Source organism: Canis lupus, chromosome 5 (assembly GCF_003254725.2).
Source record: "Canis lupus dingo isolate Sandy chromosome 5, ASM325472v2, whole genome shotgun sequence".
NCBI lineage: Eukaryota > Metazoa > Chordata > Mammalia > Carnivora > Canidae > Canis > Canis lupus.
The window spans coordinates 3,809,871-3,880,891 of record NC_064247.1 but is presented as its reverse complement, the minus strand read 5'-3'; the positions used below and the strand labels follow the sequence as shown (position 1 = coordinate 3,880,891).

Genomic DNA, 71,021 nt, shown 5'->3' with positions numbered 1-71,021 from the left:
GGAAGGAGAACAGTTGAGAGTACACAGCAAAGAAACTAAATCCTAGGAGCCCGTGGGGCGCAATCTGATTTATCTCTCTTGAGACTGGACCCACTTCATATATCCTCCAACAGGAAGCTCAACTCCCAAGCAGAGTGCGGTGCTGGTAGTGAAATGCCGATTGTTCACACAGTACATGGACATACAGGGAAGATCCTCAAATGCTTGAATTTGGAAGTACAGGAGAGAAATGGATGAAACAAAGATAGATTTTGAGGATATAGATGTATTTGCTGATGGGAATGGAGTTAACTTTATCTTTGAAACTTTGAATAAGAATTATTACAAAGGCAATCAAATCTGTCCCTTATTTGCATGGGAACCGATACTTTTAATTTTTGTTTTAAAGATTTAATTTATTTATTTGAGAGAGAGAGAGAGAGAGAGAGAGAGAGTATGAGTAGTGGAGAGGGGCAGAGGGAGAGGGAGAAGCAGGCTACCCACTGAGCAGGGAGCCTGATATGGGGTCAACCCCAGGACCCTGAGATCATGACCTGAGCCAAAGGCAGACATTTAACTGGCTAAGCCACCCAGGCACATCTGTTTTTGACTTGAATCCAGTACACTTGTTTGGCCTTCTGAAGCCCATGAGATTTCACATTTCTAGGAAGAATTTGTCAGTGATTGGCCTAGTGGTGGAGACATGGAAGAGGAGAGGTGTACCCAGCTTAGTTCTCCTGTTCTGTGAAGGCCTGGCTGACCTTATAAGTGATCAGCTTAGTGGTGGGTAGAGTAATACTGAAAGGTTCTTCAAGGCCATTAGTTCTTCCTGTCTGTCAGCCTGGGAAAAGGAGGATAGGATGATCAATTGAAGTTGCAAAGTGAAGATGAATTTCCATCAAAACTAGAAAACAGATGGGGGCCCTCAGGCAAAGATGATCAATGGGGTTGCTTATAGAGGTGGGATATTTCTTGGATAAACAAGTAGAGAAAGAAAGAGAGACATTGTAATGAGAGTACCAATGACTGTCAAACTGATAGTTAACCCCTGATGTGGGTGGTATCAGTGGTAAAACTCAGCCCCCAGGGAATGGGGTCAGTTAGGGCTTGGCAATATCTGGAAGAGATTTTCAGATTTTCTAGATCCTCTTTTGGCACAAATAGATCCTTCAGATACCTCGGCATCTTCTTGATAAATGATTACCACATTTCTGTCACTGAAATCTAAAGGATGAGCTGGGGGTGCAGTCAGTTAAGCATACAACTCTTGATTTTTGGCTCCAGTTATGACCTTGGGGTCATGACTGGAGGTCATGAGATCAGGGTCATGAGATCTAGCTGCATGTCAGGCCCCGTACTCAGCATAGAGTCTACGTGAGATTCTCTCTCTTTCTCCTCTCTCTTTCTCACTCCGCCCCTCTGGCTTGTGCTCGTGCTTTCTCTCTCTCTCTCATAAATAAATAAATCTTTAAAAATTTTAAAAAAAGGATGAGATGGAGCTAATGAGGCAAGGGATAGGAGATGATAGTGAGTTAACTCCTGGAAAGAGGGGTGGCTGGCTGGCTCAGTCAGAAGAGCCTGTGACTCTTAATCTTGGGTTCATGAGTTTGAGCCCTGAGCTGGGTGTAGAGATCATTTAATTAAATAAATAAACTTAAAAATAAATAACTAAAATAAAATAGTCCTGAAAAGAGAATATTATGTTAAAAGCCCAAAAGCAAGAAACACCCTATTGTTTCCAGCATGTTGAAGGTATGTCATAGAAAAGGAAGAGGAATCACAAGATATGGATTTATAAAAATCCTTGTTGGTCATTTTGAAGAATGTGGGCAGTGAGAACCTTTAAATGAATTCTGAGTTTTAAATTGGAGAATAAAATGACATGCTGAGATTTGGAGTCCAGGTAGTTAATGATGATGGAAAGTTTGAGCAGGGAGACAATTAAGAAACATGGGATGATACAGACGAGGGTTGAGGACTATCTGAGCTAAGGCCTAGGCTGCAGGCATGGAGCAGGTGAGAAGTATTAAAAATAAATAAATAAATTATGGTTGGTCTGACTTGGTGATTGTATTAATTAGGGTTCTCCAGAGCAATAGAACCAGAGGATATACAGTATATGGATATAAAGAAGAGATTTGTTATGTAAATTGGCTCAAGGGGTTATGGAGGCCAAGAAACCCCATGATCTATAGTCTGCAAGCTGGAGGCCCAGAAAAGCTGCTGATGTAATTCAGTCCAAGTCTGAAGAAAGGCCTGAGAGTTTGGGGCCAAGGATGTAAGTCCCACTCTGAGTCTGAAAGCCTGAGAACAAGGACCACAGATGTCTAGTCTGAGGGCAGGAGTAGATGGATGGCTCAGCTCTAGCAAATGAACCTTTCCTGTGCCTTTTCTTTCTTTCTTCTTTTTTTTTTTTTGTATATTTTTTATTGGAGTTCGATTTGCCAACATATAGTATAACACCCAGTGCTCATCCCGTCAAGTGCCCCTCTCAGTGCTGGTTACCCAGTCACCCCATCCCCCTGCCCACTTCCCCTTCCATTACCCCTTGTTTGTTTCCCAGAATTAGGAGTCTCTCATGCCTTATCTGTTCTATTTGGGCCTTCAAACTACATGATAGCAGCACATGTGCAGGAGGGCAATCTTCCGAGTCTATGGATTCAAAATGTTAATCCTTTTCAGAGATACCCTCACATACACAGCAAGGAATAGTGTTTACCCTCTATCTGGACATCCCTTAGCTCAGTCACATAAAATTAACCATCACAGTGACAAATTAATATGAAAAGTCACAAGGAGGAGACAAAGATGACTGCCAGGTTTCAGATTTGGATGCTTTTGAGCAAAGCTGATAATGGCAGAACAATCAATTGACAAGACCTTTTAGGCAAAGGTGAAGGTTTGGGGAAAGAGGGTCATCCACTTTTAGATACGCTGAGTATGAGATATTATCGCGAGACAAGCAAGAAAAAATATCCATCTGAGGCTCAGTAAGGAGTCGAGGCTGGAGATTTGATTTAGAAGACATTACGGGTGGCAATTAAGATAATGAAAGTGGATGTGTTGGCTTAGGGAAAGCCTTAACTGCATGTGAGAGAGAACGCACGGGGCCTCTGGTGATCAGGTCTTCTGGGCCTTGGAGATTCATCCTCTCCCCATTTCGACAGCTCAGCAAGATGCCGGCCAAGCTGTTCTGAGTAAGCTCGATGGTACAGGGGGATACCAGGGGCTGAACTCCAGAGTCTTTTCCTTTTTCTAACAAGCCATTCCTTGAAAAAGAAGTTCCCACTGTTGAATTGTTGACTAGGTGTTCCCTGCCCCCTCCTCACCTCTCCTATAACATGTAAGGCAGTAGGAATTTATACAAAGGGATAGAATCTCTCGCAGGGCCCTTGCCATGGTGCCCACGGCCACATCCGGCCTAGATACAGTTCCTTGTGGGTAAGGATGCAGTTGCATGCACCCTGCCAATTCTCACTTGTAGGTATTTCCTCAATAACTCTTTCTTACATTTTTAATGCATGACACCGGGGGGTAGAGGGAGGAGGGTGGTGGTCGTGGTGTGTGTGTGTGTGTGTGTGTGTGTGTGTGTGTGTGTGTGCCTGTGTATACACCCCCTTTTACCTGACAGCTATCCTTTCTTGACTTGGGCAAATGGATTTGGCTCAATGAAATGACCTGAAAACCAAGGTTCTGGCTAATATATCCAGGACCCTCCCTGGAAATTACCTAGGAAGATTAGGAACATGTAATGTATTCCAATCAGAAGTTGTTGCAGGGTTTTATGCAACTGACATGACTTTCCATTCTTTTTGGAGTATTACTGGCATGAAATTCCACAATAAAAATAAAGGCCAGGCCCTTTAAGACTATCACCGAAAGGAGAGGCTCATGGGAGGGAAGGGCTCCTGGAACTCAGGACTCATATTCTTCCTCTAGAAACTCCTTTTTGTGAGTTTCTTTCTGATGTCTACTCTCTTGGCCAATTCAGCAAGATGGGGACATTTTTACTCTAAAACTTTCCCTTTTATAACTCCTATGGTAAGGCTCAGTGTTCTTGATAATTATTTCAAACTTTTATAAACCCTGAGTAGTTTAAATGACTTGAAACTAAAATTAAATAGTCCTTTTTAATGGCAAGTGTTTTATAGCAAATAATTACCGAGTGCTCCATGCAGGGAGTGATCAGAAGTGTATTATATGCAATAACTTACTCGATCTTCATAGCGGCTCCATGACATAAGTCCTGGACATTAAGGACAATGAAGAGAGGCAGAGTAAATAATTTTTCTAAGATTACTCACTGAATTAGTGGTGGAGTCAGGATATGGATGAAAGCATGGGGGACCTGGGTGACTCAGCGGTTGAGTGTCTGCTTTCAGCTCAGGGCGTGATCCTGGAGACCTGGGATCAGGTCCCACATTGGGCTCCCCATATGGAGTCTGCTTCTCCCGCTGCCTTTGTCTCTGCCTCTGTGTCTCATGAATAAATAAAGTCTTAAAAAAAAAAAAAAAAGAAAGCAGTTTGGCTCCAGGGTCCTTGATCAGAACAACTCTGATACACAGCCTTCTAATAGTAAACAGGGAGTAACGGCTACCTAAGGAAATTCACAGTCTATGGTTGATCTCTCAGGTTCAGAGTCCTCTCAATGGCGAGTAGGGAGTAAGTCCTCCTATTTGTTCCTAGACAGGTCCCTTTTTCTAGACATCAGTTCAACACCCATTCCCTGGAGGGACACACCTATACCTCTACCACTAGAAGCGCAGGCCCTGGAGATCCAAGACCAGAAAAAGAGATAAACGCAGTCCTTTTCTCTCTAAGCCCTGCTTTCTATACTCTGGAGTCCTGCATCTGTTCTTTCTGGGAGATCACCAACAGGAATTATGGACTTTTTCAGTGTTGGCCCTACTTCCCACAAGGGAGCAGGTCTCAGCTCTGTATTTCCATCAACAGAGCAAATCTGAAGTATATACAGCAATTGTCCACTTGTACCACCACCAGAAAGCTGGCTATGCAGGGTGGTTAGCTCTTCCTGGGTCCTCTAGTGGAGCTCACCCCTCTCTCCCTTTCCAGTCCCCATGGTAACCTCGTGGTGATTTAATTATGACTCCCCCTGCTAGGCTGTAAGCACCTTGAGGACAGTGATGGGACCTGTGTCTGTAGCGCGTCGCTCTCAGTTGCACGTGGTGGGTTCCTACAAAATATGGGTTTAATGGATAGTGAGTGAGTGAATAAACTTCAAGTAGCTAATCCTTTTTTGTACCTTCCAGGCTCCTTCCCTCAGGTCCCTCTCCCCAAAGGCCTCCTGAATTTTTGAGTCTGTTGAATGTTAAAACAAAACAAAACAGGTCACACAATTCCATGGTAACTGAATAGATTCCTCCAGAATCTTCTGTTAATTAACCGAGTGATTTAACAACATTGGACTTTATTGTCATTTTATAGTGCTTTGCTAATACTTCATTTTTATTCTCATCTTATTTCCCCACCCCCTAATCTGAAATAATTTTTACTATCTTCCATGCAGCACTTTTTATCCCTCATAATCAATATTCATTTCATTCTAAGATCATATTTTGAGATGGGGCTGTTTGCTTGGTTCAAGTTTGGAGATCAAGAGGTAGTTTGTAGAATCCGTGTTTTCAAAGAAAATTTCTTATTAAGATAATTATCTGCCGGGCTAGCAGGTTAATTTCAATCCCATTGTTGCAGAACTCACACATTGATGTATTTCGGCTTCAAGGTGATCGGGTCACTCTTTGAGAGAGGTTGCCACAGCTTGGGTGAAGCGGGCATGGAGGGGGAGAGGGAAAGGAATCCAATAAGCAGGTGGCGTTCACCCCATCGCCCTGGATTTCTGTACAGCTGGCACCACCAGGCTTGGCGTTGGGAGCCTGAAGCACACCTCTCCAAGCTCTCAGAAGCATTTGACACTGCACAGAATGAAGGTTCTAGGAACAAAGCCATCCATGGGAGGGGGCTAATGGGAAAAGAAGGTAGGGGAGAGCAGGTGAACAGCTCTCCAAAGATAACTTTCAGGAGAAGTGATCTGAGAACACATTTTGGGATAGTTGTGGGGAATTTTTCCTTCACATTCCAAGTACTTTGTTAATTCAAGACACTCCATTTGTCATAAGCCTTTAAAGGGTTTCGGTAGAAAATTTTTTTTATTAAGATGAATAATAGGGTTTACTTCTTCATCATTTTAAAAGCCAAGAAGTCGCTATACAATTGCAGAACAGGAGCAAAATAAGAAATCATTTCCGTTCTTTTTTGGAATCAGCATTCTGGAAATTCAGAGTGAGCCTTTCTTTTCTTTGGCTTGTTTTTTGGTCAGGAGAATGTTATCAATGGGGTAATTATGCAAAGGTTCACACGGGGGGAAGCAGAACATTGAGGTAACTCTTTTAAAGCAAACCTAAATAGCATCACGGTTTATTCAAAAAGGAGGCCTTCCGATTCATAAATAGATCCAGGGGCTGGTGGAGCCGGAAGCAGAACACCCCGAGGAGGGGAATGCACTTTTTGTCTGCTTTCTCCATATTTACACATTAGTCTTCCCCCCCCAGCCCCCCATTCTCTACTGTAAACAGATAAATGAAAATGGTCCTTGAATCCTTTCTCCCACTTTTCTCTCTTTCTGTGTTTCTCTTTCTTCTCTCCCTTGCTCAACGTTTGCTCCACACTTCAGATGCCTCCTAGGACACATGCAAGTTTTACAAGCTTGTAAAACATGATTTTCTCCAGGCTTTGTTTCTTTGGGGTGGGCTCACGTGAGCAATAGGTACCCTAAGCTTATCTTGATTGCTTCTTTGCTCTCAGTGTCCTATTGCGGTACATGGCGCACGTTCATTCTCATCACTTAATTTGATCTTCAAGAGCACCCTGGAAGGAGGTTAGGAAAGTGTCTTCCCCAGTTTTGTAGATGAGGAAACCCAAACAAGGACAATGCCATGGTGGGCTGCCTCGATGCGCTGGGCAGAGGCCTCAGAGCCCCACTTTTGCACTCTAAGGCGATCACTTTTTTCACCCCTTCTAGCTCCCGTGGCCTAATGCAGTGTCTCCTAACCTGCCTCACGCATTCACTCTTGCCACTCTGCGATGTATTCTCCAAGGAGAAGCTCAAGGGGCCTTTTCAAAGTGCAGATCTGGTCTCGCTTGTCGTGGCATAAATGACTTCATTTTGCTCATGGGATCAAGACCAATATATTTCACATGCCCACAGGTCCCGTCGGGTTTGGCCCTGCCTGTGTCTCTGGCTTCATCTTGTCCTGTGCTTCCCCGTGTGCTTTCCCCTCTGAGCGCATTGCTATTCTTTTTAAATTTTTATTTCATAAGATTCTTTTATTTATACATTCATGTAAATATTTTTTTTTTGCTTTTTAAATACATTTTGTGCTTAAATTCAATTTGCCAACATATAGTATAACACCCAGTGCTCATCCCGTCAAGTGCCCTCCTCAGTGCCCATCACCCAGTCACCGCCCACCTCCCCCCTCCTCTTCTGCAACCCTTTGTTTGTTTCCCAGAGTCAGGAGTCTCTCATGTTTTGTCTCCCTTTCTAATTTTTCCCACTCAGCTCCCCTCCTTTCCCCTATAATCCCTTTCACTATTTCTTATATTCCTTGTATGAGTGAAACCATATAATGTTTGTCCTTCTCCGACTGACTTACTTCACTCAGCATAATCCCCTCCAGTTCCATCCATATCGAAGCAAATGGTGGGTATTCATCCTTTGTGATGGCTGAGGAATATTCCATCGTATGTATAGACCACACCTTCTTTATCCAGTGCTATTCTTTCAGCCACTGGTTGTCCTCTGCTCCCTCCCACCACAGCCTCTTTGTTTCCTCTGCAAGACATGATCCTCTCTCCTCCTTTCTGGCTTTTAGATTTTGGCTCAAGTATTGACTATTTGAGAAATCTCTGACAATCCCGTCCCCTCCTCTCCTACCCGTGGTCAGATCCCTGTCTTCTGTGTGCTTGGGGCACAGTCGAAATTTTATACTTATGTGTATGAAATGTCATATAAGCTTTACATATATTTAAAGAGTACATATCTCCTCCAATGGACTTTAAGCTCCATGAGGCCAGAGGCTCTGTCTTTATTTGCTTACAATTATATGCTCAAAAAACATTTATCGAGCCATGCCAGTGATAACAGAAGTGAAGGACAAGAAGACATGCAGAGAGGCCAAGAAAATATGACTTTTCTATGTAACTCATCTTGGGACCGTGTGACCTTGGGGTCTGGCCAATGTAACAATCTCTTCAGGAATTGAGTAGAACAGAATGGTTAAGTATGAAAATTGAACAGTTGAAGATTACCTGGAAAACTAAGAGGTACCATTTACAAAGGAAGTAAAACATAATTCTCCAAGAGCAGTTCAAATGCCTTTGGTGAAGTCTGTCCCAATCAATACAGGCTCGATTGGATGTTTTCGGCTCTTCTTCCCTTCCCTCACCACCCTCTACAGTCTGAATTGACTCGTATGCCTGTACCTCCAACTCCATGCCAATGTTCTCAGGGCAAGGATCATGTTGTCTTTCTATTTGCTTGCCATCTCCTCACAGGATCCCTAACATGGCAGGAATTTAGTATTTGTGATGTGAGTGAAATTGCATTTATTAAGGAAAGCCAACCACACCCAGTACAATTAGAAAAAGCCACGAGCTGACATTACATTAGGTTTGAAACACCAATTGCGTCACAAGCCAAGGGGGAGTCATTTGCAGTGTCCTTTGGTTTACGTCTCTTACCCCTACACCTGCTTCACCTAAAGGATGATGAGAAATTGATTTATCAATCTTATTATTCTTATTATAACCTGAGATTAATCTGACCTATTCCAAGGGATGTTTGTGGTTGGGTGAAAAAATGGTGGGTTTTGTTGTCCTATATACCCAGGTTCTCCTAGTATGACCTTTGCTAGGTCTGTGACCTTCGACAACTCACCTGGGGTTCGGATTGTCCACCATGGAGTAGAGATAATATCACCTCCTGAAAGTTGTCACATGCTAAGCATCTCAGCCTTTCCTGTCCCCTGCCTCATCGGCCCCAGCCCACCAAAGCACATTTTGTCTTTGCAGCAGCCCGCACAGGTTTCCTTTCTCCTCCTTCCTAATGAGAATTCAGCCTTTGACAGCTAGTTCTGCGGCTGTGTGATATAGAATCCAGTGAATGAATAGAGACGTGTCTGGAGAGGTGGGAGTTAACGGAGAGAGGAATAAAAGGCCAGGGCTTCCTGGTAGGTGCTTTGGGGCTGCTGGGAGGCCGTGCGGCACCTAGAGAGGGCTTCCCATGCCTGTGGGGCGCAGGGAACTGGACTTGAGGTCACAGTGTTTGCTTGCTTGCTTGTTTGCTATTAGGAAGTGTTGCCCTATGTTATGAATTGGAGTCTCTTCCAATAGTTTTAGAGAGAGTTCAAATTGCAATCCCTTTTAAACTTATTTATGATTTTTCGACTGCAAGCCTTTGAATGAAACTACTCCAAGACTGAGCCACATGGAGGCCCGGACCGTAATGGTTTGTACTTAGATGATGTAAGGAACACGATAAGCACTTAATAAATTACCCCCCTTCTCCCCACATCCTATGGCCTTAACTGACACCAGCCGAGTCAAGTAGACAAATTGGTGAGGCAGATGAAGAGAGGTCTTGATGTCGGTCACCCCAAAGCCCTCTTTGCTTCAATTATTTGAGTGTTTCTGGGGGAAATATATTTTGGGGTTTGAATTATTTAGATAATTGATCTGAGTCTCCGCTTTTCTTGCCCTTCAAGTCAGAAAGCACTGCAGGGCTTGTTGCAAAGTTGGCTTCTGGGGTTTACTTTTCTTTCTGTTGTTGTGCATGGAAAAGGGTGAATGAAACCTGCCGTTCTCCAGGCAGCTGCCAATCACAGTGAGATCCTCGGGTCCGATTGGCTGGATCTGGGTTGACGGGCGGGTCTGCCTCAGGCCTCAGCTACAGGATGATTCAGACTGCCCGAGCCTGCCGACCTTTCCAGACCCTTCCAATCTACGTTGGCAGGTTCAGGGCTCCACAGAGAGGACAGCCGCTCTGAATGGCAGTTAAAAAAAAAAAAAAAAGTAGAAATCAAAAACAAATAAATAGAGCACGAGTAGAAAAAGAGATTTTTAACATCAAAGGCAATAAACGCTATGAAAGACAGAGACGTGTCTGGTGAGTTAGGCCTCATCGGTGGCTGGCTGCCTCTCCCTCTTGACTCTCTCGTCCGCATTCTGGGGAAAATGGAGGGAAACATTCTCACTGATTTTTGTCAAGTGAAAGATGCTTAATATGGTAATCAGCCCCTTCTGAGGAGAATGTCTGTGGAAGCGCAGCCCAGCAGCAATGATTATACAGTCCCTAATTGTCTCTGGTGTGGCTCAGACCAAAAAAGATGAAGGAGAGAGGGAGGGAGCCACCAAAAGAGGGAATTTTAATCATGTACCAAGAGGCATTCTGGACTCCTCAAAACACGGGGACAAAAGCTGGTGGTAGGGGGACAGCACAAATCCCGGTTTCTTACCTTGATACTTACTGAAGCTGATTTCTGATCATGACTTTTGTTTTCAGTTCCAGAGCTTGATTCCCCCCACAGGGTTTGGGCATTTGCTTAGGACCCTGCGCTGAATCCCAATCTGCCCGGCGAGGCCTGCCTTGAAGGGTGTGGGCAGGGACTGTCTGGGGACAGAAGTGCCCCAGGTCGCCGACCACAGCGGCGGCTCCTTGGCCAGTCGTTGCCGCTTTGGGGTTTTCTCCTCATGAGGCACTTTGGGGCGGGGGCCCTGCAACAGCGAGCCCGGCTAAGGCGCCCCAACCTGCTCCCTTACATCCAACCTGCAGCCTTGCATCCAGCCGACGGCTGTCCCTTCGGCTTGTGACCTGGAGGCAAGCTGACCCTGGGGAAGAAGGCGTGAGCTTTGGAGCCGAGGCACCTGCTTTGTTCCCTGCCAGCTGTGCCACCAGAAAGGGACATAGTCACTCCCCACCCGGTGGGATCGTTGTGTGGAACACATACCTGTCGGGGGAGGTAAGTAGACGCCCAGAGAAAGGGGAAGAGGGAGCAAGTGCCTAGCTCACTGCCTGGCCGCCCGGCTGGACACGGAGCCAGGCCCTGGGGAGGGAGCTGCTGGGCAGCCTAAGGTTATTTTTAACTCCTCGCGCACAAGGAGGACAGACTACCTTGCAGTCTTTGGGACTGTCGTGTAGCCCAAGAGGCAGGCGTGGGCATTCTTGACCCGTTAATGATACTATCCTCGTACTCACATCCGGTGCGAGGGCGGCAGCTGCAGAGGATCAGCAAACCCTCGTGGGCGAGGCACAAGGGGATTAAGAGAAAAATCTAACCAGATCTTGCACCGAAGGTCCAAGGAGTCAGAGGCCTGCAGAAGCGGGACCCCATTACCAGTAATGATTTTATATGCAACCTCTTTGCAAAGCTGTTTCCAGTCTTAACTAAGAGGTGATGAAGGCGTACACTGCTGGCACCTCCACCCCTAAGCCAGGGCTCCTGAAACCGTGTTTACATAGCAATCACTCAGGGATCTTGTCACGGTGCAGGTCCTGATGCGGTTGGTCTGGGGCAGGCCCTGGGAGGTGTTGGCGCTGCGGGTGCGCAGGGCGCACGCCGGACAACAAGGCACTAGACGTCCACGCTCTAGCGGCTACCCTGCTCCGCGGGCCGAGGGAGGGCTGCCCCTCCGTTGGAGGCCAGACGGGCCTGATTCACCCCACTGCCTCCCTGGACCACTTTTTCCCGCCCAGTGACTGCTTGATTCATCAGGTACATCCTCCCTGGGCAGGCTCCTGGAGACACATCTCCTAGAAAGACAAATGAACTATGACTCTTCGGGGGGTTTCCGTCCACAACTCAGTGGGGGAGAGACTCTCCACTTCCCAGGGTGCAGCCCAAGAACTCGCTGCTGCTCTTCCCATGTTTGGACAACGATGACTAAAGGCCACACGCTTCCAGCCAAGTGTCGGTGATTGGCGGGCAGGCTTGAAAACAGCAGCTTTTCCAGAGGTCGACAAGCATTTGGGGACATATTTTTCACCTGAGCAGGGCTATGCAGATCGCCCAGCACCTGGGACAGATTGCTGTGCGGGTCCCCGGGGTGTGGAGGCGCAGGGAGAGGAGGCCGCCCCCACAGAAGGAAACAGAGCCCTGACTCTGCAGCTGCAGTCGGGAACCTGACCGGGGTGGGGGGGGGGGTGGTGGCTGGGGGATGTGGTGTAGCCTCTGTGTTCAGATCTGGGAAGCAGCATCCCCCCCACTCCCTTGCAGGACTGGGGGGAGTGGGGAGTCAGTCCCCTGGTTAGCAATCGGGAGCATAGAGCTTTGCAGAAATAGGGAAACGCATGGATGCCAGCGAGGGGAGAGGGCCCTTGGGTTAGTGCCTGTGGATCCCACTGAGGTCCAAGACCCGGACACAAGCAGGAATGGCTCCACTCTCGTCCTCCGGGAGCCTCGATGTGTGCCCGAGGCCCTACATGTGTGACTCCCTTAACCCTCCCAACACTGCTCTGAGGTGGCTAGGTTCTTTTATTCCCATTCCGTTGATGGAAAAATTGATGCCTAAGAGGAGACGTGAGTTGTCCAAGAGCACATCCTGTTAGGGGGAGCCTGTGGGGACTGAGGAAGCTCAGCTGTGCCCTGCAGGTACAGTGAGTGGTTTGTGGGTTGTGAAGACACGGTTTGGGGTCCCAGGAGCCGTCTCTGCCCCCGGCACTGTCCTACTCTTGGCAACACCAACCTCCCCCTCCCTAGCACCGCTGTGGGGACTTTGGCTGCCTTGCCGTAGGGCGCTTCCGTCTCCACTCCTGCCCCCTCCACACCTGCTGTCCGAAGTCCCCCCAGGACTCATGCCTGCCCTCACTTCTTTCCCCTTGGCAATACTTCTCCCCCCAGCCCATTGCCCCTGGAAACCTGCACGCCCCCTTTCATTGCCTGTCTGCTGTGTGCTCTGAAATAACCGGGGTGACGGCTAGCAAGGCTGATACGACTGGTCCACACTGGAGCACTGCTGGGAGTGGGCTGGCTCAGGCTCTCTTCTCCTGCAAGGGGGGACTCACAGAACCTGCCACGGGTAACGCATGAGCTAGCAAAGCCCTGGTTGTGAGTTCATGATCTACAACGGCAGCTCCTACCCTAGGTCAACAAGTGGATGGGAGTGACACGGTTGCTGCTGCCAAAATAAAGATTCCCGCTCTCAGAACTTAACACCACTCATCAATCCTTTTACTTGCTTTTGATCGGTTCTTTCTCCCGATGCTTTCCAAGTCTTTCAGAATTTTTCTCCAGTATTTCATCTTTTCCCATGTCTTTAGCTATTTTTTCCTTTGATTTCTTCGCCTCTGCCTGAAAGTGTACTGCTCCCCCCGTGATAGGCTGAAAAAAATGGCATCCCAAAGGTACGTTCACTTCCTAATCCCTGGAATCTGTGACTATCACCCTATATGGCAAAGAGTAAATATTACCTTAAACAGCAAAAGATAGGATTAACTTAAATATTTTGAAAGGAGGGGCTTAACCTGGACCATCAAGATAACCCCTAAGTCCAATCATATAAGTGACCTTATATGAGAGGCAAGAAGTTCTGAGAAAAATACATAGAGAAGGCAAAAACAGAGATAGAAACTTGGATTAGTCAGTTTTTTCCTAAGAAATAGAGCTTATATATATTATATATACATATTCATATACGTACAGTTCTGTTCTATATACATAGAAGCAATATATATGTAATATAAATATATATAATATAAACAATGATGTGTACATATGTTATATACACACACCACTGACACTTGAACAACACAGATTTGAACGGTGTGGGTCCACTTATTTTTTAATAGATATAACACAGTAAATGTATTTTTTTTCTTTCCTAAGATTTTCTTAGCATTCTTTTCTCTTACTTGCTTTATTGTAAGAATACGGTATATGATATATATAACATACAAAATATGTGTTGTTTAACTATTTATGTTCTTGGTAGGGCTTCCAGTCAACAGTAGTGTATTAGGAATTAAGTTTTGGGGGAGTCAAAAGTCGTACAGCGATTATTGGCTGTGTCTACATATACACGTCTATGAGATTTATTTTGAGGAATTGAAGGAATTGACTCACAGAACTAGACACACTGAGAAATCCCACACAATCTGTTCTCTGTTAGCTGCAGACCAAGGAGAGCCAATGGTGTGGCTCCAGTCTGAGTCTGAAGGCCTGAGGACCAGGACAGTCAATAGAGTAAGTCTCAGTTGAGGGCAGGGTAACATCCATTCTCTGGCTCACATAGTCCGGCAGAAAGCAAATTCTCCCTTCCTCTGACTTTTTCTTCTATTCAAGCCCTCAACAGATGGGATGATGCCCACCTATACTGTAGAGGGCAACCTGCTTTACTCGGCCTATTGAGTCAGATGCGAATCCCACCTAAAAAAAAAAAATCCTCAGACATGCCCAGAAATAATGTTTATCCAAATATCTGGGCATCCTGTAACCCAGTCCAGTTGACACATAAAATTAATCATCACAGTGATGTAGCCACTAGTCAGGGAATGCCAGCAGCTCCCAGAATTTGGGAGAGGCAAGGATTCGATTTGCCCGAGGAGGCTTTGGAGAGGGCATGGGCCTGCCGATGATGCCTTGATTTTGGACTTCTGCATCCAGATCCGTGAGAGAATTAATATCTATTGTTTTAAGCCACCCAGTGTTTGAAATTTTGTGGCAGCAGCTCCAGGCAACTAATACTCCCCACTGTGTAAAATCATTGTCCCCACACACTGCCCCTCCCAGCAGCTGCTGAATGCCTTTGAGGCCGTTATTACGCCAACATTATAGTCCATGATCCCTTTCCAGCTCCCCACACCAGGTGCCTCTCTTCATGCCCTGCCCTGAGGAGGAATCTCTTGATGGTCTAGCCCACTGGCCAGGTCTGCCGCCTTCCTGCTTCCCGCGTCTGGCATCACATCTGCTCCTGTCCGTCGTTTCCTGGTTGACTTCTGCTTCCTCTCGGACTTCCCTTCCTCTGCCAACCTTTGAACAATTGGCTTTCATCCGGGTCCTTTCCTTGACCCAACACTTGCTTTAGTCCATGACCCCCACTCCCAAAGGTTTAGGTAGAAGGCCCGTGGTCATCTGGGAGGGCTCTGCTCAAGTCTTCCTCCAAATCTCAATTACTACTCTGTTTCTGCCCTCAGCTCCTAAGGCCTAAGCTGACCTTGCCTCTTCTGGATCTGTGACAATCAGAAGCTCCAATCACACTTTGCCACGAAACCCAGAAGCGTATTCAATCGACCAGAAGAGACCCCTGCTGCAGCCAGGAGCCTGCACACAGACTCTATTAGAGCCCATTGTCTGCTGCCCTTGCTTTGCAAACACTCTCTGTCCTGCACTGTGATGGCACCGCCAGAGGGGGGCCAGGAATACCTTCTCTGCAGCTGGGGGTCACACAGGCCTCAATCCCTTCACCAGGTAATTTCATCAGTGTGGTTTTGGTTTGCTTTAGTGTGTGCACACGTGTGTGTGTGCGTGAGTGTGTGTCTTAAGCTCAGTCAATAGTTCCTGAAGCTATGCTGCTGGCATTCAGCATGAGCCCAGCCCCTCTGGCGCTGACTCACCTGACCATGTGATGCGTTCTCTCCTCCATTTGCTCTCAAACAAGAAAGGATCAGCAACAGGACTTGCAGAGGAATAAGTGAGGCGGTCAGCCACTGTCTGGGTCAGCCGGAGAGGCGGCCCAAGATCCTGGAAACTCTGGCTATTTATAATAGGCCGGGCTGGTGCCTTTGTATTTTTAGAGTCACTTTCTATCAACTCTCAAAACTGAGAACCAGAATCATTTCCCAGATTACACTGACTTCGGCAGGCGTATTTTCAGCACTTAAATAGGCTTCTCTGGACATGATAAGCTCCCAGCTCTGAGAGGGTGACTCCCGAGTGTTTTCCTAGGCCACCCGCAGGCTTTGTCTTACCATCATCTGCCTGGAAGTCATCGCTGCCTTGATGTCCCACATGCACCTCACGCTCAGGTTCCAAGCTGAATTTGTTATCTTTCTCCTGCTATATTTTATTTTATTTTTCTAAATTAATCACCATATTTGTCAGTGGCCCCATGTCCTAGTGACCTCTGCTGGAGAATGGACATCACTCTTGACCACTCCCTGCCTTCCCATTCCTTCTCTTACAGTTTATTTAGCACTTCGTCTATGTCGTTCTGCAATCTTTCCCCTGTCCTTTCTACAACTCCCTTGATTGTGTATGTCCTTGGACAAGCTCTTGACCTTCCCGGACTTTATTTTTCTCTCCTGCAAAATCAAAATTGTAATAGTGCTTTCCTAGGAGAGCTACTGTGAACATTGAATACATAATACTTTGAATGATATCAGGCACGTAATAAGCACTCAGTAAATATTAGCCGTATGATTATTAGTTAAGGTCTTTCTCGTCTGTATAGAGCTGTGTTGTTGACAATTGGGCTTTTTGCCTTATTTTGTTCTGCTCAAAAGTACTCTTTCCAGAGCTACTGGAGAAGGTGATGGCTTAACACCCGAATCTAGGCGTATCATTCCTCTTTGAAACTCTCCGATGGTTTCCTGTTACCTTTTGGGATAACGTGGAGCTTCTCACAAAGGTAAATGAGCTCCTCCATGACGTGGTTACTGTCCAATACTCCAGCTTTGCCCCTGGCATTTTCCGACGCATATTTTATGCTCTGTCGACGCTAAACCATGTAGATAATAACTTCATCACTGGAGCAGGGGAATGGGTGCTCATGCTCATGCAATTCTCTGAGGTGCCCCACCCCCTCTTGAACCCGCTTGGCCAACCTTGGTCACTTCAAGCCTTGGTTCATGTGTGCTCCCTGCGTCCCACCCTCAGCACCTTTCTGGACTTGGCTACGGGCCCCTAACTCAGCCTCTGCATGTACGTATGTTGCAGAATTCAACAACTGTATGTGGGATTCCGTGTTGTGTCTACGTCTTCTCCTCCTTTGCACCTGCAGCGTGTGGTGTGGCCCGCAGCAGGTGCCTAAATGCCTGCTGTGCTTAACTGTCTCCCCTTTTTCTAGGCTTAGGTTCTCACTAAGTGTGTCCACGGAGACCACTGCCTTACAAGGGTGGTGAATCGGGGATGCGGGACAACAGGTCTGTGAGGTTCCAGGGGCTTCCTGGTAGACTACAGTGTGGACAGCGTCTCTGGGAGCCAGGCCCCCCGGTGGCCCTCCAGGAGAGGCCATGACAGGAAGAGCATAATCATTAAGGAACAACGTCTCTGAACACGATTAAAGCTAACGTCTGTGGTCAGTGAAGGCCCCAGAGGCCAGGGATAAAATGCAGAAGGCCGGAGCCCTGGGCTCAGACAGGGGCTAGGGGAGTGAAACGGCTGTGGAGGGGGGCGGGTGCGATGCTCAGAGAGGCACAGCTGGAAGGAACAGGCACGTTTCCAGAAGGCGCCCCCACTAGGGATGGGAAGTAGGGGATGGAGGGGTTTGACTGGGGCTGCCCAGCAGGGAAGGTCGCTCTTCCGCCCTTGCGCAGGCACATGGCAACCCATGTCTCAGGGCAGAAAGGCACAGGAGTTTGGGCGAAGCAGGGTGACAATGGCTCTCAGTGGCGAAGTCACCTCTCAGCAGAAGCCAGGAGAGGTGACTCCGGCGGGTCTCAGGGATGTGGTCAGGGTGGACTTTGGTAGAGCTGTTGAACTGGTGGCAGCAGTGGGAATAGGTCACCAGGCAGCGGGGCCTGGGCTCCGGGGCCTGGATTGGGGAAGGCAGCTAATTCCAACTGCCATGGAATGCCACTGGGGCGCTGCTGGCGAGTCTGGGGTCCCCCACCTGGGGACAGGATGCAGCATCGCTCTAAGAGCTCTCCGGGGCACAGGGGACGCGCCTCTCACGTGGAGGGTGACAGGCGTCCCGATTTCGGTGATATTCCAGAGGACAGGGAGCCCAATATGTCTTCAAGGAATAGGGTTTGCAGTAGGTTGGTGGGGAGCGGGGCAGAAAGCAAGGCGAAGCCCGCAGGTGGGCACTTCCCGCAGGTGAGCACAGAGGCAGACACCCGGGGGGGTTCGTGGGGTCCCCCGGGGTTCCAGCGGGGTGGGGCCAAAGAAGGCAGGGACCCCCCCCCTTCCATTGCTGCCTCTCTCGAGCCCTGGGACGCTTCTTGGTCAGGCTGCGAGGCCCCAGAACGGCTTCGCCCCCTTCCAGCACCAGCCCAGGCCGGATTCTCGCTGGGCTTGGCCGTTCGTTCCCCAGGACTTCCCGGAGGTCCCAGGGTCCTCAGGCACCTGTTCAAGGGCTCTGTGACCTTGTCTGTCCTGGAAGTGCTTCCCCATCTCGCGGGGCCCCCAGTCTAGGCTGGGTCCTGTCCTCTTAGGAGCCGCGCACAACAGCTGTCGGTCCTTCTTTGGGGATTTTTTTTCTTTTATTTTGGCTGGTTCTTCAGCGTTTCCTGGGTTCGCTGCCCCAGATGACGGATCTTCCAGAAGAGCCCTCTTCACCTCCTGTACGCTGGCAGGAAAGCAATTTATCACTGCATTTTAAAAAATCCTCATTAAGGCAAATTAAGGCAGCAACGCTGGCAACAGAGGGTTTTCTGAAAAAAAAAATAGCGTTCATGAAATATTTATTAAAACAGCCATTGTAATAAATATTTGAAAACCAGTTATTAACGTTAAATCATATCAGTGTCAAGCATACGTTATACACCGTCTGTTCTGCTAATTGAGTGTCGGGGTCAGACTCTCCGTCTCCTGGCAGGTCAGCTGGGGCGGCGGGTCCGAGCGCTGGGCCCGCGTCCGGAAGCCCGTGCTGAGGACTGCTCTAGAGCCCGATCCCCAGATCCCGCACCCAAGGAGCACCTGCCACGGGCCTCTGCCGCGTCTGGCCCAGCTCCGGGGTGGGGGAGGCGGCTGGGGAGGAGGGAATGTGGCAGGCGGACACGGGCCCCCGACAAGGAGAGCTCCGTGTGCCGGCCTGTGTGGTTTCTTGGGAGAAGAGGATTGCCGCAGTTTAGGAAACGCTCGAGGTCACACGTGGAATAGCCCCAGGCCCAGCCCACTGTGAGTTTTCATCGCACAACTTGGTGTTTTTTTTTTTTGGTTTCTATTTGTTTAGCTTTCCCTTCTTGATAAACATAATGTGTCCATCCCCATGCCTGTCAATGCCCCGGCCGCCCTGTGACACACACGGGGCACCCCCCTCCGTGCCGCTGCCCCCCAACTTCTCCCCTCCGCTCACCTTCTTCATCCTCTGCTGGCAACCGGCCCTTCACCTTGCCACGTGTCCTCTCATTCCCATCTTTACCTCCGGTGGCTATTTATTCGCCTTTTTCTTCACAGCAAAGAAATTTTGAAGAAGAAAACACAAATAATCCACAAGCCTATAATCCAGGACAAACATTGCCACTTGGGCCTCCTCTTTGGGCCTCATGGGAACTGCTGTGGGCTTCCTTTGTCCTGCTGTTCCCTTGGCCTGGAATGCTTTTCCCTCCATCTGAGTGAGTAGCTACCTTCCCCCCTCCTTCAATCCTCTGCTGGGGCGCCACCTCGTAGGGTGACAGCCCTATGATAAGCTTTCACAGCTCCCCATACCTGCTCCCACAGACCTCACCACAGCTGACATTTCTTTCGTTTGGGAGACTAATGGGCCAATGTCTGTGTTTGCAACCAACCGTAAGATCCGTGAGCAGGATTGTATTTTATCCCCTCTTGGAATTCTTACACCAGGCACCGAGCCTGATACACACAGCAAGTGCTCAATAAATATTTGTTGAGCGAATAAAGTAAGGAGGGAATGAATAAGTAGATGTTCCTACGACTCTGTTGCTTCTGGACGAGTTGCGTGAACTCCTACATTTTTGTATCATACAAACACATACTATTTGATACAACTACATTTATGAACCACTATACATAATGTTATTTATTTATGCACAAACACAACCAATAGGCCTGTTCGTGTGCTATCGTTCTGAGTAAGTCAGGCCTCAGAGGCTCAGAGAGGTCAGGTAATTTGTTGAGGGCCACTTAGCTAGTAGAGAGTAGGTCCCAGGCTCACGGACTTCCCATGTCTTCATTCTCTCTCCACCACATCTTGCGGCTCCCTCTGAAGTTTAGTCTGAATATTGTGAACTATTCTAGTGCACAAGCCACAGTGAGCATAAGAGTATGAAGATTAGTTTCCCTGGTGCCAGCATTATCTTCAGCCCCTCCCTGCTCACGTCTATGACCACCGCCGCAGATGGTGTACATCTGGGCCGAAGGTAGGCCCCTGGATCGGAGAAGTGGACCGTTAGTGTACTTTGCACCGTTCACAGCCTATGGGGTCCTTGGAAGCTGGGGGTAGGGATGTCCCTTAAAAGGATTCAGGTTTCTGAGTCCTTAACAGTCCCCACATCTGTAAAGATGCTATCACAGTGTCCCAGCAAACATAATCATAATAAAGCTGTTCAAACCTGATGAGGGGGCAAAGCCAATTATTATTTTTCAATACAATACAAGCTGAAAGATTTGCCAATGGGGCAAGATAATTATCCCAGGAGCTTTTCTGAAGGAATGGAATAAATGTTCATTCTATGAACTATCATCTCATGCAAAGCAAAGCAACAAGATAAATCTTACTGTCAGGATAATAACAGATACAGTAAAATCAATATTGATTATTTGGAGAAAAAGGCAGTAAAAATGTTAAGTTCCAAGACTAAAATTATACTAAAAAGCTGGAGTTTAAATACAGAATATGGCTCAGGAATGCATATAAAGCATTTTCTGAGCACCTTTACTGATAGTTTATTTCCAGTGTCAACATGCTGTGCTTTACGAGAGGATGTGGCTGCACGTCCAGGGTCCTCAGAAGTGGCAGGCAGAGAGCAGTCCCTCTGGTTTGTATTAATTGGGATCTCGTGGGGTCTATAAATCTCTTACCTTTGTCGCTGGCCCTGCCATATTTCTCCATGGCTGTGGGAAGAAGGGTGGAGATCTATGCGTCCTTCACATTGATCTAAGGGGAAAGAAGAAACACAGAGCTGAAACAGCCAGGAAAGAAGTAAAATCAGCTTCTCCGTAACGGGATGTGGAACATCGGGCGAGCCCCTCACTCAGCTTCCTTCTCTGAAGGGGAGGTGTCTTTGCAGCTGCGATGAAGAACCATCTCTCCACGGAGGCTCACAGGCAAGTCAAGGCCGCTGAAGGCCAAGCAGACGTCAAATGCAGGATAATTTAGGGAACGTGGCCTCATGCGGATGAAGCCCACCCACATTAACAACGAGAAAGCCCATTCCAGTTCAGGGAGATGGAGTCTTGTTCCCTAACACCTACCTCCTCCTCTGTGTTTTCTTGACAGTGCGGTTCAGAGGCAGGGAGTCGGGAAAATGAAAAGAGGAAGATAGGACACAGAGACCACATTTGCGGGGGAAGGATAAAGGTGAAACTAGAAGGAGAAGGGAGAGGATGCTTAGATCTTGGGAGACGTCTGCGGGCACCTATGAGTCCTGCCCGCACTTCTAACTAGGCCCCTAACCCGAGGCAAGCAGCCTATTGCTCAGCCTCTCTGGACCCCAGTATCCTCTTCTCTCAAGGAAGGAGGAAGAACAAGAGGACACCCAAGGCATTCTCAACCCCAGAGCCCCGGAGCCTACAATGCTCTGAATCCTGACTCACCTGCTTTTGATACCTTAGTGATGCGCCCTGTTATCAAATCCACTTTTAAGGCTGTAAAGTCAATTTCTGTGAAGATAGTCTGTGCATATGGTAATAAACCGAACAGTAGAGCGTGGCCCCTTCCCCACCGCCTTACTAGGGGCCCTATTCTAGGCCCTCTGGGGCCGGGGCTCTCAGTCTGCGCTGCACTTTTATTCACTCGGGGACTTAAAAACATCTCGGAGCTCCAGCGTCACCCCGCAGGAATGATATCAGAATCTCCGGGGTGGGGCCCAGACATCCATGATTGTGCTGTGGGGTTAAGGTCGAGACCATGTTCCAACCTAGGAAGTGAGCTTAAAGCTAGATTTCTTGATTTACCCATTTTGGTCACTATTAGTTTACTTCTTACACAAATGATGAAAATTTAGGTTATTATTGCTTCTCTTTCTCATACACACATGTCCTGTTAATATTTAAAATTTCATTACTGTTTTCAAAAATGATCCCATTTGGTTGCATTGAAAATTACTTAAATAGACTTAAACCCTTGTATAAAAACAGCACTGCCTTTTGACAGTATTTTTTTTTAATATTCTCTGATTAAGAGGAGGCCACGAATACCCTAACTCTCTATTTTTCCTTTACTTCCCCTTCTATATCATGTTCCTTTCTGTCTTGTTGACAAGGCTGATACATCATTTATATTCTGGTCTGCAGCACAAGAAAGGCTTCTGTTTCTCCCTACACACACACACACACACACACACACACCCCTACATGGGTTTTCTTTAAAAGTTGAAAACTAATAAATAACATTTAAATTATTGTGACCATGAAAAATATTATTCAATCTCTGGCCAAGGAGAGGGCTGAGATTATATTTCCTTCTCTATGGGTGTCCTCTCGAGGAGACTATTCCTCGATTCAAAGTCAAATAGATTCTCTTTTCTCATACCCTATCATTTGCTTAGAATCATGCCTCACTTTACATTGCCTCTTATTTAGAACATGAATATCTGATACAATATTTTTTTCATGAGGAATAATTACCTTTCTCTTGTACCATTGCCTTTGTAGGGGCTTTAAATGTTTTTCAAACTCTCAGTTACACCATCTACCCTCAGAAGTCTCCACTGTTCCCTGCTCACCTCCATCCTGGGGATCCATGCTACTCCAAACTCTGTGCGTGGCTTTTTAGGCTTCACATAGCAGGTGTTACGACATGGCCTCTGCCATTCCCTTAAAGGAGATCCTGTTTCCTGCATCACATTTTCCTCTTCTGGGATTATGGAGTACACTCTCAAACAATTTTCCCCCCAAAGTTGGTTTAGAAGTAAAGTTTTCTAGCCCCTACATTTGTAAGAGTGAGTTTCTACCCTTACAGCTGGTTGATTGTCCAGGTGAGCACTCTGGATTAAAATTCTATTCCCTTCAAACATCGTAAGCATGGCAGGTTGCTAACTAGAAGTAAGGCGGGATGTGGGCCCGATTCTCATACCTGCATAGGCAACTTTATTTTGTTCCTCTGAAAGCTTTCAGAATTCTCTTTTTGTCAGTGAAACATATGTAGATGTAAACTTTTTTTTTAAATCTAAAAACTCATTATTTTTCAACTCTGGAAATTCTCATCTATTGTTTTGTCCACGATTGTCTCTTCCCATTATCCCATTTTCTCTCTTGAAGGCTCACTTTAGCTGGTGTTAGATCTTTTGACCTGCTCCTCCTTACCTCTTACATTTCCCTTTAATTTCTTTGTCTTTGATTTTTTGTTTTATATCTGGGCTATTTTCTTAATTTCGTTTTCGAGTTATAGCTCTTAAAATCTGTCAATTGTATTTTTCACGTTCGTGAGCCCATGCTCGCCGTCCGGTTTTTCTCTTTTTCCTAATGGGGAAAGTATCTTCTCCAATCCATCAGTGATAATGATGATGCGATGGTGACGATGATGAAAGTTCTCTTCTGGTTTTAAAATCATGCCTCATCTTGCAGGTTTTTTGTTTTTCCTGTTTGTTTGTCTAAGCCTTTGTCTTTCCTGCTCCTGGTTCCCCCATGCCAAGCAATCCTTATTTACATAGTGATACTTAAGAGAATAATTGGGAATTCTGACTGTGGGCTCTGGGGCGTAAGAGGCAGACCCCAACAAAGAGTGTCAACGTGCTGAACTAAAAGCCTTCACTTTCTGCAACGTGTTTGACTTCCTCAGCAAACATTTTTATCCTCCTGTATTTTCAGACTGACTTTTCATTCCCTCCCTCCAGGATGCCTGCTCTTTCCCAGCTCAGAACCTCACAGGGTTCCGTGGGGCAGGATGGAGACACCTCACCTCGCAGCTGCCTGCAGGATGCAGGTAATCTTCTGTACCCGCTTCATTATTCAGCTCTGCTTCCTGTCTCTGAGAAATGCATTAAAATGCCTGCTTGTGAATGACACCCCCATATCCAAGCCCCTCTTCTCATAGCTATTCCATATTAGTAATATTTTATTTCTTTTTACACATCTGTACTTATATTTCAATTGTTTTTTTTAGAGGAAACTGGAAGCAAATGAGTGTTGATCTAGTCCACCATTTTAATCCCAGCAGAGTACTTTAAGACATTACATTATTGCTAGAAAAAAGATCCTCGGCTCCAGTTAATCTTTAACTCATCTGAAGTTTTGTTCTGGACAGGACAGCTATCTGGAAAGTAAACATTTTCCGGACTCAATTGTCAGGGATCCAAGCTATGCTACCCTAAGCCAGATAAAACCCAGTCAAGGACTGGCAGTTCCTCTCCTCTGTGATAGGGCACCCCGTGATCCCCGAACCACAGTCCCAGAGAAACATACAGAATCGGACAAAACCTCTAAGATTATCTGTAACAGCCCCTCCTTTAGGAACAAGGAAGCAGCAGCTCAGAGAAACTGACCTGCCCAAACCACACAGCCAACCAACCGGGACCTTCGCTCGTTCCATTGCACTCTGCACGATGACACCCTTCGTTCTAGCTGAATTGGAGTTGATTAAAATCTAATTCAGATCCTGTAACTAGTGGTTAAAAGGCTGCATTTGTCCAGGCACAGCTCAAGAAGTACACATGTGGTCGCATCAGAGAATCACGACTTCTAACAGCTGCTGACATTAAGATACAACTCAAAGTTTTTACGGGCATTCCTGAGGAGACCACATGATGGACTCAAGATGTTGACATGTATGGATTCCCCCCAGTTTCAGCAAGGCATTTTGGGGCCTGGCCTTGAGAAGTCAAGGCCAGCAATGGCTTCAGCAGACCAAAGCAGGGTGATCCAGAGACCTGGCAGGGGCCAGAGGGAGCACAGTTGCAGGGACATGGCCCAGGAGGCCCCTCTGCGAGCGGATGGCTCATCCCTTCACACCAGTACAGACCTAGGGCTCCACATGCCCCAAGTGGTTTTCTCTAAGCCCAAGTGCATTCATGTTATTTACAAAGCAGATCATCCGAATTGCCGGAGACTACATATTTTTTTTCAGTCAAAAAAAAAAATCCAAAACAAAACAAAAAAAGGGGGATAATGAAGCCCAACCCAGACCTGGCTCACATAAAAGCTGATGTAAAAGAGATTTACAGCAGTGTACTGCCGTGCTTTTATGTGAAACTGGGCTTCAGAGGGGGCCCATCCATCTCTGAGGAAGCTGAAGTGAGCGAGATTTAAAAGACGGTCTTTCTTTGTTCCGTAATAGGTTGGACACTTCAGAGTAAAAAGAATCAAAAGGTGTTAAGCATGATATTTATAACGGCAACATTGCACACCTATTTTGGTAATAGACTTTAAGTACTTAAGACATAGAATCATCTTATATTTCATGCGCCAGGCTGTGTCTCTTCCTTTGTAAATTTGTCACATAGGAGTGATGTCAACACTGGGCTCAGATAGATGGTTTTAAACCTGAGAGTTGACGGCCAGGGCCTTCGTTAGCTTGGTGTTCAGAAGGTCTTAAATTCCCAGGATGATTCTAAAGGCATGTAAATGGGTTGTGTTGCAGGAGAGAAGACCACATTCTACACAATGGGAAAAACTCTGAGTAATAATTACAAAGTTTATTTAGCCTTCCAGAAGTTTAGTCTGTATATCACGAGATAGTCAGAAATTGGATATATCCTGAAGGTTTCTCCCAACTCTCTCTTTCTTGTTAATCTTTGAGACAAAGGGAGAATCATCTGTGATCTCTTTTGCAGCAAGGGCATTACCCTACAGGTGGAATGGGACATTTTTGAAGAATTCACGAGGTCCCGTCCTAGGGGTCACCGACCGCTTTGGACACCTCGTGGTCCTCCTGGGTGCCTGGGAGAGGACAGGAGAGTCTGTTGAAGGCAGCAAGGGAAACTGAGAAGTTTGTACTAGCGCGATGAAGCAGGAGGTGAGGCTCTGGGATCGCACGACTGTCATAAAAGAAGCCGAGGAACTTCCTCATTCATGTCTGCTTGAGGAAACGCTGCAGAAACTAGAGGCACGTTATGCTGGATGAGGTGAGAATGTGTTTCAGGGTCACGTAAGGGCGCCCGAGCTTTGCAGGGAAAGTTGAAATGAGAACAATGTCCATATTGAGTGCAAAACAATTAGATGAGACAGTAAGAAGACACAAAGAGACATACGGGGAGGAAAAGTTGATTAATTTCCCCACTTCTGGTGTGAAAAGTTCATCACCTGAAAAGCCAAGAGTGCATTGAATAACTAGGTAATAATGCATTTCACTGTCATGATGGCTCCCTTAATTCATTCCTCCCCCACACACCCCTTAGGTTCCTGTCTCCGGTTATAATATCAATGTATATTTTTTGGTGCCTCTTTGGTCCCAGAGGTGTTGGGGTTTTGTTGTTATTGTTGCTGTTGCTTAATGATCTCCCTGCAAGGGTCAGTGGCAAGTTCTCACTGTTAAAAAGGGAATAAGAAGGTAACACAGATGATAAAAATAGACTCTCCTGGGCCTGTGCTGTCTCACTGACTGGAGCAGGCCAACCTAAGAGCACCACGGTGATCTCGAGGGTCTCGTGGCCCCACGTTCCAAGAGGAAATAGGAGTTAATATTTTTAAAAATTTTCTGTAAGAATCTTCAGTGCACCAAACTTTTGGAGTCCCATAAGAACCCTCAAATGTATATTCATAAATATATGTGTACTTAAAATTTTGCATGCGTTTCATACCATCTTCCCTCCTTGTCAGTCATGGATCCAATAATAGTAGTAAGTATAAGAACAACGTATGCTACTATATACGGTCCTATCCTCTTTTTCTGGAAGATTTCCGAGTAGACAAGAGAGCTGTTAGCCTACCCGTTATGCATATTTCTCTCCAGGGCGAACTAAGACCCAGATGCTCATAACACCAAACTAAGCACATGCGTGGCCATTACCTGGATTTTGTTCAGTGAGGACAGCCCCGCACCTAAAGAACATAAAATATTTTGATCTCATCTTGTCCGGTTTCAGGCCTGAATTTTTCACTCGAGTCACGCTCAGGGCTCACCCTCATTAGCTAATGACTCATCTCTGTTTTGCTCTGTGCTGCGTAGATGAGCTCCTGCTTAGGGTGGGCACCCCCCACCCCCCGCCCGGTCTCCCGGAAGGCTCCATGTACACTCTGCAGTGTAAACGACAGGGGGAATTTCATTAGAGCAATAGAATTTAATTATCCGTTTTTAGAATTGAGCGAGGATGCAAGGCTAACAGCTCGGCACTCGCCAGAAGCGCCGGGGGACCATCTTCTCTGAAGATAAGTGTGTGCGGTTGTGTTCAGAGCCTGCGTTTTCATGCTCCTTCTGCAAACCTACAGAGACTCTGCTCCATTCCCCACTGCCAAGCTCACTTCAAACCCTGCTGGGTACTGAGCCTGAATCCTAGGCAGAGAATCCCAAACATTAGATCTCTCAAAAGTTTTTATTTTGATCATGTTTCCATTTATCTTGTTTTTGTCACTTACTCTTTTATCCTCAGTCCCACATATGCCCAGGTCGGTTTATTGCCTTCTCCCATCACCGAGTTCCATTTCTCTTTGAGTTATTTTTTACAGTTGGATTAGGTAGTTTTGGGGGGGGAGGGAGTAGAATCATTTCGGGTTTGCCCCTGTTTGAACTTACTTTGTGCCTCCGCGCCTCCCACTGAACGGGTGGGAAGACGTGCAGGATCTGACACTCAGGAAACTCAGTCCTCCAGTCGCTGGGGAGCCGAGATTGGTCCCCGAGCAATGGTGCCACCCTCGAAAACCTCTCCTCCCGACTGCCTCGATGATGTGTGCAAGTGCGCACGGAGTGAATGACACATGATATGTAGGCGCAAGGGCGTTTCAATGTGAGGAAGCATGTTCCGATTTTCTCAGTTTACTCATTTCTCCCTGACATTCGGTTTACCTATCGGGCAAGCCTCTGTGATGTTCCCGGACAAAGGGAAAAGGAAGAGCCTTGAAGTTGGCAGAGTCCCCTTTGAACATACCCTCCTCTCCCTTCTGACAGTTGAGAGAACTCTTGACTTTAGAGCTCAAAGCCCTGAGCCCCCTCCCCGACCCCAGATTTGGCTGTCTCACTTCCTAATTGGCGCACCCACTTGGGTGTCTACAGCTCTCTCCGTGGAACATTTCTCAGCGTCTCGATGCCCCCATCTTTCCTGTCTTTGTAGATGATTGCATCACTGATTTAGTTGCTGGAGCAACTCTATTTAATTGCTTAAGTGAGGACTTCTCCTTGCTTCCTCTTTTTTCTTAATTGCATCACCCCAAACACAAATCTAACAGTGAGTCCTATCAACTCTACTTCAAAATGACATCCCAAATCTGTCTTTTCTCACACTCTAGTCTCGGGTCCCATAAACTTTTATTGGACTTTTGCATGAGCCTCTCATCTCTCCCTCGCTCTGTCATCTACCTATCAATCATTTACCTAATTTTAAAATAGGGAACAAGAGATCAGTTTTTCACAGTTTAATAAATCGTAAAAGGGCATAAGGAAGAAGTGCCCCTCATAAGACTGTACCGCATCTATTCACTAGCCTATAAGCAGCATCAAATAAAACAGCAACACAAATAACAACTTTTGGGCCAAATCATATGCAATTGCTGATGTTTAAAAATTATTTTGACCTCCAAAATGATAATTGCATATGCTTTGACCTATTAGCAGTTTCTTATAACCACTTTTAGGTAATTTGCAACGTATTTACATACAAATCCCAACAAAGTCTCGTTTGTACCCTGCCCCCCATTTTACATAAAAGCGCAGCATCCTTTACAATCTGGTTTGCATCAGCTTCTTTTTCATTTAATAATATATCTTAGAGATATTTTGTTAATCTTAAATTTTAAAAAATCTTTTTTTTTTTTAAAAAACAACAGTTGAGCAGTCGCATTATATGCAAAGAGCATTATCACTCCACTTCCTTTGCTATTAATGGACAGTTCGGCTGGTTCCAGTATTTTGCTGTGACACCACGCTGTCTTCAGTGAATAACCTTGCACACTCATTGCTTTGTAAGCACTAAACTCCTAGCTGAGCTCTTTGCTGTCACTCTTCCCTTCCTCCCAACCATTCTCTCACAACCAAGGTGATCTTTTAAAAACATAATTCAAATTACGCTAGCCTAATGCTTAAGATCTACCCATGACTCCCCGTCACATTCAGAATAAAAGCTCCAATGTCGTGACAGGCCTACATGGTCCCACGTGATTCAGTTTCAGCCAATCTCCATCCCTCTCCTGTGCTGCTCTCTCTCTCCAGTGTCACCAAACTTTAGCCTTCTTTGTGTTCCTCAAATATGCCAAGCTTATTCTACATTGTAGAGCCTTTGCTCTGATACCCTAGCATATCCTCTTCTGGATCTCCACACTGCTGTTTCTCTGCCATTTAGGCTGTAGCTTAGATGCAGTGGTACCCTGGCAAATGTTTGACAGCCTGCTCACTCTCTGGAAGAAAGAAGCCATGATTTGTAGCATTTGCCAATTTGTGTAGATATTTTGCCATGGCCTACTTAAAGCTACCAATGTAATGTCAAACAGCTCCCCAAATAGCGGAAATCTTAACAATCTGTTCTTTTGAATGGTGGCCGGCTCCAGCAAACAGTGCTTTAAATACTGCTTTTCCTGAATACCTAATTTGAACCAGGCCCCAATCACTATTAATTGGTTTCTTTCAATTTTTTTCTTATTTTAACCGTATCACTGTCAACCGAATCTTTTGTTGTTCATTTACTTATTTAACTATCGAATGATTCCTGGCCCTTCCCACCGGACATGTAACACACACACACACACACACACACACACACACACACACACACTCCTGAGGTTTAGGAAAGCAGGGACCTTGTCTGTCCTTTTCAAGACTTCTCTTTGCTTAGATTGGTATCTGGAAAATAATAGGAACTCAGAAAATGTTTGTAGAATGAATATGTGAGTTGAATGGATTTTAATCACCAATTAATTTCCCAGTGAAATTTTGACTCTAGGGCACCTGGTAGCTCCGGGGTTGAGCATCTGCCTTTGGCTCAGGTCGTGATCCCGGAGTCCAGGGACTGAGGTCCGCATCAGCCTGCTTCTCCCTCTGCTGTGTCTCTGCCTCTCTGTGTCCCTCATGAATAAATAAATTAAATCTTAAAAAAAGAAAAAAAGAAATTTTGACTCTAAATCTTTAAACATTGTTCTTCCTCTTTTACATCTGAATACATTCTAAAAACCGGATATGACTCTTAAAGGCCAGACACATTTAAAATTTCTTGGTATGTGGCAACCATTTCTTTGATTGCTTAAATTGCAAATCTCTCTGTGCTGATTCCATGTGGCCTACACAGCTTCTCTCTACTACACTCCATGGACTGTGGGTCTGCTCAGTTATTTCCCCCTGCCAAAAGCCATATTGGTTTTCATTTCTGTACCTCTGCATATATTTATTTACCTCTTTTTAGTGTTTCTTCATTCTCCTCTTTACTAATATCAGTTCTCCAAAGTCCAATTCAAATCCTGCTTCAAGGACACCTGGATGGCTCAGTGGTTGAGCGTCTGCCTTCTGCTCAGGGCGTGATCTCGGGGTCCTGGGATCGAGTCCCACATCAGTCTCCCCACAGGGAGCCTGCTTCTCCCTTGGCCTGTGTCTCTGGGTCCCTCTCTCTGTGTCTCTCATGAATAAATAAACAAAATCTTTAAAAAACAAACACATCTTACTTCCTGCTTGAAGATTTCTCCTTGCTCTTCAACCCATAGGGCTATTTCCCTTTTCTGAACTTCTATGGTATCCATAGTTGAGAATATCTCAACACTTGACCTTAAAAAGAGTGTTCATGTTAAATATGGATAGTATACTTTGGTGATATTAGCCAATAATACTAACTTTTTAGGGGTTATATAGAATGTCTTTATTTTTGGAAGACGCATGTTTGAAGTATTTAAGAATGGAGCGTCATAACGTTTATAATTTACTTGCAAATGATTTTTGATATGGCAGGAGAGAGGAAGAGAGAGAGAATGGAAGGAAAATGTTAATAATTGGTGCATCTAGATGGGGAGTATGTAGGTGTTTATTATTATATTATTCTTTCATTATTTCTATACACTTGAAATTTTCAAAATAAAATTGAGAGAGAAGTGATGCCTGAGATATACCTACTAGGGTCTAAGACATATAGCTGCCTGTCCCTCACGCATGAAGTATCTGTTGATCCTGACTCAGTAGGTGAAGGAGTTTAGGTCTAGGTAGAGATATTTTTATAAACTTCCTCAGATGATTCTGATGTGTAGTGTTTTAGGTCAGGTTTCCTAGAAGCCAGGTGCAAGACAGTTTTCTTCCAGAAGAGCCCGCTCAGTGGTGCTGATTGAAGACTTCTGCAATTCAGAACCACAGGAAGGAAAACTAATGGGGAGGGGCTGAGATCAGAAGAGAAGAGCAGCTCTCCAAGCTAAGTCTGCCGGCTAGCAGCCTCAGGATGGACGCGCTCTCACCACCACAGGGACTCGTGTGTTGGGGTGTGGGATGGGTCTGTCTCCTGATGACTTCTGGCTGGTTTCCCACATACGTCTGCTCACCACCACGTTGGCCAATCCTGGGGCCCCCTTCACCTGAAAGTCCATGTCCCGTACCTGGGTCCCCGTCTGTGTTCGCCGAGTCAGCAGATTGCACAGCCTCGAGTTGGGATACATAGAAAAGAAGAGCTTAAAGTGACCATATCTATGAAATAGTGGCAAGAAACAAAAACAAAACAAAACAAAACAAAAAACCACCCAAAAAGCTACAAACCCAGAGCTCTCAGCCGAAGGTTGGAGGTTAATCCTGGAAAGCCCAGCCAGGGCGCGTGGAAGCAGACAGAATAGAGGTCCTCTAAACTTCCTTCCCAACTCTAAGGGTCTACAATACTAGATCTCAAGACAAAGAATATGTTTGATCCCAATCTGTAAAATAAATTTGCGAAAGGTCCTATATTTATTTCTTTATGGATTATGTATGTACTATTGTACTAATGTGTTATTTGTATTATAAAACTCATACGTACGTACTTTCAAAGGGTGGCATCAAAATATAAATTAGACAAGCTAATGTTTCCTTGTGGTCCCTGTCAGGTAAGCATACACACCTCCCTCGAGACGTAAACTTTTCGTGTGGGTACCACTGTGATAGTCACAATACTTCCCTTCCCTGCTCCCCTAATACTACTCTGTGGGACCGAAGATTTAGACAACCCACGACATCCAGGCGGGTAGTCTGCGGAGCCACTCAGAGTGAGGGGCTTTGGAGTCAGAGACACCCAGGTGGCCCTGGCGATTTTTAGTGACATGACCTCACACTGGTTACACTTAATTTATTGAGACTCACATTTTTCACTCATAAAATAGATCCAATTATAATAATGGTCCCCAATTTACAAGGTTATTGGGGCAAATGGAGATGAAGCATGGGAAGCTCTTAGTATCATGCTTGGCACATAATAAGGATACAGTTAAAGGCAACTGGAATTGAGATTTTAAAATTAATATATGCTTCTTCCTGTCAACCACCTCCTTCCCCAGCATACAGTTAATTGGTACTCGGGCTGGAAGATCCAAGCATCTCAAGAGCACTAAAGCTCACAGCTATGAAGCTGGTTTGTGCCTGGACTCAGGCACCTGCTGCTTCCTCCTGAAAAGTGCCTTCCAGTGTGGCCTCATCCTTCCGGGGCATCTTCACGGAACTCAATGTCATGGAGAAGGGAGAAGGAAACCTTCCCACCGTAAGAGGCCCAGGGACACACAGAGGGAGAAAGAGGGCCTCTGCTTTGGGACAGGACTTGAGGAGTGCCACCTGCCTCCATGGCTCCCACCCAGATGCTTTTTCCTTCTTCCTGAAGAGGGAAGTGGCTCCCTACCACCATCTCTTTCTTTCTGTTTTGGAGTACACAGCATATTACAATTTTTTTCCTGGATTTTTTTCCTAGCCAAGCTTAAAAAAAAAAAAAAAAAAAAAAAGGAGGTGGAACTGGAATCTGCCTTTTTGTATTAGCTGTGTAACATCGGGGAGATTATTCCTCTGAGTATCAATTTATTCATCTGGAAAGTGGGGATAGAAATCAGCATAAAAATGGTGGTGGAAGAAGAAGTGCTTGGTATCTCTTTCCACACCTATGTAAAAGATTACTTTTGGTTCTTCCTCGGAGGGGAAATGGTTGGATAAAATGGCGAAAAAGAAAACAGAAACTCTATTTTGCTGATCCACGCCTCTGTAGATCTTATCATTGAGAGAGAGAGAGAGAACACAGGATAGACTAAGGCACCCAAGCGCACAGGAGAGGGAAGGAGAGAGAGAAGGAGGGAGGGCGCTCTTGGTATTTGAGTAAGCAGGCTTCAGAATCGGAGGGAGCAAAATGAAGGGTGAGGAATTTAACTATTATAATTCTGATCTATTGCACCATCTAAAAAAGACATCTATTTGAACTCCTGTACAAGCAGCAATTACCTGGAAAATAAATGTAATAAGAATCTCCTAAGTTGGCAGTAAAATTAGCATCGCTGAATTTTAATTAATAGTCCAGCATGGAAGGAATATACTTCCCCGTAGATGAAAAGAATGGCCTTAACCATGGAGCAAGCTCACAAATCAGTGCTTTCCGTAGATACTTTTTTCTCTCTTAGTTGCCTGGAGATTTTTTGCACCCTGGTATCAATGGGAACTCTCCCAAAGAAATCATATTGATCATTAGCCTCGTCTGTGGGCCTCAGTTTCCTCATTTGTAAATGATAGAAGCGTGGATAGGGAAGACCTGGACCCATGATCTTTGGGGTCCCTATAGCTTCAACGCTCTTTGTGTTTTGATCTGGACCCATGCTGTTTCTGTGTCTCTCTGTTTTCCTTTTTAAACGTCACTATAACTGGGGCTCCTGGGTGGCCCAGTGGGTTAAGTGTCTGATTCTTGATCTCAGTTCAGATCTTGATCTCAGGGTTGTGAGTTCAAGCCCCACTCTGGGTTCCACACATGACCCTAATAATAACAATGATGACAGTAGCAACAGGGTGGGGGGGGAGGTGTTATGAAGAACCCAGAACGTGCCACGTGCTGGCTGAAGAGCTTTATAAGTATTATAAGTCGTAGTCATCACAGCATTCCTTTGAGGCAGGTATTATCTGTATGTCTATTTTATAGGTGAGGTGACAAACGCTTAGCAAAACCTAGTCCAAGGCCAACCAGCTGGGCACCAAATGACGATGGGTGGTGTTGCGATGATAAAAATTACCTGAAGTTATATTAGAAATCCTAGATTGCTTTTGAGAGTCAGAGAAATGTCCTGCTTCTGGGACTCTCAGCCTTATCAAGGCCAAGTCTCTCATAAGATTTACCAACCCCCCTCCCGTCTCATTCCCCCGTGGATTCCCTTTCCCCAGTCCCATCAAACACAGTGCAACTATTTTCTTATTCTAGAACTCTGGACATTTTGAGATCACCTTTGGTTTTTTTCCTCTTCTTCATTCTTCATAGCCAAGCATTCATTAAATTCTGTTCTTTCATTACTTAATTAATTCAGTGATAATGTGTCAGATACTGTATGAGAAACTTAATAATAATAGCTCCTTAATTTATATAGTGCTTCAGAGTTTTCAAAGGCATCCACGTGCATTATCTTATTTAATCCTCCCAGCGGTCCCTGAAATAGATGGTCGGTATTTTATGGATGAAAAGGCGGAAGCTCAGAAATGGCTCCCATGAGGCAGAGCTATAATGGAGCCCAGGCATCACTCAGAGTTTAAAGTCCAGTGCTCCCTGCAACGTGGTTCTCCTCAGTGTGTCCTAGAGTTCTATTTCATTCTTCGTTGCCTCAGTTTCTATCAAAGCTAAGCCCACAACAGCTCACCTCTGCTTTCTACAATAGCCCGGGGGTGGGCATCCTTGGTTTCCATCCTATTTCAACCCAGATTTAAACTTGACCTTGTTTTCGAACCTACGGTGGGCTCCATGTGGGCTTGGATGGAGGTTATAGGCCCTTGAGGAGTTGATCAGCGTTCTCCATCATCTGTCCTTATTCTACATTTGCACACACATGCCCCGAGTTTCTCTCTTATCGTGTGGATCTCCCTCCGGTGTCCAAATACATTAGGCCCATCCACTGAAGTTGTTGTTAACGTATGTGCTTCTCAGCATATCTGGTTCATCTTTATATCCTGGGCACTTGACTCTTAGTCATGCACCTGACGAGCATTCCACACATTGAATAAATGGTTGCCACCTTTGCATTCTATCTTTATCGCTAGCACTAAAAACCTCAATTCTTTTTTAAAATATTTATTTACTTATTTTTGGGGGGGAGGGGTGGGCAGAGGGAGCAGGAGAGAGAATCTCAAGCAGACTCCCCGTTGAGCATTGGAGCCCTACATGGGGCTTGATGCCATGACCCTGAGATCATGACCTGAGCTGAAACCCAGAGTCAGACATAAAAGCCTCAATTCTTACAGGCCCACCTGCATCACCCTGGGGTACTCCTAAATTCTGGTTAGTACTCACTTTATGTCTTTGCTATCAAAGTGTGGACCTACAGGGTAAGCATCATCTGGGACAGAGCTTGTGAAAGTGCAGAATTGCAGAGAATCTCATATTAAGATCTACATTTTAACAAGATTCTCGGTGATTGGTGTGTACAGTAGGTCCTGAGAAGCACTGAACTAAAGTCTCTGGTCATGATGTGATGGGCCACACAGAGGTTTTAATTCATAAAAGCCTCATTTCAATCCCAGCTGTGCCACTTACTAGTCATACGACCTCAAACAAGCTTGTAAAATTCTTTGGGTCTCTGTTTCCTGATACATTAAATCATTAAATGAGGATCATAATAAGCCACCAACCATGAACAAGACATTCTATATGCATCCGTACTAATGATCACAAACTCTTGCATCTCGGTTATTCTTGATCCCATTTTGGAACTGAGGAAAGTGAGCCTGCGTCCTGCTGGCCAGGTACCATGCAATGCATTAGCTGGCGGAGTTGCAATTCAAACCTAATCTATTCGACGATAAATGCCATTTTCACTCCTCTCCACCATTCTGTTTTCTCTATTATCAGGTTAGATCACATATTGTGAAGATCGAAGAAGATTCAGGGTGTTCTGTTCTTTGTGCCCTTGTAGAGCTGCATAGACACTTTATTAGTCATTAATCGTATTACTAGTTTGAATTGTTCTCTAATTGCCTTAAATATTTTACTTTGTTTCCTTGCAGTTAATAGCGCGCTTCCTTATCGCTTGGGTATTTGACGAATTTGAGGTAACGCTCCTTGCTGCAAACAAGAACTATCAAATGTACACGGAATGTACATGTGGATGCTTGCACGAGCTGATTAGTGACGAGCAGAGATGAAATGAAAGGAGGCAGAAAATAAGGAAGAAGAAGATAAATTGGCATTTGATTTATCTGGAGGACGGGAAAGTGTGAAAGAAAATTGATTAGAAGTAGGGCTGGGAACGTAAAAAAGATGAACCTGCAGCATTTTAGATTATTCAAAAAGGAAGTTAGAGAGAATTCTTGAGAATGTCTTAGGCTGAAAACTTAGGACAGGGAACTGGCCATTGGGTTTTAGATATGGATTCCTATCAGCTGCAGAATATATATATATATTAGGAATTGGGACTTTCTCATGCTCTGCTGTTTGTCCTTTTTTGTAAGTTAATGTATCATTCACCCATCACTGCTGCTGGGGGAGTTTAAAATGTGAAGAATAGTAGGGTGATCAAAGCAAGACCTTCCCAACATCGAGAAAGTAGACAGAGTAGGTGTTGTCCCTGGAAGTCGCAGCATGCTTTGTACTAGCACCGAATGCATCCACCGTCACCGTGGACCATCCCCCTGCCTTGGCGAACGAAGTGGCCACCACTGTGCTGGCCTTCAGGAGGGGCCTAACTGCCCATCTTCTGCGTGCCCCCTTCTGGGGGCCTCTGTTCTCAGCCATCGGAGAAACTAAGGCAGCATATCCAATTTCTGCTAGTGCAGGGAGATTTAGAACCTGGGAAGAGAGGGGATCTTAATCCCCTTGGGGTGCCCGGAACTACTTTAGATTTTAACCTCAACCCAAGATATGGGTGGGTCTAGACAACTGCGGAGAAAGAATTTCTTCAGGAATGGAAGCCGAGGGAGAGTTCTGACTCGTTTCAACAGCCGAAGCCCTGTGGAATGAAGGAGAGAACCCAGACTGTCCCGAGCTGGGGCAAGCTGCCCCATATGCCCACACCACGAACCTATAATTTGAGCCTATAATTTGCAGATGTGTATCTTGTCAGTGTGCTCAGGCACCTCACGCTGTTCCTAACTGGGTCAACTTCTCTTTCCCCCCCTAAGAGGAGAATAAGGGAAAGAACTAGACTCCAAATTTCAGTTGAAGCAGCAAGGCAGTGTCCCGTACTTCGGTTTCGGGAGTAACTCCATATCATCTTACACCTCCCATAATAATCCACTCGAGGGCTGGCACCAGAGAATTGAAATATGCTTAGAAAAAATACTGACCTGAGAATCAAAACATTTTTTTTCCCAAGCCTCCAACTTTGTCATTTCATCGCAATAGGTTCTATAAATATACGTAACCTTCACCTACAGGAAGGAATGGTAATACCTTTCACGGATATCAAAATTAAGTATCAGGTCTGAGAAAAATGTTTGTGACTGATGATTTACCCATTTGCTTCATGTTACTATACTGTTTGAAACCTGATTTATACGTGAAAACTTTATTTATTTATTTATTTTATTAAAGACTTTATTTATTCATGAGAGACAGAGAGGGAGAAAGAGAGGCAGAGACACAGGCAGAGGGAGAAGCAGGCTCCATACAGGGAGCCCGATGTGGGACTTGATCCCAGGATCCCAGGACGATGCCCTGGGCCGAAGGCAGGTGCTAAACCACTGAGCCACCCAGGGATCCCTATACGTGAAAACTTTAAACATCAGTTATAAGAACTTGCCGAATGCTTACTGTGTGCCAGGCACGGCTCTAAAAATATTATATATGTGTTGTCTAATCCATGCAATCCTCACCTTTGTGAGGTAGAGACTATTTGTTGTTCACATGTCTCAGATGAATAAATTAAGGCCTAAAGAAATGAACTGACCTCAAGATAATACTGTTGCTGGATGGATAATACAGAGCTGGAACTAGAAGTTCCATCTGTCTCTCTAAAAAGCCTGGACCATTTTGGCCTTTCGACTTCAGCATCACGAGGGGCAAATGGTTGGCATCCCTAAAACCTATGTATCTGATTTATAATAATGTGAGGGAGGAGGAGGCTAAGGCTCTTCCGTACAGGGACTCAGTTAAATTTGAATTTCAAATGAACAATGAATAATTTTTCGACATAAGTATATCTCAAATAAAATTAAGAGCATAGTTATACTCAAATTTTTTTGTGTGTGTTTTGATTTGCTAACTGTGACAACCCTGTTCTATGATGACATCAGTCTCAGATTTGTTTAGAACCTCCTAGAACCTGACCCTATGATTTGGTCTTGGGCTTAGCTGGGATCCAGTGAGTGTTTCTGGAAGTGAAAGGGGGATGCAGGCCAGGGGAGTGCCCAGGGCATCTCTGCCCTGGGCCCTCGCTCCACCAAGCCTGGACAGGCTGCGGCTCCCCTCGTCCGCGGGGCCATGTGAGACCTGCAGGTTTTCCCAGCCCCTGGCAGCAGCACCCCTTCTGTGACTGGGCCTTGGAGCAGGAGGCACGGGGGTCGTTGCCGTGTAAGAGCGTGCTGTTTCCAGGAACCAGAGGTTTGGACGGAACAGCGGCAGCGTAGCGGGGGAATGTCCCAGGACTGCCTGGAAGAGCGAGGGGTGTGCAGGGAATTTACATGTAAAGACTGAAAAACAATTCATCCAGAGCCAATTTCAGCTCAGACCAGGGGGAAAATTGCTGTTCAAATTGGTATTTCCATTGCCAGGTTTATTGACAAAATGAAATAAAAAAGCCTCTTTGTTTTATGAATTTGCTGTCGATTACAAAGAAGGGGGGAGGAGGGAGACTTCTTCTCCCCCGTTGGTGGCACCCTGGGCTGTGACAGGCCTCCTCCTTTCAAACAAGTAAAAATGGTTATGGCGGAGCCAGAGCACAGCCCGGCTCCACGAAGATCACCGCGACTCGGGGGCTTCGGGTGGAATCTGTCATCTGTGCACACGTCAGTGAGCACTTCCCTCCCTCCCGGAGGCTGGAAGCCGCCTGCCCTCATTTTAGAACCCAGGAAGAAGGATCCAGATGACTTGGATCTGGTGACTTGCCCAAGGTCACAGGAGCTCGGAGGGGGTGGCAGCTGCGGGGCCTAGACCCCCACCCGCCGGCCTCCCCCCACACCCCCGGCCTCCTCGTGGAGCTGATCACCCAGCCCCGGCTGCCCGGCTCCCCCGAAACATTTGGCACGTCCCCGCCTGCCCTTCCGAGTTCCCAGCCCCCTCAAGGCCTGGGAGCCTGCTCCTCGGCCCTGCGCTGTGCCGTCTCCGAGGCCCGCCTCACCGGGTGTGCAATCCTCCTCGGCGGCCCTCGGTCTGAGACGGGTAGGGATCCTAGCGTGCGGGGCGGACGGGGAGCCAGCAGCCCTTCCACAACTGCCACCGACGTGGAAACGCGGGAGCAAATGAGTAGCAAGTCATATGTCGCTGCTTGACGGGACAGAGGTCTCTACTGAGGAATTAAAGCCATACAGGGCTCCCACCTGGGCGCGGGTTCCTGACATCTGGAACTGCCGCCCTCGGAGCCCGTCCACCGCCTGCAATTCGGCCGCGCAGCAGAGGGCCGAGGGGGGCCAGGGCTGGAGCGGGGGGCCGGGGCTCCGGGGCCGACCTCCAGCCCGAAGGCCCTCTCCCCCCTGCAGGCCCCGGGAAGCCGGCCCGGCAGGCCCTGGCCTTGCAGAAGGCGTCAGCAGCTCGGGGGCTGGTCTCCCATCCGGTTGACAGGAGTGTGACAGCTGAGGCTTGGTGCTCCTGGGGAGGCAGGGGCCGGGGTGGGGGGGGGGCACAGCCGCCCGGGGTTGCACACGGCCGGGCCAGCCGGCTCGCTCCAATGGGCCGAGGGAAGCGCGTGTCACGGGCAGGCAGGAGGGAAGTGCGCAGCAGGCCCAGGAGACACCCAACCAGGGATCCTCAGGAGTGGGGAATTTTGCTAACGGGGCTGTCTTTCGGCAGATGTTGACTATTTCTGGAGGTGGGAGGGACGTCGCGCCGGGGATGGCATCCTGTGCTGAAGCAGCTGGTGGGACGTGACTGTCCCGCTCGCCCCGCCGTGGGGGGATTCCCGGGTCCCCGTGCTGCTTTGCTGCCACCAACAGTATCTACTGAATGAAATGGCTCCTTGGCTGCTCGCAGCGGTTCGCTCAGTGTTTTTGGGGCCTCGAGCCCAGCAGGGATGGGAGGCCCCTCTCCTCTTCCTTGCTCCCCATCACCTGCCGCTTGGCCCATGTGCACCTGCACACAGACCCGTTCTAGGGAGCCCTTCTTCAGAGGGACGGCCTTGGTGGCCGCCGAGAACTCTTCCTTCTGCCTTTTCTGCCTTAGTTTTCCAATTTGGGAAGTGGGAAGAAAAATATCAGCCAAACATCATCTTCAGGTGCTGAAAGCAGTGAGGTTTGAGACCTCGGAGTCTGCCTTCGTCCTCCGGTTTACCCGGATGGCAACTGCCACAGCCAGAGCCCTCCTGCTTCTGGAGAAACCGAGAGGGGTGAAAAATAAGGAAAACAGAAAGGAGCCCTTCCCCGTAGTAGTTTAGAGATATAATTGAAAATACGATTTTTTTCCTGTATAAGCTAATTTTGAAATTTTATGAGCTGGAGATAAAAATAAGGTGCAGGGAGTGAGATGCAGGTTATCCTCTTTTACATCAGGTGAAGATAGGTGAGTAGGTACTAGCTCTAGGCACACCCCGAGTCCTGGTTAGCAGGCAGCTAACCCACTTTTTCGTCTCAAAGTGAGTGCAGGTGCTGACCAGACGTGGGGACAAACCTGGATTCTAAGCTGACACGCTCTACAGGAAAGCCTAGTGTCACGGCCACCAAACCAGGGGTTAAGTGCCTTGCCCCCACTCCTCTGGAGTCGCGTACTAAGGCTTTGGCATACATCAGACTATATTCCCCACGTGTTGCTCTAAAATTTCTGGACTTTTCAGCACTTTTAAAATTTCGGAGGGCAAGATAGTAAGGAGGGAGAAGTGTGGGCCTAGGAAACATTTTCAACTTCAAATCCTGACTCCCCCACTATTGCATCATGGGACCGTAAGCAAACTTTCCTCTCTGAGCCTCGCTATCTTACCCGAAGGAGTGGATGATAATCCTCACCTACCAGCGTGGTGGGAAGGGTGAGGGAGCCACAGCGTGCACTTGCTCAGCACATACCAGGCACTGAATTAATTGTTTCCTGTGCTCCGTTGCCCTCAGCAGTAATCATCAGATGTCACTGCTTCTACTAAAGGAGAGAGTGAAAGAAATCAGCAAGACAAGCTATTATTTTGTGTTTATTTTGTGCAGGGAGATGGCTGTTTTTAGCCCTATCACCTCCAACTTTGAACTTTGACAGTGCGTTTGCTGAAAAAGCAAAAGAGAGTACCTTGGACCTACCAGGTACCCTGGGGATGGATGGATGGATATTCATGCAAATGGAAACTGAAAAATAATTGGGAGAATCTTCCAGGAGCCAGGAATCATCCGATCCAAAGTCCATTATAAAATTATATGCATCAGAAAATTACGGTTGTCATTTAAAAATATTTTGAAGATTCCCATTGAGATTTTACATAGGTGAATATATGTGATATCTTACCGTTTATGTAAAATAAGGGGGATCAAAAACATACATGTGTTTGCTTAGACATGATAGACTATTTCTAGAATAAGAAATAAGAAATCGGTAACTTGGTGACACTAGGGAGGGGAAGCTGGTGGTATGCACCAGGAATTAAAGGAGACAATGTCACCCGGTGTCCTGTGTATCTTTAGAATTTTGAACTGTGTGGGATCCCTGGGTGGCTCAGCGGTTCAGCGCCTGCCTTTAGCCCAGGACGTGATCCTGGAGTCCTGGGATCGAGTCCCGCGTCAGGCTCCTGGCATGGAGCCTGCTTCCTCCTCTCCCTGTGTCTCTGCCTCTCTCTCTCTCTCTCTCTCTCTATATATATATATATATATATATATATATATATCATGAATAAATAATAAATAAAATCTTAAAGAAAAGAATTTTGAACCGTGTCAATGTATTGATTAGCTATTCAAAGTTAAAAAAAAGTTAAAAGTTAAAATACACCTGTATCTAATGAAAGTCAAAGGGGTCTCTGCTAATTTCTAAGTGGTTACTTAAACATTTGTAAAATCATGCCATGGCATGTGTCCTTCAAAAATACAATGTGAATTTTAGTGAAAACCCAGAGAAAATCACCTTGGTTTAGATCTGTTACTATCTCACCAAAGACTAACTCCCAGAAGTGGGAGTATTACCTGTGCTAATTCTGTGTGTGTCTGTGGATAGAGAGTTTATCCGTTGAAGGCTCAGGCCCCAATGAAGCTGAGGTCTTGTGTTGGCCCCACAGCCAACCAATTAACTCATATATGTATACGCACATTTAGAGAAGGAGAGGGAAAGAGAATCTCAAGCAGACTCTCCGCTGAGCACAGAGCCTGATGCAGCTCAATCTCATGACCCTGAGATCATGACCTGAGCCAAAATCAAGAGTGGGATACTTGACCGACGGAGCCACCCAAGCGCCCCCAACTCCGTTATATACATTCGTGCCTCTCCCTTGATTAGCTGATCATGTATGTGGCCTTTGGCCTGGCAGTGATGACTCTGGGTGAAGGTCAGATGAACACCATACAAGCTCATCACTGATGAAAAAGACAACGGAGGTTGGGGAGGTCGGCGGTGCCCCACACAGGGTGGAGGTAAATGGAGAGGCTGGTGGTGTCAGAGATGAGCAGACGTCAGGAAATGCAACAGGACACCTGGACGCCACGCGCCCTACAGCGGCAATGGGTTTGGTACAGGCTGACCCAGCAGGCTGTACCCAAACACGCTGACTCGCCTTCGGGTCCCCGCATGCGGCCCTTTCCTAATCAGATCCTTGAGTCCTAGACTTTATGGCCCAGCTGGTGCAAGTACATAAGTAGGTTGAGGTGGGGATAGCTATGTGGCTAAAATACCTAAAAAGCCTTACTGGAAGTTCAAACTAAATGCCTAAACACATTTTGGGAGTCTTTAAACCTTCAGAGCATGAATTCCTCCTCTGCATTCTGCCTAAGATCAGCACTCATGATATTTTATGCATGAGAAAGTTTTGTGAGAGTGGCATGCAGGGGTGTGTGTGTGTGTGTGTGTGTGTGTAGGGTGAGACTGTAGGATGAAAGGCCTTTGCTTCCCTCCTTAGTACTGAAGGTTTCCAGATAGCGCTAAGGGTGGAGACAGGGTGCAGGGGGATTCTAATCCCTGTCTGACCACATCTGTCCCTCCTACAGTCTCCCATCGAACATCCCCGGCCCCATAGGGTCAGCCAGCTTGGAATAATAGTTTTAATAACATACACTTGTGAGATTTTATATTTCTAACCCTGCTCCCATGTTAATTGTTTCATTCACCAGAAAGAACAAGCTCATGAAATAGGCTTATCTCCATTTTACAGATTAAAAAAAAAAAAAAAAGAAAACAACTGAGGATAGCCTCAAGTGTCTTGCTCGACGTCCACATAGACTTCTTCTGATTCCTAAACGTAGCTATTTCTCACATAGGAATAAGGCGTCTTGGGCTATTTGGTATTTATGCTCCCAGGTTTGATCCAAAAGCCAGGAGTGCATGCTATCCTGGTGGTAGGGAGCTTGCTCATAAATTAAGTTCTATTCTTTAAAGTAAGTCTTCATTAGGGCCTAGAGTTAAACCAAAGTCTAAGCTAGTTCTCACGTCACCTGAACCTAGTCCTACCAGCTACCTGTCAGGGCTCATCGGTGCTTACCTAACAGGAAGTTATTGGTAAATACGTGTTTGCCCAGTAATTACACACCCATGCACACTACTCACTAATTACCCTCAGCAGGTGCAAAAGTCATTAGCACCCGGGACACTGGGGGTAAAGGAGACGCGCCGTTCTGGATTAATTTAATAACTGCCTACTAGTTACTGTATCGAGGGGTATTTCGCCGGAGAATGACAGAGAGCTGCATGGCTCACCTGCTCACGCCATTTGCCAGTGCGAGTCAAGGGCGGTGTGATCGCTCCCTCCTCGCGTGAACCCTGGGCCAGCCAGGCGGCGAGGTCCCACGCCAGCCCCAGAGAGTCGGGCCTTGACAGCCGAGTTGCCATTACCCATGTGTGTCTTTCCTAAGCAAACTGGAAATCCTGGGCCAGCCTCCCCAATGCCCAGCATGTTCCTGAGCTGCTGTGAGCTCAGGGAATTAAAACTAATTTTAATATTAGCCCTAAGCAAAGCATAATTAGAAAGATAAATCTTCAGCAACTCTCTCCTACCCAGACCTCTCCACTGCCACCTCCCACCCTCATCCCACCTCCCTGCCACAATGCATTATGAAGCCAAGTATAAATGGCTTTGAGATGATCTGTAACAACACTAAACACATTTGTTCAGCTAATTGAAGGCTGGTTCCGATGTCAGGCAGACGCCGGTGGTGTGACACCTGCGAGGTGGGGCAGTCTCTGCCTCTAGACGCTACCAGGAGGGCACAGCTGGGTGCAGACCTCCCCCGGCTCATTCCTTTAACTGAACACCAGCACATCACTCTTCCCTGGAACAGCCACCGGCTTATCGTGGCCGCGGGGACCGATAAGGCCAAAGGTGGGATACTCCTTGCACTAAATGATGCCGCCCTGAACTCCAGATGCCCATCCTCACCCCCAGAAACAACCGTTCAACTTCCACAGCTCTCGATGGCTACCGAGGGACTCTCCGTGTTTCTCCTAGAGGGCCACGGGCAGGTAAGCAGGCTCGGGTCTGGATTCAAGGAACGGGCGACAACGATGGCGATAGGATGGACTTGCCTCCAAGGCAGCAAATGTGGTCATGCGGGGAGCACGCTGCTGTCTACCTGCTTCACGCCCGCGAGAGCGGAGCCCTGTGTAGACGGGAAGGCATCCGGCCTCTCCCTTCCCGAGAGCAGAGAAAGTCCAGGATTCAGGAAGATCTTGGCACGCGGATTGGATAGCTTAGAACTTTCTGCTCTTCTGGTGCAAATGAGCTGAGCTACCGATAACAGGCCACCTTCGTTCGGAAGACAAAATTCTTATTTCTCCCGCGGATCTCTCCTTCTTCAAGGACCTCCTAAGCAACCGCACGATCTGCCCTCTCACTCACGTGTGCCCATGATCTCCCTGAAGCCTCGTGGAATGCTTCCTCCTCCTAAAAGTGCTGAGTACTTTGCTGACAGCATCCCTGCCGTCACAGCCTGCGGAGTGGCTTCTAAAGAGAGAGGTGTGGGCAGAGACGGGGTGGGAGCCAGAGCCCGGCAGCCCCGGGCCTGCGGTGTGTCGAGACAGCGGGGTCAGCCTCGTCCTCCCTGGGGCAGGGCGCGAAAGGGCCCGGCCCAAACCCACCGGGGACTCCCACCCTCGTTTCTGCAGGTCCCTGGGTCCCCGAGCCTCTCTCCCCCCAAGCCCTGTGCCTGGCTATTGTGGTTTCCTCGTGGACCCCTGGTGAGCTACTAACAGCAGAGCAGAATTCGGAGCCTTCTGTTCTTGCATATTTCCCACACCTTTTTTACCCTACAACTGTCATCTTTGGCTTTCTTTTTACATTTCTGCTCTTTATATTACAAGGTGTTAAAAACGAGTGTGGGGGGCGGTGGATCACAGCTCAATCAGAGAACTGTGGAGTCAGCTTGTTCCCTACAGGCGACAACCCCGCTCGCTCGCCCCGCTTCCTACCCGGCCCCGAGTTCAAGTTCTAAACCGGGGGGGGGGGGCGTCCCACCAACTTGCTAACTTCCTCTGGGGTGCGTGTCCCCTGAATCTTTCCTCACAGGCCTCCCCGTTAGCCCTGATTTCACAGCCTGGGAAGACGACAGGAGCCGAAAGAGGTGTCTGCGTCCTCAACTTCAGATGCTTCTAAGGAACTTGCAAACATACCGCAGACCTGGAATCCTCCATGGCTTCTCCTCTGCAATATCTTTCTTTCTTTTTTGTGGGGACTCTCATAGGTCAGCTCAGTGGTCACCTTTTAAAATTAAAAAATTTTAATTTTTAAATTAAAAAATTAATTTAAATTAATTAAAAAAATTAAAAAAAAATTTATTAGGTTCAATTTGCCAACATCTAGCATAACACCCAGTGCTCATCCCATCAAGTGCCCCCCTCAGTGCCCGCCTCCCCTGCCTCCCCTTCTCCAACCCTTTTGGTCATCCCTTTTTTGATGCTTTCTTCAGTGACCTCTAGGCTCCTCTGATTCCCTGTTGCCTTCAGGCACAGACAGAGCAATTAGGGGAGGGGATGATTCTTCTTTCATTTGTGAACTTCTTTATGAGCTCTGGACTCCATCTCATTCATTGTAACCATCCTTGGTGACAAGGATGCTCTCAAGACACAAAGCAGGCCCTCAGTAGAGGCCAGAGTAGGCCTAACTCCTAAGGCAAGCAAAACTTTCCAGTAAGAGAGTGTCACCTCGGCTTTTGCCATACTGAGGAGTCGAGTGGTCATTGGTGGTATAGAGGTGAGTAGGGCTGCCTTCCAGACAGGGAGCTATGGAAGGGTGAAGGGGACTACCCCCCCTTAGTGCCTGCCACATGCTAAATGTACTGATCAATCTCTTAGATCAGTTGCTTCATTTAATCCTTGGAATAAATGAAGTAGGAATTTCTATCCCCACCCCCCCACCCCCCGCCAGACAAGGAAAGGTCTAGACAGGTTAAGAGCAGATCTCATACAAACGGCAGATTCCCCTGCAAATTCTGCTTTCTCTGGACTTTCCTCCCCTGTGCTGCTTCCTCGGGGAGATGAGCAGGAAAAGGAAGTTGTTCCCTCTTCACCAGCAAGAGCACCTGCCTCTGAGAACTGGGCCTTCTCCCCAGCCTCTTGGGGATTTGTCGATCTTCTTTTGCAGAAGTTGTCTCACCCTGCACGAGGGAGGCCAAGTAACATTCACCGTCCTGGTGGGTTGTGCTTCCTGATTAAGGATCTGATTTAACTAAGCAACGTCTGACCAAATCTCGAGCCGTCCCTTATGCGCTGTTTGCTATTCTCCAGCAGCCTGTGCAATTGGTTGCACGGGGAAAGTCAGTCTGTGGAGCGGTGGAATCATGAATTCACTTTGAATACGGGGAATTCATAATTGCTGCTTGGAAACAGTGGAGTTTTCCAAACATGCTCCCTCTGAGCTGACCCACCCACCCCTTCTCTTTTGTTAATAGGCCACTTATTGGGCGTTTCAGCCATATGAAGGTTTTATATGATCTATTATATGCTGACTTAATTGCTGCTGTTTATTTATTATGATTGCATTTGAATTGCCACGGAGAGCCAATAGCGACTTGGCAAAGGGCACCCAGCGACAATGTGGCAATAGTGTTATCAGGAAGGCAGCGGGCCTGCACGGCAAAGCGGAGGCGACCAAAGGGAAGGGACCGCCCCGCCGACCAGAGCGGCCGGTGTGTAATCGCCGGGGCGCCGCTGCTTGCTCAGTCAGATCTGGAGGGCAAGCAGCAGAGGATCTTCCTGAGTGTTGTACGGCTCTTGCAGAATTGACTTCAGTAAAATATGCTGTACTTCCTGTACCAAAATAACACTCCCACCCCATACTCGATGCTTTTTCCGGCAATAGTGACGGCTCTGCTGTGATCTAGCCACAGAGGCCCCCGACCGGTCCCCGCAGGGACCAGTGGCTGAGGACCCAGTGAAATGCAAACGTCCTACATGAGGCTCATTGCCGCCCGGGCCACCGACAGGCAGGGCCCACCTCCGCTGACACCCGAGGCTCTGCAGAAGGGCTTTGCGGGGAGCAGGGCGCTGGGCATCGTGGTTCCTTCACTCCGCAAAGACGTATTGAGCTTTGACCATAAGCCTGTCCTGGCTCGGCCCTCCCCGCTGCCATCCCCAGTGACCCGGGGTAAAGGGTGGCTGGGGGTCACCGCCAAGAACTGTAGCAGGCAGTCCCCACGCTCAGGAGGCTCTGGTAGGCTGGGTGAGGAGGGGCGGACCCACGGCTCAGCGGGGTAGTACTGCCCCGGGGCTAGTAGCCCGCGTGGGAGGAGACCCCCCTTCTCCTCGTGGGCCTTTAGGTGGCAAGGGCACCGCGGGCAGCAGGTGTCCCTGCAGGGCACAGGCGCCGGGGAGGGGCCGGCAGGTGCGGCGGGCAGGCGGGCAGCCGGGGCGGGCGGGCCGGGCGCAATCTGCTCGGCGCAGGAGCCCAGGCAGCGGGCGGCTGCGCGCGTGGCCGGGAGCCAGGCGGGCGCGGGGAATCTTCAAGGGGATACAGACTAAGAGATTTCCATCCCTTTTGGGACGAGTGCCAGGGAAAGGGGCCAAGATTCCAGGGAACGCAGCCAGGCCGGGGTTATTATAATCCCGAGGAGGATTCATTTGCCAGCTACTAAAGCAAAAGCAAGCAGCACCCTGAAATGGAGACTAGCTATTTCGGAGCAATTAGCCATTGGTGCCTGCTGCCGTCCTTGGAGGATCTCCAGGAGCCAGCGGGGAGGGAGGAGGGCAGGAAGTTGGGGCCCGCTGCCGGGGCGAGGGCTCCGTCCTTGGCACCTCTTCTACCTGGCGGCTCCCCGCGAGCGCCAAGCCACCCTTGACTGCCCAGGGGCGCCCGCTCCCCCGGGGTCTAGCTCCCACCCCCAGAACGAAGCTGGGCCCTCACAGCCTCCCTCCCCAGGACCCTGGGCCACCGCCCCTGGGTGTAGCATCCAGGAGGTTGGAGCAGGCCGGATGCTCTGCTCCCATCAGCTGTTCTTAGCCTGGGACCCAGGGACACTTTAGGAAATTTGCCTTTGAGGGACAGAGAATCACCAGAAATTTTTTTATTAAAAAAACAGGAAGGTTCTCACGCTGCCATTACTGTGCTGCCAAAAGGCCCCTCCCCACATAGTCTCTCTAAGGAGAATCAGCACAACCTAGACATGCTGGGGGTAAAGGCGGGATGGGGGTACGACTGCACCTAAAATCATTAGGTCACCGCCCAATAAAGGAACACCCTCTGTTTCCCCACCCCCCACCCTCTAGACTGTCTGTTCTGGAACTTTTCCCAACTCTGGTCTATACCTTGCGGTTTCTTTCCGGCGTCCTGGGGCTCGAAGCTCCTGGGGACAGCTCCAGCCCACTTCCCTCGGATAATTCGCTGCGCGATCCCGGGCTACGTCTTGTGTCCAATTCCCTGACTTTCCCAAGGCCTTCCTGAGGGCCATGGCCTCTCCCTGGAAATAAATCCATTGGAGTAGAACGAGACTAGGTGCCCCCAGAGCTGAGTAAAACAGCAACAAACTTCCAACTTGAGGAGGCAAGAGAGGCAGCAGGTGCTTCCTTTAGTCTGCACCACTGCACTGAGCTGGGGAGGAGCTGAGCAGGAGGGGACTGGTCTGCCTGGGTAGACGGACAGGGACCCCAAGGAGGGCAGAGGCGAGCCGAATGGGTGTGGGACTGAACCATCCTAAGGATGCCAAGGACAGATGCAGGGGTCCCCAGCAACTCTTTAAGCAAGGGTCTCTTTGGTGCATTGAAAAAGAACTTTCTAACGCTCTATTGTAGAGCCCTGACCGCTCCAGGTTCTGGTCATCTTCCACGCCACTCCACCGCGAGCCTCTTCCCCACAAGAGAGGTACTTGCTCAGGCCCCGACCAGAGCCAGGATCGTGCTCCAAGCTAAGAAGACAGAGATTTCACACTTGGCTTTTTCCAGGCACTTTGTGAGAGGATCTTAGCCTCTTGCTAGCCTCAGGTTGAGCTGGACTCGCGCCTTGAGGAATCCCAGTTCTGTGGACGTCTGCGGGGAGCACTTGGCGGTAGCAGAGAGGAAGGGCCCGGAGCTCAACGATGTTCTTCAGGAAGCAGCCCCGGCAAGTCTGTGCTGGATGCTGAAGTGGGTGAGAGAGACGAGCCCATCCGATACCCTAGAGGAGATCGGCCAGCCAAGCCCCGAGGGCTTCTCAGTAGGAGCCTTTGCTCCAATTATGCAAGACATAACTGACTTTGCGGCAATTGTCCCTTTGCCTGGGAGGACAGGCCAAGAGCTGGTGACATCTGGCGCACAGCCCAGTAGGTTCTGGGTGTTTCTGTATGCTCTGCGGTCTCTCTGAGATTGGATGGGGAGAGAGAAGTGGGGAAGGGGGAGGCGTGACTTTGCATCCCAGGACTCCCTGGGACCCACTGTGACGTGCACAGGAAGCAGTAACTGACCCCAGAGCCGTAACTGCGCAGATCAATCTCCCAGTCCAGAGAGAGTTTTCCTTCACCTCCTCCATCATGTTTTCCAAGGAAACACATTTTAAAAAGTTGGTATTTCTGAAGCACCCACCTTCTGAAAGGCAGCCAGGGAAAGGTAGTTTGGGATTAACTTTGTGTTTTTAAGGCCTGAGGTGAGGCCTCAGCTGGTGGTGTTGGGCCCCCTTTGGAACCCTTTTGCCTTAGATTCCCCGCTGCATCTAGACCCTTCCTTCCTTCCTTCCTTCCTTCCTTCCTTCCTTCCTTCCTTCCTTCCTTCCTTCCTTCCTTCCTTCCTTTTCCTTTATTCCTTCTCTTTTTAAAAGATTTATTTATTTTAGAAAGAGCGAGTGTACATACATAGGGACAGGGAGGGGCAGAGGGAGACAGAGAAACTCAAGCAGACTCCGTGCTGAGCAGGAAGCCTTACGTGGGGCTCAATCTCACCACCTGAGATCACCCCCTGAGCCAAAACCAAGAGTCGGAGGCTTAACCTACTATGCCACCCTGAGCCCAGCAGTACCCTTGCTTGTGTGTCAAGCCTTTACTAGACTGCAGGATGCCAGCCTCCTGGGTTCAGGGGTTTGTCCCCCCACGTGGCCCTAGTGCAGGTCCTCCCAGTGAGGGGGTCAACAGGCTAGTCGGGTGGACACAAGGGTAAGTAACTCCTTGGTCCTCTGTCCTCCTGTGTATGCCTCCCCTTTACTCCAATCCCTCACATTCACGTAGAAGTCGGAGATGGAATGGGCCCCCCAGGCGGTGCGGGAAGGGAACAGCCCCCAGGCTGTGCGGGAAGGGAAGGGTCCCCCAGGCGGTGCAGGAAGGGAACGGCCCCCAGGCTGTGTGCACAGGTGATCACCACGTCTACCGCTGCTTGGCTGGAGGAGCGCCCGCTCCTCCCTGGGTCACCGCCCATTCACCCCCGGTCCTTCTCTGCCCTCGGGTCAGGAGCCTAGCACTGCACATCCCGGCCTCACGCCCTCATGCTGCGGGGGGAGCACAGCTGCTGGGGGGGGGCGCGAACCGCGGGGTGACCCAGGCGGGGCAGGGAGGGGGTCCGGAGGCGCAGGCCCCCCAGGGCGGCGCAGGCTGCGGGCTCTGGAGAGGACGCCTCCCCCCACCCCGGGCGCTGCAGCCGCTGAGCTCCCCCCAGCAGGGGCCTGGGCTGAGGACACGGCCCCCTCCCCCCGCAGGTGCAGGTGCCGCCCCCCCCCCCCCCCGACCCGGCCCCGCGTGGGGGGAGGGGGTAAGGAGGCCTCGGAGGACCCGGAGGGAGCCTGGCGTGCGGCGGAGGCCCGCGGGGCTGGCGGCAGGTCGGTGGCCAACCCCGCAGTCTGCCGGCCCCGAGGTGGGGGGGGGGGCGCCGTCGGAGCAGCTGGATTTGCTGCTAATGGAGCCGCCGCGGCCCGCGCGGGCACGTGACCAGCCCAGCCGGACCGAGCTACCGAGCTCCCTGCTGCGCGCGGGACCCGCCGGGGTCATGGGGGCGGGGGCGGGAGGTCCGGGAGGGCGGGGCGGGGTCCGAGGGGTTCAGGGGGGCGGGGCGGGGGGGTGCTGGCCCCCGGTCCCCCTTCCCCCTTGCCCTGCAGCCGGCCGCAGAGAGAGCGGCCCCCAGGGGGAGCGGGGATGGGGTGTGGATAGGGTGGGGGTGGGGTGAGGGTTAGGGTTGGGGGCGGGGCGGGGGTCAAGGGTCAGGGGGCGGGGCGGGGGGCTGGCCCCGGGTCCCCCTTGCCCTGCAGCCGGCCGCAGAGACAGCCAGCGGCCCCCAGGGGGAGCGGGGATGGGGTGGGGGTGGGGTTTAGGATTGGGGGCGGGGCGGGAGGAGGGGTCTGGCCCGGGTCCCCCTGGCCCTGCAGCCGGCCACAGAGCGAGCGGCCCCCAGGGGGGAGCCGGGGTGGGGCGTGGGGGTGGGGGCGGGGGGAGGGGCGGGGGGCTGGCCCTGGGTCCCCCTTGCCCTGCAGGGGCCGGCACCCGCGTCCTCTGGGCGGACCAGCTCAGGCCCCAGCCCGCAGCGGGGCTCCCCGCGCAGCCTCGGGCGCCCCTTCCCGCGCTCCCCACGGCCTCCCGGGGTGCAGGTCACCCCATCCCAGGGCTGCTGAGACCCAGACCCGGGGCTTAGGACGGTTAGGAAAGCGGGTGGCAGCCGACCAAGCAAGGCTGGGATGCGGGATGCGCCCCAGTGCTGCAGGGCTCCAGAGTTGGACAGCCTCAGCATAATCCGGAAAAAAAAAAAAAAAAACTTGCCCTTCTGTGATTTGCTTATGTCATTTACCCATAATGCCCTCCGGCTCATCCAGGGTGTGCATATGCAGGCTTTTCTTCTTTTTAAAGACTGAATAATATTCCACTGCAGGTGTACGTCCCTGTTCTTCATCCGTTCATCAGTCGGTGGACATTTAGGTCCTCTCCCCGTCTCGACCTTCCTCAGTGGCGCGGCAGTGACCTTGGGATGCAGACGCCTCTTTGAGGCTGGTTTCAATTCTCTTGGATAAATACTCTGGCAGTTCTGGATTGCACTCACACGAGGAACCTAAAGTAGCCAAACTCCTGGAAGCTCAGGGTGGGATGGTTGCCGGGGGCTGGGGAAGGGGGCAGAGGGGAAGCTGCAAAGAAGCTCATAGGAAATTGCAGGGAGGCTGGAAGGGAGAGTTCTAGGGACCCGCTGTCCTTCCCGGCACCTGGGCATCACCGCGCTGCATTGCACACTCCAAAATCTGTTAAGAGCGTAGATTTTATGTGCGGTATTCTTACTGCAGTAAAAATAAAAGTTTTTTTCGTAAAAAAAAAAAAAAAAAAAAAAGGAGGCAGGAAAAAAATTCACAGTGACCCCATCAGTCATATCATTCATGAATTTCTTGAAAACTTTTTGATTCTAATTATAAGTGAGGAAGATTTGTGTCCCTGGAGTAATAATTATCTTGCACTCATCTGATGCTTTACAGTCTAAACAGTGCTTTTACATCTCTGATCCTATTTGGTCTTTGTAACCACCTCACGAGGCACATATTTTCTCAATTGTCAGGTGGATCCACCGAGGTCCAGGTGACAAGGAGGCTCCCCTGGTACTGGTGCCCACCTTTGGATGTGACCTCAAGTGCTTGTCCCACAGCCGCCTGGAACCAGAGCGGGATCAATGTGGGGGGGGGGGCACTGAACAAGCCTCTGCCCTCAGCTCTGAATCGAGCTCTTGCTGCCCAGCTTTGATTTGGCCAACGCTAATGAGTCGGTTTTGACCACTATGCTCATTTCTGTGGTGTCATCCTTCAAATCCATTTGTTCCATTATTTGATTAATCCAGGGATTAGGTGAGAGCAAGGGGGCTCTGATGCAGCGGGCAGGAGTGTTTAAGTACCTCTCTTCCTCTCCCTGGGTATCTAAGTGCTTCTTCCTTCTGGTTTTACCGAACAAGGGAAGGCAGGGCACACGCAGGTGAGGCATGTGTGTAAGAGTGTGCGTCCCTGCAGATGAGTGAGGAGGCCGAAATGAAGGGAAAGGTCTTGAGTCTTACATTTTTTTTTTTTACCGAAAGTAAAAAATCAATCCATGACCTTAAAGTAGTTTATGAATTCCTAGCTTAGGAATCAATGCACATTGATTTTTGTGCCTCTGCATGGGCTGTACATGTACACTATCAAATGATGAAAGCTGTATTTTGTTGGGCTTGGAATGGGGATAAGCAGGTGCCATTTTCCACCACGTTGCCAAGAGTGAAAAGGGGAAAACAATGCTCATTCTGTGGCGGTCTCAGTCCAGAGCCTGGGGCCTCTGGCTGTGACGGCTGAGTTCCATCGCTGGCTCTGATCACTGCGGATTCCTGAGCACGACCCCCCAGTTCTTTTCCTCACACCCCGTCCTCTGCAGCTCCAAGCCTTCTTGACTCACAACCTTCCTTTCCCAAAGATGGTTTTCTGTGCTTAGATGCTCAGGATGAGGGGTTGCTAAGCAAAAGACGAGAAGCAGGACAGAGATAAGTAATGGAAAGGTGACTTGCTAATTTACATTTGAGCAACATATTCCATTTAAAGAATCATTTTCTATGCATTATGTCATTTGATCACCGTAACACCCTTGGGAATTAGAGTAGGTATCATTGCTCTCATTTTACAAATAAGGGAGCCGATGCTCAGAAAGCTGGTGACCCGCTCACGATCTGCCGGCTGGCGTGGCACACAGCGGTGTTTGCACCCGGGCTCCTGCGCCCCAGTCTCCTACGTGGGGATGGCTCCTCGGGGTCCAGAGGACGGAGCCGCTCTGTCGTGACAGAGGCTGCAGTGTAAGGGGAGAGGAGTAATCTTTGTGTGTAGGAAAAAATGTATAAACATATGCACAAACATTTGGAGAAAGACATGCAATTGAGTCAGTGTCGAAAGATAAACACAAGTGTTTGGGGGACCCCGCGGTGGGAGAGTCTGGGCACAAGGGAGAGGCGGCCTGAAGGTGTGGCTTGGACTCCAGCTGGGCTTGCTATGTGGGGCGCCTGGTGGGACGCAGCTTTAGGACTGCTGCCCCATGATGTCACCTTCCTGAATGAGTGCCAGGCCCCTGGAACCCAGCTGTCCCCAGGGGGTCCGTTTTCCCTGCTCCCCATCCACCTACCCCATTCCTGCCCCTGCCGTGATCTCTAGCTTTGTTGGTGCCACTTCGCCATTTGCGGGGTCCAGGAGCCCAGAGCCCCTCTCTCTAACCCTCTACTTGTCATCGCTTTCCAGCTCCTATTTATTTTGCTTCTTACAATTTTCTTGAGTTCTCTTCTTGTGTTCCTTCTGTGTTACTCCTGGTTCAGGCTCTGATAATATCTTACATAAGGTCTTGGTGTCCCTCCCGTAGCTATGCATATTTGCTTGATTAAAAAAAAATTGGTGGAGTAAGCCGCCTTCGGTGTTGACAGCAGTTTCTCCCCTTTATCTCTCCTCCGCCCCAAACAGACAGGTCACACGCCCCGGCCAGGACCCCAGGACCGTGGGTGTACGGGAGTAACCTGCGGGGAGAGGTGGTCCAGCCACTCACCTGGGTTTGCTGAAGCACCCCCAAACCTTGGCACAACCTACGGGAGGGAGGCACTTCAAAAGGATGAAGGGTAAGGTTTTCTAGCAACCTGGTCACATGGAGAACTTGAATGAGAAAATAAGATGAGTTATAAAAGATGTATTCCTTACACACCTACATCGGTGCGCTGTGATTCAGACACTAGCCCCATGTGTCACCAATAAATCTAAGGCGTTCAAATTCCACGTGGAGACAAAGCCATGTTTCATGTTTCTCCCCACATGCCCCATTCACACACACACACACACACACACACACACACACACGTGCGCGCACACACAGGCTCACAAGCACAAGCTGTCAGAGTGATCCAGCTCAAATGTGCCTCTGCGTGGTTCCTCCCGGAATGTAAACCCCTCGGGGCTCTAAGGACTTGGCAGGGCCCTCCATGAGCCCCCCCCCGCCCCCCCTCAGGTTCCCAGGTCTCCTCCTCCTGCCCCCACCTTAGATTCCAGGCTTGCTGAGTGCTTAGGAATCCCAGCACCTCCCATGTGGTTTCAGGGCCTGTCACCTTTACTCGTGTTCTTCCCTCAGGCAGCATTTCTTCTCCCCTGATTCCCTTGTCACCTGGATAATTTCCACTCAACCTTAGGACTCTTCCCCTCAGACAAGCCTTCCTGCAACAAGTCCCCCCCGACCCCCAGGCTGGCTCCCCCGGCTCGGCCCCCGAGCTTGCTCTTCACGCGGGGGGAGGCCTGAGCTTGGCAAGCTCTCCAGGCTGGAAAAGGAGTGGCAGGTGGAGGACCCCTGGCCCCCTCCACCTCGGTCACAGGGAGGGCGCAGAGGGGGTGGGGTCACCCTGAGGGTCTTCGTGGGCTGACTTCCCCGGGCTCCCAGCCCTGGAATAAATCCTGGTGGCATCAAATATTATGGGAAACGACAGATCAAGAGGTTGTATCTTAACCAAAGGGGCTTCTAGGACGACCATCGGTACGTCGGGAATACAATTTTCTCCATTTTGGCGGGGGTGTGGGGGGGCAGTCTTCTAGGTCCTTCTTTGCACTGAAGCCTGATTCGGCTAAGCTCCTGAAACTGAGGAGCGAGATGGAGAGATGAGAGGCTCCCCGCCGCCCCCTCCTGCCCACCCCTGTGCCCCCAGGGAGATGAGGAAAGGAAGCTGCGGGCCTGTGATTCGGATTGTCCTTGCTCCATCACCCATGTCCCTTACGCCGCCCCTTCAGCTCAGGCACGTTGTCACAGGGCCCCCTGGTCAGCACATGGGTAGGGGGGAGGCCTTCCACTGGCAAATCTGGGGCTGATGATAGGGACGCTGAGCAGTGTGCATCACCACTTGCTTGATTTTGAGGGTTAGGGGATGAGTGGGGGGAAACGGAGGCTGCGCAGCAAACCGCAGAGAGGAGCTAGAGGGGCAGCGGGGGCCCCTGGAGGGACGTGGGGTCTGCTCTTCATGTGCCCGGTCTCTAGTCCCCACAGGCCATCCCCCCTCCGCCCAGCCAGGAGCCAGGCTGCCTTTGGCACTGGCATTGTTCCTGAGCATCCTGCACAGACACCTTTCTTCTCCCTCTGGCACGTGCTTGGATCTCGGCCTCCGTGGCTACTGCGTGCTGCACGCACATGCAGCCCTGCCTCCATGCATATGGAGAGCGAGCCGGGAGGAGAAGACGGGCTTGTTTCCTTTCTTCTCTCCACAGGTCTGCATTTATTTGTTCCGGAAGGGAGCATCACTGGGAGGATGCCTGCTTAGAAAGGTGCAGAGCCACCTGGTACCAACTGTGTCGACAGACAGGGATAAAGGACAGGGAGGGCCTCCCACGCAGCCTGCAAGTCTGCCTCTTAATCAGAGCAGCCCGTTTTGCAAGCTGGTTTACAAATCTGAAAGAGTAAAAGTCCCTCAAAGGTCCCTAGGAGCATTTGCCGAGAACACACATACCTGCTCTGTGGTCAGTAAACAGTCATCTCTGGGCTTGGGGCAGAGGGGAGAAGGGGTGCAGTGGGAAAGGGAGGAAGGAAATGATGAGGATGGTGGCTAGGGGAGGACAGAAAGCACAGTCCTGCAAGGCCGGCAAGAGGGCAAACAATTCACTCAAAATCCTCGTGGAGGGGAAAGCAGACAGCCTGGAGCCTGAATGAGCCCACTTCTCACAACCCAGGCATTCTGTCCCAGTGGGGAAGACAGCAGGGAGGATTCTAGGGGTTAATCTCTCCAGAAGCAGCCAGAGGAGAGCCTTTGGGGTGGGGATCTCTCTGCTCGGGAGCATTCCCTTTAATCTGCACTCTTGGAGGCCGTGCTCTTAGGAGAGTGGGAAGGAGGAGCTAAGAGGATGTTTACCCAGCTACCTAAGACTTCCTCATCCCCATCACTCCTGACATTTTGGACAGATAATTCTGTCTTGGAGAAGGCTGACCTGTGCGTTTGAGGATGTTTAGCAGCACCTGCTGTCTACATGCTAGATGCCAGTAGCAACCTCCCCCGACTCCAGTTGAGACCATCAAAAAGGTCTCCAGGCATCATCAACTGTCCTCTGGGGGCAAAACTGCCCCTGGTTAAGGAACCCTGAGCTAGACTCCGTGCGGGGTGCATCGCGCATGTGAGCTCATCGCACACACCGCAGGCAGGCCTTTCTGCTTCCGCGTGATGATAGGCAAGAAACCAGGCCAAGACTGGATGGCAGATCTGTCTGACTCCACAGCCTGGGGTCTCTGGCGGTGCTCCCACTGGGGCAGGGCCTATTGTATACTCCCTGGCTGAGGGACGGTCACTTGCATGGCAAAGCCATGGAGAGAGGCCTGATTTGATAGTAAAGCTCTTCTCTGGTCCAGTTTGACCTTAGGTCCAGAAGACCTATTTCCCTCTCTTCTCTTTTTTACTTCAATCATGGCAAAGACTCTATGATCAGAGGGTCCATCTTTAGTTCAAGGTAAATCTTGGTTGACCGGGGCGGGGAGGGGCGGGTAGCAGAAGAGGAAGAAAATAGAAAGAACAGCATGTTAAGCCAATGCATATCTCAGTATGAAAAAAATTCACGGGCCCTTATTTGTTAGAAAAGAAGTGTCTTTACTGGCTCCTAATTCAAGCTGAAGAGGACTAAATAGGAGACTTTACAGGTACAAGCAAAAGAATAGCCCTTTCTCCTGATACTAGAAATGTCAGAAAAAAAAAAAAAAAAGAAATGTCAGAAAAAAAAACAAAAAACAAACAAACAAAAAAACCTGTGTACATTGGTTAGGTTTCCAGGTGAGTTCATTATTTTAGTAGTTGTAGTAACTCTGTAATTACGGTGAAATTAGCGCCACTAGTGGTGTTCTGGATGGTTCATTCTCAACAGAGGAAACCACTCTTAAGAATAGAAATACTTCCAAATGTTCATCATTGATAATTATTGCTACTGTTGAATTTAGGACCTTATCAATTCTCACCTAAAATTTTCTAGTGGTCCCTAAACATTGCTCTCAGTCTCCACGTCTCTTCCCTCCATCCATTTACCCAGTCTCTGCTGTCTGGTTATGTAAGACTGCGATTTCCATATTATAAATCTGTCCATACATCTCCCTTTTCAATGCTCCAGAGTCTCCCTCTCAGACCTCGGGATTAAATTTTAATCCATCGGCGTGTCTCCCAAGACTCCTTAATATGAGTTAGACCCATTCTTTGCCACTCCCACACTCACCTTCTCTTGCAACCACACAGAGCTGGGGAAATGTTCACATGCTCTTGGTTTCCTCATTCATCCATAAACCTCTGTACCCGCTATCCGCTTTTCCTGGAATTTTCATCCTATTTTTCTCCATCAGGCTAATGCCTTCCTGTCCTTGAAGACTCATCCCAGGATCTCTTCTTTCAAGAAATCTCTCCTAACCCCCTCCTCTCTTGTACACTCCATTTGCCTTCCACAGTGTCCCACGCAGCCCACAATGATATCTTATGTGATACCATAGAAAAGTTACTTGCTTGTTTCTCTGACTCCTTCACTAGCCCATGGGCATCTCAAAAGCAGGGAATAGATCTCAGTCATCGATTCATCCTCAGTTCCTACCGCGGAGCCGGCCATAGAGGAAGTGGAGGAAATACTCAATAAATGTTTGTGTAGATGGCTGGCTGGTTGCATCCTTATTAACCACTGTTGGTTCGGCGTAATTATTCACTGGCTTTTGACACCCCAATATGGATGATACTCGAATCTTAGAATCTACCAGAAACTCTCAAGCAGATCTTCAGAAATTTGCGAGCCATTTGGAGAAGGATCAGCTACTTTTTCAATATTCCTCTGTGCAGTCAATGATTGGGCCCCCAATGTTCAATCTCTTCCTACCATTTGAATGCTCAAAAACAAGAAAGAGTGTAGTGTAGTGGGAACACGGTAGATGGCAGGATTGAAGCAAATCTGCCTTTGTTGGATTTGAAGTCTCCCCTCTAACACAGGCTCATTGTTCATTATCCGTAGTGCACTTTACATGTTCAGGATGTTTAAGAATCACTGCTGTGGGATCTGGGCCATTCTACGTAGTTTTTCACCTTCCTGATTTGTTTCTTGTCTCTTCACGAACACCAAGCTATTTCTTTGCGTGCAGTAGGTGCTCTATCACTGGATGCGATATCACATCACTGACGTTAGCCGTCCGTTCTGCATGAGGGCATGAAGGGGAAAGAAACCTTCTAGGTTGTTTTAGTCCAAGACGGGTCATGGTGAGGCTTCAAGCTGTACTGAGCTGAGCATTCTACATGGAAACTCTTTATTAATTTATTTAGCCTGCCCACCCACCTTTCCTCACAGCTGCAAATGCCTTTTGATAACTGTGGATTATGGAAGGTGTTAGAAATGTGTTAGGAACAGAAGGTTTGGAGTTCTGTTCAGCTGTTAATAACTTGTGAGTAGCATCAGTGAGGCACCAGCGTGAGCTAGCGCGGAGTTGCAGGAGCACCACGGGAGACTGCTCCTGCAGCCTTACCCCCTTGGGCTCTCCTTCACTGAAGGTTATCGGGGGCACCGCCAGCCATCAAGGGGAAGCAACCAGTACGATAGGATGGGTCCCAGGAGAAATCACGTGCCTGGTGTTATCTGAGGAAGGAAAGAAGTTTTCTTCTTTCTTGGCCATAGCAGATGTATTTGTCAGCCAAATATGGTACCAATTTGGGAGTCCAAATGGTCAGGGTGTGAAGAGAATTAATGGGATCTTTGTAATCGTAAATGAATCGAATACACGCACTATTGGTAATGATTTGAACTAATTCAAAAAAAAAAAAAGTAACTGAATGGAATCTCTCCTTTCCCACCTAACCCTGGTAGAAGGAGGGCAGGATGACGTTTGCACTGTTTTGTGGAGGAAGGTGGTGTGGGGTTGTCCCTAAAGAGGAAGGCACAGACGGTCTATTTGCGTCGCGGCGCCGATGTGGAAGGTTCATGTTCAGGGATACACTGGAACGTTCCTGGACATGGGAGCTCTTCAGCCTGCGTACGTGCAAGGGCTGGATTCTACACAGCAGACTGCAGCGAAGAGCATACCCAAGCCTGCCCAAAGCAGGATGCCCCCGAGACGGGTGGCGGATAATCAGGCCCTGGGCCAGTTCTGGGCAGCAGTGTCCACAGATGGCGGCAGCAATAGCAACAGCCAGGATTGGGCCCACTGCGTGATTCTATCACACGGTGGAAAGGAAGGAGGAGGCCTGAACTGCTGAGACTGGCACCTGGGAGCTTCCAGCAAAGCCTGATTTTGAGAAATACAGTAACGTGACATTTATAGGCCTCTGGTAGCGTACCAGCTACGTCTTCTTAGAGAGTCTAGGAACCTCACAGAAACATGGAAATGAAAATAACTAGATTATTGATTAAGCTCCATGTGACATTAGCCACTAGACATAGTGCTGCCTACAAATAACATGGTCTCTGTGCTCAAAGAATGCGCATTCTGAGAAAATCTGATAGGATATTTCTTACAGGGGTTTAGAATTCGTTGCCACTCCCTAGCACCCCTCACTAGGAAAGAAGAGAGTAGAGGAGGTCGGTTGGGAACCAATAGATTTTCGGGCCATTTTGGTTTTTACGTGAAAGCCCCATTGAAACCTGACTTCCACTGGATATAAACACAAAATCGTAGAATCCATACCCCACTGCCATGAGGACAGTAAGTGCTATGGTTGAGAGCACTGGCTCTGGAGCAAAAGGCAGGCCGGGGTGCAATCTCTACTCTGGAACTGGTAGCTGCATGACCTTCGTGACGTCCCTTAGTCTTACTGTGTCTCCATCTGGAAAATGCAATTCGTAACACTACTTACCTTGCTGCCGAGAATTAAAAATGTGATGGAACTTGCATCTTACCAGATGAGATAGGCTACCGACAAAGAAATAAACATGCGTTCTGGTGGCAAGGAGTGAAGTGTGCTGCAAATACAAGTAGGGCAGGGGGGTAGAGAGTTGCCCAGAGGGCGGTGGTTATTTTAGGTCGGGTGGTCAGGAAGGCCCGCTCTCAGGAGCTGGCATTTGAACCAAGACTGGGTGGGGCGGGGAAGTAGCTGATAGACACAGAGCACAGATCATCGTTCAGGCCATGCTCAATGTGCCATAACTGCTTGCTGCCCTCTCGTTCAGCGATACGAAAATTGATTCAGGACATGAGCACAGATGTTGGTAGGAGACACTTCAACTCATTTTCTTGTATCTGAGTGTCTGAGTCTGTAAGGCTCCGGCAATGACAAGAGGCATATGATTTTCTACCTTGGAAGGTGCTTTAACGATAAAGACACTACCCTTGAAAGATTGGTCAATTGACTTACTTCACTCAGCATCATACCCTCCAGTTCTATCCATGTTGAAGCAAATGGTGGGTATTAGTCAATCGGAGAAGGACAAACATTATATTGTCTCATTCATTCGGGGAATATAAAAAATAGTGAAAGGGATTTTATGGGAAGGGAGAGAAAATGAGTGGGAAATATCAGAGAGGGTTAGAGAACATGAGAAACTCCTAACTCTGGGATACGAACAAGGGGTAATGGAAGGGGAGGTGGGCGGGTGGATGGGGTGACTGGGTGACGGGCACTGAGGGAAGCACTGGACGGGATGAGCACTGGGTGTTATGCTCTACGTTGGCAAATCAAACTCCAATAAAAAAAAATACAAAAAAAATAAAAGCCACCTGCAGCTGGTGTTCCTCAGGCCAGCAACATCAAAAAAAACAAAAAAGAAAGAAAAGAAAAGAAAAGAAGGAAGGAAGGAAGGAAGGAAGGAAGGAAGGAAGGAAGGAAGGAAGGAAGGAAGAAAGAGAGAGAGAGATTGGTCAAGCAGATGTGAAGAATGCCATAGAAAAGACACGAGGCGCCACACGCAGCGTAGGCAAAGAGGACGCACACCGGAGTGTGTACATTTGTGCGTGAGACGGGGAGAGAGACAGAGACAGAGACAGAGAGAGAGAGACCGAGGAAGAAGGTGAAGATGACAGAAAGGAGAACAGGGGTAGAAACGAAGACATGCTTTTTAAAACTTTTTCTAAAGGATATATTTTGAGTTAATGGGTTTCAGTGGATTCTCAGTGGGCTTCTGAGCCCCGAGCTTCTTGCAGTGCATTAGCCGGACTGTATAAGGAATTGGCTCTCAGAAAGGCGCAGTCATTTGTTCTGTGTCCCGTACGCTCCCCCCCGCTCCCACTGCTCTGATGTCAACTTTTGACATTTTCCATCGGGCAATTTATACACTATCACCTGCCAGCCTTCCCATAGTACTTGTGTTTGTTTGATCTCATACAAACTCCCCTCTCCGATCTGTTGATGAAATAATAAATCTGGGGACCTTTGAAGATAGTGCACCATAGGAGAGCACAAAGGAAAATCTTTTCCTGATACTTAAGCATTCTGAAGGCTGAGTCCCCAGTGCTGATGGGGTATCCATTGTGCACTTCCTTTTAGACACATTTAGACAAATCCATCAAGCAGGAGTCCCTAAAAGCCCATAATTTTCCAGGCAATATGGGACATACCACATTGATAATGGAAGATTCTTGTAAAGCAGCATGATCCTGAGCTAAGCTATCAATTTGTTTGATTTAAATTGTTTTAAGCACTTTTGAGTTCCTGATGTGATAGCAGGAACCTCACATGATTTAACTTAAGGACATGGTGGACCTGACCCTCAAAAAACTTAAAAGTCCCGGAGAAGACATGTATTTAGGATATTGATATTTCTAACTCTTTTTTTTTTTGGATAAGCCCATATTGAGTCCCTGTGTGAAAAATCTTCAAGGACTCAATTGGTTGCTGGTACCTTTTAGGCTCTTTAATGTGGAATTCAAACTTCCCAGTTACTTTCCAGCCTGGCTCCCACTTGTCTCCCATACAAACCCTCTGTCTGACTCACAGCCCCAAACCCGCTGGGCGTTGCAAACCCAGTTCCTGTCATCCCTGCCCTACCCATTCTTGAGGGCTTACTTCAAATCTCGCTTCTCCAATGCATTCCCACATCACTTTTTATTGTAAATTAACTTGGCTTTTTCAAGCCATTTTCGGTTCACAGAAAAATTGAGCCAGAAGCACGGAGATCCCAGTGTCCGCCCTGCGTGTGCACACCCGCAGCTCCCCTACGGTCGGCATCCCCCCACCAGGGTGATGCATTTGCCGTACCTGATGAACCTCTGTCACAAATCCATCATTTGCATGAGGGTTCGCTCTTGGTGCTCATTCTGTGGGGCTTGACAGATCTCTAATGACAGGTACCCACCATCATAGTGTTACAGGGAGCAGTTTCACTGCCCTACAAATCCTCTAGGCTCCACGTATTCATCCCTCCCTCCCTCTACCCCTGGCAACCTCTGATCTCTTTGCCACCTCTATAGTTTTGCCTCTTCCTAAATGTGACATAATTGGAGCTATATGGTCTGTGGCCTCTTCAGTCTGGCTCCCTCCACTTAGTAACACACTTCCATGTCTCTCTGCGGCTTGATGGGTCATCTCTTTTCAGCTCTGGATAATAAATTTCCCGTTGTCTGAAGGTACCACGCTTCCCCGTTCTTTTTTAACCTCTGGTACTTCTTAGTGTATAGGCCTGTCCCGACTGGTACTGCCACAAGCTGTATAAAACCTAAGTACCATGGCTATTTAAGTCAAAACAATTAAAATTAAGTAAGACTTAAAATGCAGCTTTCGGATACATTGGTCACACTTAAACTGCTCAACAGCCACCTGCAGCTGGTGGTTATGGCATTCGACAACCCAGATATGGAATATTTCCAGTCATAGAAAGTTCTATTGTATAGTGCTGCTCTCGACTATTGCTTTGGTCACCAGGCCTGCTCATTTATTGAGGTTCTGCTGTAGTTGGATACCTGGCGGAAATTAATATCCATTAGCTAAATTAATCCCGATGACAGTCCTATGAGGGTGGTGCACTTATTAGTCCCATTTTTCGCGGGCGGTGGGGGGGGCACTGACGATCAGAAAGCTCACATGGTATGTAGACTAGACTCCCGAGTCTGGCTTTGAATGTGCACCTGTTATCCCAGGCTTTTTTATTTACTCTGCCCCCAGTGTCCTGTCTCAGAGTTTGGCCTAGAGTAGCTACGTAAGGATCCGCTGAATGTCACTTAGGGAGTGAGGCATTGCTCCGGACTGCCAGCCAGCCACCTTGCTCCGTAGCTCTACCCCACGTCTGCTCCTTGTCCTTCTTAGAAGAAGCCAGATCATGGTCCAGGAAAACACGTGAAAGGCCCCTTTGTCTTGTACACCTCCCACACCTCCTTGGGAGAGGAAACTAGCCCATGGCCCCTACTCCTGGTATCCCTCACAGGCCCAGATGTTTGCCATTGTCTCTTACCAAATAAAAATCTGCCTATTAAGCACTGCCTGCACCAAAGGCTCCGTGTGCCTGCCGTGGGCACAGAAGCGCGCAGCGGCCCCTGCTCTCTAGAGAACACGCTGGACCAAGGCTCACCAGGCGGGCCTTGAGGGCCCTTGGGCTTCCAACCTCCCATAAGGCCGCCCGTGAGGTCCCCTCTGGGATCATGGACCAGTTCCTCACATTTTGAGATCTCAGTCTTCCTGTCTGTAAAATGAGCCTGTTGGGATGGATGATCCTTGTCAGGGGAGGCGTTTTATGATTGCAAGTGAGGTGAGCGCTAAGGCACCTACACAGACAGAGCGAACGAGAGGAAGTACGGTGACTTGCATGTTGGGGAAGTCCCTGAGTCGGGGACACTCGGCTCCAGTCCCAGCCCCGCCGCCAATTGTGTGACTCTGGGGGACCCGTTGGGAGCGGAAGCCAAGCCGTGGTGGGATGGTAGAGAGGGGCAGCGCCAGAAGTCCTCTCTCCCAAAGACAAACTGAGGAAGCGGCCTCCTTGGGGGATGCCTGGGAACTGCTAAAAGGGGGATCCCTTTCTGGCTCGGTCTCTGTAGGGGAGGGCTCCCACCTTGGTGGAGGGGCCCCGGCTGGGAGCCCACTGTGGCTTCACAGTCATCTTCCCACCTGCTGCTAGGCCGCAGCCCCTCCCGGGGCCCAGGTCCCCTTCAAAGGGACACTTGAGCTCTGCCTGATTCCGGGCGCTCCCAGGGGAGCGAGAGCAAGGAAAGAAGAGAGTTGGGAGGCTGGGGCAGAGGGAGGCCCCCCCCCCACTGCGAACACAGCAGGTGTGGCCACGCTCCTCCGCTCCTGCCAGGACGGGCCTGGCCTCCGGAGCCTCAGCGCACCCGGGCATCACAGGCCGCATAGCCTGGGCCTGGGCGCCTGTGCAGGTGCAGGGCCGTGACCTTGCTGCCCCGGTGCCGCAGCCCGGGCTCCCTGCGCCACCCTCCTGCCGGGCCCAGCCGGGGCCCACGAGCCCTGTCTCCTGCCTCTTTCCCTGGGTGACACTGCTCCTCTGGGCTTGTCTGTCCGGGTCTCACTCTGTTCCTTCTCCAGCCGCCACTCGACCCCTGGCCCTTGTTTCTGACTCCCTTTCGTGAGACTGGATCTCAAATTGTACCGGCTGAAGCGGAGGGTGGTGGGGGGGGTGGGGGGTGGTCTATGGCCTTGTGAATCCTCTCCTTCCTTCTACCCTTGCCTTTCCTCCTTCTGTTCCCAGGCGCAGGGGGAGTGGAGTGACCCTTTTAAACATCGGTCGCATTCTGTCACCGCTTAACCCAGAGCTCCCTAATGGCTGCCACTCATCCTGGGAGCAGAGGCTGAGCTCCCTTCCAGGGACAACAAAGCCTTCCATGACCTGACCCCTGGCCCATCGCTCTCCGCCTTGCTAGCTTGGCTCAGGCCACATTGGCCTTCTCACTGCTCCTCAAACATGCCGGGCACATCCCAGCCACAGGCTCTGCTCTGCCCTTCCCTGTCTCTGGAGGGCTCTTCTCCTGGACTCCCACGTTGCTGGCTCCTCTGTCTCCTGCAGTGTAGACCAGTGGGCTAGGTAGAGAGCTCGCAAGAAGATAAGACGAGAAAGACCCAAAAAGTCACCTTGTCAGAGAGGCCGACCCTGAGCACCATCCCTCTCCTTCTTGGCAATCTCTACCCTCTGCTGTTTACTTTTTTTTTTTTTTTTTCCAGGCCACATATCAGCCAGGGCTGAACCCAGGGGTTGAGTCACTTTAGCTCTCTCTCTTCCCATCTCTTGATTCTTCTTTCCTCTGGTTAGATTTTATTCCCCTCTCCAGTATTGGCAACGTAACCACCAGCCCTCCAGGGCTTTAGCCTCCAGTTGACAAACACAATGCAGAGCACATGCTTCATTTTCAATGATTGTGGAAAAAGGCAAGGGTGGATTCTCACTGGACCAACCTGAAGCACGTCTTGTGTTTTTAACCGCTCTATGAGGCCAGGGGAAAGGACCTTTCTGCCTGGCTGGGTCTGGGTCAGGCATTCGTCTCTAGAAAGGGAATAGAAGGTGGCATCAGTCCCACTCAGAGCGCAGAGCTTGAGACCGATGAGATGGATTCCCACAGGAGAGCTCTGGCGCAGTTCCCAGGAGAAGTGGAAATGGAGACTGAGCAGGTGAAAAGGACCTGCATTCACCACAAGTACTTCCCCACTTGCTTCCCGGCCTCCTCCCTCTGGGCCATCCTGTCTGCAACCTGCAATCATTCTGAGCTCATAAACTCTACCCTAGGCTCTGCGGCTTTCCTGCTTGTAAATCTATGGTGCTTAGAAACTAAAGTCTGAACTTCTTAGAGCGAGCATTAAATGCCACCACAAATTGACTTCACCTCATCTTGCCTCTTTGTAAGCTCCCTACCTAGTCCAGTGGGTCTACTCATTGCCTCCTCATCCTCCTCCCATGCCTTCCTACGGGTGTTGCTTTCATCATCCCTGGTGTAGCCAGTGTTAGCTCAAATTTGACTATCTCCTTCAATATCTGGACACACTTTTCGGAAGCCCTGAAGTATTTATCATTCCTGGCATCTCCCATATGTTGTCTTACCAGTGTTAGGTATTCATGTGAGACTTCTCCTCCCATTCCTCCAACTCTATCATAGGTCACTTGGGGTTGGAGGCCATTTTACATTTTTCTGTGTTGCCCAATCAAGGCCTTGGCACATTGCGAGAATCCAACAAATCAGGATGGACTGTTTAAATGCCACTCATCCTAAGTCTCATGCTTGTTCCAAAGAGCTGGCTTCTTACTCACCATGCCTACCGGGTGGATGTTGAGCATTGGGGCTGTGCTCGACACTAAGGAAGGGTCAATGGGTCATCTGAAGAAGATGGAAACTTGAAGACTCTTTACCCACTCTACCCGTCTGTCTCTTCCTGTCTCTTTCCTCAAAATTAGGATTTTCCCACCAGAGATTGATATAATTCCTAAAATTATTCCCGGTCACCTTCTGTCTTCTGGAGTCACGTCTCATGACTTCATCTAGCCTTAAGGGGCCTCTGGGTGAACAAGCACTGCTTTCTGTGTTATCCACCCCCTTCTCCACTCCTTGCCAACCTGGTGTCCTAGAGCTTTGGTACTCTATTTTCAAACTCTCTCTCAGATAACCACTGTGCTATAGTGGACCTTACCTTAGAGCCAGGGGACCTAGCTGTGTGACCTTGAGCAAATTAGCTCCCCTCTCTGAGCCTCAGTTTTCAAATTTGTTAAACAAGGATATAATATGTATCTCACAGTTATTATGCATGCCAAATGCTTCCAAGTGTGTCAGATGCATAGTAAGCCCTCAATAAATGTTAATTGATTATAATCTCAGTCTCTGTTACATGGTGCCTCTCTTCATTACAGCTGACATGAGGTTGCCACCTAGTGGGCTTGCAATCAACAGCTGTGAGAAGCTAGGCAGTGATGGGTATCCAAGGCCAGTCCCAAGGTTCTCCTGAAGTAGGGAGCGTGGAAGTCAGCTCTGGCTCTCGGGTATAAACATTCGGCATTCTTGCTTATGTAGTTCCAGAGATAGTTCCAGACATGGATCTCATGCATCTCCAATGGCTTCCCATCTAAAGGCAGAGCACAAATCCTAATATGCCCCTCACTTGGTTCATGGTCACTCTTCCCACCAACTCCTGCTTCTTGCTGCAGTTGGCAAGCAGGGCAGGGAGCTACATTTGGTTTAGAGGTTTCTGATTTTACTGAGCTCAGGATCCTCCTCTTTTAAGCAACTTTCTTGATTATCAGATAGGATGAGCATGTTGATGGGGACACAAGTAGTGTTCCTATAGAACAGAGCAGCCTTGAGTGGATGGGAATAAAGCAGAACTAAGAGTAGCTCTTTGAAACTGAAATCCTATCATCAAAGCAAGCCTTACACTAGTGAGAATCCCATTCTGAACCATAAATAAGTCAAGAACTTGAGGCCGAGAAGAGGAGGGAATTCAATAGGCAGAGCTCACTCATGTAGCATAGCATTTCCAAGTTGCTGAGCAGAAGCCCCTCCGATGTTGACTGAATGCGCAAGCCCCTGGGAGAGTGTGGTCTATGGTATCCCGTCCCCTAAAGCTCTGCCATGCACATTGACATATCAAAGTACAAAAGGATTTCAGAAGCCCTGAAGGAAAAAAAAATATATATGTGACTTTATTTAGCTGAGTTTTCCCCAAATTAGATTGGTAGGATGATACTTTTTTCTGCATAACAACAATTAACACTGCATAGGCTATTGTTTCTCAGAACAGAAAATAAAAAAGACAAAGTTACATATAGCTATGTGCGAGGTTCTGTATAAACTGTAGGGATTCATTCATTCATTCAGATATTTATTTAAGCACCTACTGTGCACCAGACCCTTACATGGCAATGAATAGGAAAAAAAAAATCTGTGGCCTTATGGAGCTTACCTTCTCCTGGGTGGACACGAGCAGAGCAGAAGTAAATACGCAAAACTTTGATACATGGGATGGTGGTAAGTATGGTGAACAGTAAACCCCAACTATACAGAAGCAGATGGGGACTCCAAGGGCAAGAGTGATGGGCTAACATGTTAAGCAGAGAAGCCAGGGGAAACATTTGAAGGAGATCAGTCAGATGGACATCATCCTAGGCAGAGAAAACATCAAGGACCTACCCTCAGAGTTTAGAATGTGCCTGGTGGATTTGAAGAACTACAAGAAAGCCAAAGTGCTCATCAAGGGGTCGACATGGAGGAAATGAAGGGATAGGAGGAAGGAACGGTCAGAGTGGGGTGTTGAAATCATATTGCAAAAGGTTCAGAGAAGGCGTTCGGAGTGGAGGAAGGATTTGAATCAGATCTAGAGGCTGGGTAGAATGTGGAGACTCAACAGAAAGAAATCAAGGTGTTCTACACTTGGGAAATGATCATGAGGGAAGGTGGGAGGTAGATACCATAGCATGTGCTCCGGACTTGAAGCCACAGGATAGCCATTCACATTCCACATTTAGACTTTGATTGCACAAGTACATGGCAGGGGAGTGGCATGGCCCTCCCCTGATGTCATGGGGTTATCTGTGTGCCAACGTAGCAGGTGCTAAAGAAAGACAACACTCCCACAGAAACAGATATCCTTTGCCAGAAGTAAGTGTGCAACTTGCTATTTCCCATCCTGGCTTGTGTACAGGCAGGAGTCTGGTCTCTATACCACATTGGACACTTTTCTTGCTTTGAACACCTTCTCCCAACCCCCAGCCCCTCAATGAGATAAGGATAACATTTTCGAGATGGGTAAACTGAACAGTTAGGTGTTTTGCTGGAGGTCTTCCAGAAAGTCAGCTCTGGAAAGAGGAGCCAAGATAGGGTTCCAGGGTTCTGTGTGTTCTCCTGCTGAATATGCTTCCATTTCCCAAAGCTAGCCAAGCAGTCTGTAAAAATGTTCGAGTGTGGTAAGATGTGCATGACATTACATCTTAACTGTAAAGTGCACAGTTCAGTGGTGTTAGGTACGTGCACGATGTTGGACCATCAATCTCCAGAAATCTTTTCATCTTGTAAAACTGAAGCTCTATACCCATTAAACAACAACTCCCCATTCCCCACTCTCCCCAGCCCCTGGCGACCACTGTTACACTTTCTGCCTCTCTGAATTTGACTGGCCTGGGAGCCTCAGAGAAGTGGAATCATATGGCATTTACCTTTCTGTGACAGACTTTCTTCACTTAGCATAATATCCCCAAAGTTCATCCATGTTATACAAGATGCCAGAATTTCTTTTGTCTTTAAGG

The 71,021-nt window shown here is 48.7% G+C and overlaps 1 protein-coding gene and 1 long non-coding RNA gene across 5 annotated transcripts; both read left to right on the top strand.

Moving 5' to 3' along the window:
- Window positions 1-16,863: 16,863 nt before the first annotated feature.
- Window positions 16,864-38,464, top strand: LOC112671051 (uncharacterized). 3 transcript variants are annotated; one of them, XM_025464884.3, is made up of 4 exons: window positions 16,865-18,026; window positions 23,888-23,976; window positions 25,823-26,113; window positions 36,298-38,464. In XM_025464884.3, the coding sequence occupies exons 1-3, from the start codon at window positions 17,452-17,454 to the stop codon at window positions 25,972-25,974; spliced, it is 816 nt and encodes a 271-aa protein (XP_025320669.3). In that variant the 5' UTR covers window positions 16,865-17,451; the 3' UTR covers window positions 25,975-26,113; window positions 36,298-38,464. The 3 variants fall into 3 exon arrangements, 2 of the variants coding, with proteins under 2 accessions (XP_025320670.3, XP_025320669.3); XR_004815953.2 differs by having other exon boundaries at window positions 16,868-17,286; XM_025464885.3 differs by lacking the exons at window positions 25,823-26,113; window positions 36,298-38,464 and adding an exon at window positions 24,492-25,361 and having other exon boundaries at window positions 16,864-18,026.
- On the top strand, window positions 18,880-21,666 carry LOC112671052 (uncharacterized). Of its 2 annotated transcripts, none has more exons than XR_007410583.1 (3): window positions 18,880-19,486; window positions 20,777-20,869; window positions 20,994-21,666. It is a non-coding gene; the product is annotated as an uncharacterized LOC112671052 (long non-coding RNA). The 2 variants fall into 2 exon arrangements; XR_007410582.1 differs by having other exon boundaries at window positions 20,130-20,869.
- Window positions 38,465-71,021: the final 32,557 nt, after the last annotated feature.

Bases quoted from the DNA above. Each gene is read 5' to 3' on its own strand.
- LOC112671051 (XM_025464884.3), top strand. From the start codon at position 17,452: ATGGGAAGTAGGGGATGGAGGGGTTTGACTGGGGCTGCCCAGCAGGGA. The intron at 18,027-23,887 runs GTGAGCACAGAG...CCCTCCCTCCAG, and splicing joins CAGGTGGGCACTTCCCGCAG to GATGCCTGCTCTTTCCCAGC. The intron at 23,977-25,822 runs GTAATCTTCTGT...TCTCTTTTGCAG, and splicing joins CAGCTGCCTGCAGGATGCAG to CAAGGGCATTACCCTACAGG.